At 34.6% G+C, this 53,959-nt stretch overlaps 5 protein-coding genes across 5 annotated transcripts; all 5 read right to left on the reverse strand.

Annotated features, from left to right (window-relative positions):
* Nucleotides 1-10,421: 10,421 nt before the first annotated feature.
* Nucleotides 10,422-13,423, reverse strand: LOC112747846 (protein FAR1-RELATED SEQUENCE 5-like). Its single transcript, XM_025796052.1, has 4 exons — nt 12,335-13,423; nt 11,084-12,238; nt 10,899-10,967; nt 10,422-10,613 (listed from the first exon to the last, which is right to left on the reverse strand). Exons 1-4 carry the CDS (start codon nt 13,421-13,423, stop codon nt 10,422-10,424), a joined length of 2,505 nt encoding a protein of 834 aa, XP_025651837.1.
* A 1,397-nt stretch (nt 13,424-14,820) lies between these two features.
* Nucleotides 14,821-16,421, reverse strand: LOC112748815 (protein JINGUBANG-like). The gene has a single exon (XM_025797056.3). The coding sequence runs from the start codon at nt 16,308-16,310 to the stop codon at nt 15,015-15,017; it is 1,296 nt and encodes a 431-aa protein (XP_025652841.1). The 5' UTR covers nt 16,311-16,421; the 3' UTR covers nt 14,821-15,014.
* Nucleotides 16,422-22,235: 5,814 nt separating this feature from the next.
* Nucleotides 22,236-24,095, reverse strand: LOC140179092 (uncharacterized). Its single transcript, XM_072217703.1, has 4 exons — nt 23,879-24,095; nt 23,704-23,815; nt 23,259-23,445; nt 22,236-23,018 (listed from the first exon to the last, which is right to left on the reverse strand). The coding sequence occupies exons 1-4, from the start codon at nt 24,093-24,095 to the stop codon at nt 22,236-22,238; spliced, it is 1,299 nt and encodes a 432-aa protein (XP_072073804.1).
* An 80-nt stretch (nt 24,096-24,175) lies between these two features.
* LOC140179093 (uncharacterized) lies at nt 24,176-25,586 on the reverse strand. The gene is made up of 3 exons (XM_072217704.1): nt 25,307-25,586; nt 24,937-25,201; nt 24,176-24,668 (listed from the first exon to the last, which is right to left on the reverse strand). Exons 1-3 carry the CDS (start codon nt 25,584-25,586, stop codon nt 24,176-24,178), a joined length of 1,038 nt encoding a protein of 345 aa, XP_072073805.1.
* A 3,021-nt stretch (nt 25,587-28,607) lies between these two features.
* On the reverse strand, nt 28,608-30,384 carry LOC112748821 (uncharacterized). The gene is made up of 5 exons (XM_025797062.2): nt 30,092-30,384; nt 29,929-29,981; nt 29,334-29,525; nt 29,150-29,245; nt 28,608-29,047 (listed from the first exon to the last, which is right to left on the reverse strand). Exons 1-5 carry the CDS (start codon nt 30,146-30,148, stop codon nt 28,879-28,881), a joined length of 567 nt encoding a protein of 188 aa, XP_025652847.1. The 5' UTR covers nt 30,149-30,384; the 3' UTR covers nt 28,608-28,878.
* Between the last annotated feature and the right edge of the window lie 23,575 nt (nt 30,385-53,959).

Here is a 53,959-nt window from a genome sequence, read left to right on the forward strand (position 1 = left end):
TTATCAATTTATTTTTTCTAAACTTATAAAGTTGTATGTTTAGTAATTTTATCTTTTTACACTTGTTATTACTTATAGCTATAATTTTTTACTTCAAAATAAAAAAATTGCATCTTTTCGCATAGAAGATACGTAGGAACTTTAATTTAGAGTAGAGAAATTAAAATAAAATTTAATTTGTTATTTAAAAATTAAAATTTTAAAAAATAATTTGCATATCTTTCATATTTTTATTAGCATCCAATCCTCTTAAGAAAAAATAAAATAAAATGTAAGGTTACACATTGAGATTATGACATCGATCTGGTCACATTCTATTTAGCATTTAGCACCGTATTATTGAATATGAATATATGATCGAGAGACTATTCATGATCCAGACTGTATTCAATAATGAGACTATGAGAGGTATATATGTACACGTCACCCAAGGTATAATAGCATACTGTAATATGGTTAAATAACCTAATCCAAGTTGAGGAGCTTGTTTTGTTTTGGCTATGTTTTAGTTACAGTGTAATCATTAAATAAGCACTAGGATGGTCGTGCTATTGTGTTATAGTCATATGATATGACCAATCATGAAAGGATCTGCTGCTGCGAATATACTAATCTTAGCAGCTCCAGAATCAGATTCCACGTTCCCGCAGGAACACCAAGCATAGCATAACTTGTCTTTTATCACCACTAGCTCCTCAGCAAAACGGAATTGCCTTTCTGGGTTCTTTCTTTCTTTCATTTCATCCGCTCAATATTTTCTCCCACTATTTTCTTTCTTGAGCACTTTAATTATCAATGAGACTGTGAAAGTATATATCCTCTTCTTATTATTGAAAAATCCCGAAACTCAGATTACTTACCAATTCTTGTTGGTAAAAAAAAATAAACCCATATCATTTGCCCCACTGTTTATGCATATTTTAATTAAAATAATTGATAAAAAATAAAAATAAAAAACTTATACCATAAAAAATATATAACATAGAATAAATATAATTTCTGATAAAAGAATTGTAGTTGATTATGACATTATTTACTCACCGCAGCACGTGTTCCACCATCGCTTTCTTGTTTTGTTTTTATTTTGTTTGGTAAATCCATCACTTTCTCGTTTTATATATATATATATATATATATATATATATATATGGTAAGTTCTAGGGTGGCATGGAGATAGGTGGCTAAGAATGACTTATATTTGACCGTCCAATAGTCATATGACACCTATAGAATGGTCAATATATTTAATGAGTGTATGAAACTTTAGTCAAACTTGAGAGTTATTGTAGTGTGCCTGTGTGGTTTACCCTAGAGTTTGAGAGATTTTTTTTTCTTTGGGTTAGGTGGATTTTTTTTATTTTAAATTTTGAATTTAATTTTGATACACGGTGTAAAGTGTTTTACACAGTTCTGTTATTACATTTATTTTTTTGGATGACTATTTACGCAGTCAATTTGATAGTTATTTTTGTTAATCTAATATTATGTGATTGGATGCACATGTAAAACAGTTTTATATTGACAATATATAAAATTTTACACCGTCGTACAATTACATCTATCCTTTGAATGATCATTGTCGCCGTCAATGAAAATAATAATTACTTTTAATAATGTGACGTTACGTAATTAGATATACGTGTAAAATTGCTTGACACTTACTGTACATATCAAAATTATTTTTAGATAGTTGATGTTTTTATCAAAATAATGTGAAAATGTGTGTTATTAGTAACACTTGTATGGAATCATTCAAATTTTACGAGTTAGAATTTTTTTTTTTATAATTTGTATAATTGTTTTAATAATTTTTTTAAAGCTTTATATTTTAATTTATTAATTTTTATTGCTAATTATTTTATCTTTAGTCTAAAAATTTTTATATATTTATGATTTTTTTTAATAAAATCTACCATAAAATGAAGATTTTGAAAAAAAAAATCATTTTGTATCGATTTAAGAAATTTAATGTTATTTAAATTAATATTAGTTAAAAGTATTTATTTATAATTTATTAATTTAGATAATTTAATTATTTTTTATTTTAAATTTTTTAATTTACTTGTTGAGTCAATTTTATTCATAATTAATATTTTATTATTAATCAACTTTTGTTAAAACGATTTTTATTTGTAGCCAAATAAACAACTTATGAGTCGTAGTCTTGATTTTTGTTTTTCTTTTTAATTTATTTTAGCTGAAATTTATTGTTTCAAAAAATATTATGTCAATAGATACAGCAAAATATTTTTATAAATATTTAAAAATAGACATATATACCATTATGATTTCGGTTGATAACTGAAGGCTTAGCGAATTCACTGTATCACCAGAGTCAATAGAGTTAGTCTTCTATCCATTTAGACCATGTGTCATTCACAGGTTGGATCTTTCACTTTAGCCACAGTCATGAGTTCTCTTCATTCACCAGAGACGTCACTTATATATATATATATATATATATATAGAGGTGATTTCTTCCAAACCCATGGCAATTTTGTGGGTTATCCTTGCACATGTGTCATTATCTCAGCCATTGATCAAGAAAATTTTCAACCTTTCATTAATTGATTCATTAAATGCTTTTACACTACATTGTATTTTATAGTATTTACATTATACCACACTAAGTATTTATACTGTAACATAAATGGGTACAATATACAAATAATTGATTTTACAAATCCCTCTCCAAATACCATACAAATTAAAACCTTCCCCAAATACCATTTCAATGTGTACAACTTCTTCTTCAACCTCACTGCTTCTTCTACCCTTGTATCCACTACTCCTTCTTCTCTACCCTTCCTATAGATGATGGGTGTGATTTTTCCGGCGATCCACTCGAAAAACCTTCCCCTAATACCCCTATAATATCCACAGATTCCTCTTCGACCTCACTGCTCCTCCAACCGTTCCTGTAGGTGAAGCGTTTGATTTTTCCAGCGTCCCACTCGCAAAACCTTCCCCCAAAAACCGCTTTAATGTCCACAGCCTCTTTTTCTTCCTCATTCTTCTGATTTCTTTGGTGACTCATCGTTAGTGAACCGACTTTTTCGAACCCCATCGAAGATCCTGCCTACTGGTTCTTCGTCTAGGGTTACGCGGGTGTCCTTTATTGTGACTCACAGGCAGAGTGAAGTATTTACGAAACCGTTGAAGAACGTAACTCATCCCCTAGGCGGAAAAGGTTCCCGCGACCCACGAGGAAAACCCTCTCGGAAAACCATTGTAAGGCCTACTGTTTCTTCCTGTAGCTAATTCGTTTGTTTCAGTTGTCAATTTTAACAACCAAATTTGCATGATTTGTTCTGTTATTCACTTTCTTTAATAACCGTTCATCGAGGTAGATTGTTTCAATTTTGAATGCAATAGTTGAGAATATTTTTTCATGGTTGTGTTCAATGTTAATCAGATTGATGGCTAGTGATGCATGCTCCTCAAACACGAGACGAGGCATAGTCGAAGCCGGCAGACAACAGGAACTGATAGCTGGATATGCAAGTTCAATTTCGCTGCAACCTAGGGATGTAAAAGATGGTGTGGCCCCAAAATGCTTCTGCGAAAAATATGCCATCTGTTACATGTCTAAGACAGACACTAACCCGAATAGGCTATTTTTTGGATGCCCATTGTTAAAGGTAAGCACGCAATTCTTCATGTATGATCACTAAGTTTATGCTAAATTTTGGTTGATTTTGAATTTTTGGAATGGAGGTTTAGAATATAGATTTTGGTTATTTTCCCTAGCTCAAGTTGTTGTGGATGTGATTTTGAATTGTTTGGAATGGCATGCCTATTGGTTATGAAAATGATTTGATTTTGTAAGCGATTTGCTGTTAAATTGGGTTGATATTGTATATAATTTGATATTGGTGCTGGTTAATTTTGAAGAATGATTGAGGCATGAATTGACATAGAACCTTATATGATATACAAAAATTGCTTTAAAATTTGAAAGGATTTTTAAGATTTAGCCTTTAGGGATTATTTACAGTCACATATGTGGATTAGATTGAGTTGGAGTGTTTTGTACAACCATACATTCATTGTGTTCTATTTGATTTAGGTGACAGAAGCACATTGCAAATTCTTTCTCTGGGTTGATGACCACATTGTAAGGGTCAGAGAGGGGGAGGCTACAAGGGGATCGAGTGATGGGAAGCAGAATCATGTTGAAGAACATTTGGGAATGGATAACCTGATAGTACATGTAGAGCAAAGAATAGTAAACCTAGAGAAGCTACTGAACAGAAAAAGTATACAAGGAGAGTTGAGGAAGAAGACTAGAGAAACAGCTGCAAGAGAGAAGGAGGCTTCATCAACAAAGTCTAACCATTAGATCAAAACTGGAACCTGAAGCACCTCTATTAGGTTGAGAAACTTAAGAATAATTTCCTTCTTTCAGAATTTTTTTGCTAGAATATAGACACACAATTGCTTGAAGCTTTTAAAGCAAAAATTGTCGATGTCGTTTATTTGATATGGGCAACATGGTTGGAATTTGATTATGTTTTACCTATAGATACGTATATGTTTTATGGTATTTATTTTTGTGACTTAGTTATCAAAGTTTCCTACTAATTTCAGTAGCATATGAAGGCTAATATGTTGTAGTAAGTCAGCCTGAATACCAGAAAATAGCAACCTTTTTATTAGTGAAACGAATGCTTAAGATTGCAGTCATGTTATAACTCAATCTTCGGCAATTCTGTAAGATTAGGAAGGAGAAGGGCATGACAATATACACCGATGATTTGGTGACTTCCATGACAAATCATGCAGCCACCACAATAAATAATTGACAAGATCTGTTTTTGTTCTTATATACTAGTGTGCAGCATAAATTTTAAGTTGTGAGAGAATGAAGAAGTTGAAAGTAAACTAGAATGTTATGTTAGGCTTTGGTAATTTGTTGAATTGCAACTTGTTAGTCAAGTTTAATTGCTTTTCTTTCAGAAAATTTCCTGCATAGGTTTCCAAATTCCTAATCCCTTGAACCTAAATAAATCTTAACACTTGTAGTTTATTTGATCATGATGAATGGCCACTGCTTTGTTCTAATACACATCAATTGTTCAGCAAAGGAGAGCAGCTATGATGCTTGAAATAAGCTAGCCTGTCTGTTAACATAATGGATTTTAAAGGCTTCATCTCATCAGGTATTGAAGTTGTAGATCAGCATCTTTATACCCTTGCACATGATGTATAATACTCCAATTGAAAGATCTGACTTTTTAAAAAACCATAACTTTCCATTATTGCTGAATCCATTGTTTGCTCAATTTGTTTGACTTTATTCACCCCTTCATGCACTTGATTGAATTCCTATTACTCTATAAGCCAAAGTAAATGAACGAGTGCTAATGGGTTGATCATTTCAGCAACGTGGCCGTGGAGGTAGAGTGCAACCTGGAGTTTGTTTATGGAGAGCTAATGGCTTATTGCAGGTCTTACCAAGTTACCATGTACTGGGTTGCTCTGTTTTTCTTCTTATAAAGTAATATTCAACGAGTATATGGCTTATTGCAGGTTTTACCGTGCACTGGGCTAGGTTCTGCCATCGTCCAACAAAGCAGTGGTGTATATAATTGTTCTCCTGAAACCCAGGGCCATCATGTAAGTTTGTCTTGTAACATTGCCCGTTTATATGTCTGTTTATATGTCGTCTTTTTTGGTCGAATCGTGTTACATAGGAAAACTTTGGTCGAATTATAGGTCGAATTGTCTCGATTCACGATTATCCCGGATGAGTTCTGGTTAGGTATTAAGGTGTAACATAGTATATGATCAAAGGTCATCGAAATTTTTTTCCCCAGCGTTTGTTACTTTAATTAACTGAATATTTAGTCTTTCTGTCATACTTGGGATTGGGCTCGGTCAACTAACCTGGAAAGACATTTATTTTTTGGTAGTTCAAGTCTATCTAAAAGTAAAGTGGGCTATCTATCAATTTGGGCCAGCTACAAAAACAAGTAGTGGATAATTCAAGTGAGGATTAATGCAGTAACTGGCTTGAAATCTGTTAAGCCCAACTCTCTCCGGAATTTTAAAAGAAAACCAAGTTTTTTCAGGTAACTATTTTTTCCATTCATGTGTGTGTTAACCGTTAATTTTATCAATCTTTTTTTGGAATAGCATTTCTTGATTGAATATTCACGTAAAATGTTAGTAGGTTAACTGATATTTCTCACATACTCCCTATACTAGGATGGTTAGAAACAGAATAACACCATTATAAATCTCCTGTACATGAGGAACACTACATGACACATCGAATTAGATAGATTGAGGTTGTTATGCAACCATTTCTCTTAATTTTGGCTCTTTCAAACCAATGTAAAACATACAATTATAAAAGACCAACTGAAAGAAAAAAACAATAGGAATTAACCAGTGTCATAACAGTTCTGGGGATTTCATTAACAAAAAAAAACATAATTAACATCAACCGGAATACTAAACATAGAGTTTCAACCAAGTTCCACAATACATGTAGTTGGAGTAACAGAACGACGAGAGGGCGATTGGCTCCGTATCAGTGGGTGTCCAATCGGCTAGGGTTCTTTCGGCCGAACGTTAGACCAAAAAGAACAACTGAGGTAGAGATGAGTAGGTTGTGGTCAGGGTTTAGATTTATTAGAGACCCTAATTCCACAAATCGTCACAATTAGCGGTAGTATCGTGGATGCCCTGTATCGTGTCACAGGATGGGTTGTTTCTCACTAAATCAAAGTGGCTCTATCATGGATACGATGGTAAGTTCTTCTCGGTTTATGGAATAATTTGTGAAGTAATTGTATTAGGTTGTGTCTTTGGACATGATTTTGTTGGAACATGGTTGTTAATGTATATAATTCATTTGATGAATGCCGTATTGAGTGTTTTATACCTGATGTGTCTGTCTGGGATTTCAGATTGTGTTCGGAAAGCAGTGTTCATTCCAAGTGTTTCTGGGTGGACTTTCGTGATCCAAGATGCACGTTGGTCGATGAAATTGACAGCCATGGGGTTGCCGTCGCCGTTCGGATGCTGGAAACTGCAGTCACAGGTGTCGCCGGAAGCAGTCGTATTGAAGGAAGCAACTCAATACCCGAACCCAAAGCAGCCGACAAATCTGACTATGAAGGTAAGACAATGGCGTGACACATTGTAACATGGAATTTGGTCCCAGGGCTGTGCTTCTGTGTCCTGTTTTTGTCAGGGTGAACCGGAAACCCCGTAATAAGTAGCTGTTTTTTTCCTATTCCAGGTTAACTTCGTAGCAGAGTCATTAGCGTGCCAGATAACTGGGTAACTGTGCATGTTGTGTATATTTTGGTGAATGCTGGTTAGTGTGTTTATTGAGGAGATGTTACCGTTATATGTAACCGAAGCAATGTTTTTCATTGCAGGAGTTGAGTCGATAGCACTTCTGCCGCCCCCGCCGTGCTGTTCAAACGCACTGTTGGGGTTACCAAGCATGCCACGAGACACGACGCAGAGAGCAAGTTAGAGTTGAGTTGCAGATCAGTTTCTTCAAGTGTGTCGCCTTCATTTGTCGTCCTACTCCTCCTTACACGGTACGTGTTGTTATGTTGATAGTTGCGTACGAGGTTATTGCCAATGTCAATTTTTATTTTCGTCTATCAAACATTTTGTCGAGGGAACGCAGGCCGATAGTTAATGATGTTGTTGTTTTCGTATTGCGGGGTGCCGATGACAGTTAGTGTAGTTGGTGTCGCCGACCACAGAAAGTAATGTGAATAAAATTTTCAGAGTTACTTGGTTAGGCTCTTTTAACACAATATTGTCGGAGGTACCAGCGGGTGATAGGAAAAAAGGTTAGACGGAGAAAAAATATAGATGCTCGTGTTTGTTTGAATGAAATTTGGTATGGAGTTGTTGGTTTCTTAGCGTTAAGGCATTGGTATTTTGTTGTTTTTTTTGTGCACTGGTAAATCCATGATGAATTCCTTGTGACCCTACTGAGTGAACCGATGATTGAATTTTTGAGGTTGATCCGTTTCCATCACGAGCACCGGGATATGGAAAATGATTTTTCGTATCACTTCCTGCTGGTCGTTATGAAAACATATCAAACTTGACTAGTCATTCTTTGCTTCAGTCAAAGTGGATCACAATTAATTCGTATACGGATTCAGCATTGTACTTGAAAACCACAAAATATCCATGCTTTAGTCCTAAGAACTCAGGAAGTGCATACCAACCTTCATTCAACCAAACACTATCATCTACCTTCCTTCGTCTGACTTTTATTCCATCACCCGTTGGTAGCTCCGACAAAATTGGAGTTGATACTCCTTCCCACTTAGCCGAACAAGGAACGTCTTCTGTAGTCGGCTTCACACACTAAATTAAAGTTCGATAACATGTCATCGGCTACAGACCTCGATAATACTGCATTGGGTTTTGTCTGGAGTAATTCATAATTTTCATACCTAGCGAAAATCCGTCTATGTTTCACGAACGGTTGTACTTACGACCGCTGTACCTTTTTCACATACTTCTGCACGGAAGAAAAAAAGAAAAATATTAACTAACGATATCTCATCTCAATGCACGACGAGGATGCGCAAAGGGAACAGATGACGTTGCTTCTCCCCCAAGAGTTCAGGAAGATGGTGAAAACGAGAAGTACCATTCCCAAATCAACTTAGGCACTTGTGCTGCGGTACCGATTCATTTTTCCACAGAAGATATCCATCTAGAGGTAAAAAAAATGCTTGTTGTTGAAATTTAGAGTACAAGTGTCCCGGATGGTGTTTGGGTGCATGCAGTAGAGCAATTAAAAGAATCTGACTAATGGATGGTGTCCGTCATTTACACGTATTTAAATTATCTGTATAAAAATGTTGTTACGAGGTAATGCGGTCTATAAAAACCAATGTAAGCGGTTTGCATCTCTTTGCCATCCATCGGGTTCCTATAACGTGTCGGTTTTGCCTCCAAATTTTCTTCAGATATGTTAATTTCGGTAATGTTCGATGCGGATGGTTGGTCCATGTGATGTATTTTTTTGAATTTATATACTTATATTTAACATAGGCTGTTGTTGTGTATGTAGGTGATGAGTGATGCAGACCCTAACCGATATAGTGTCGTTGGTGCTTTGTTACTTCAATGAGATACGGAGTGAAAGCTAGTTCTGCATGAATCCGATGTATGAAATTAGATTTTTTAATCAATTTGAAATCAGATTCAAATGTATGAAACATTGGAAACACCAAGGAAGTAGGTTGTGTCCACTGGGAAAGGAAATTGATGAAGAACCTAAAACCCAAAGGCTAAAGGGTAAGTAGCAGTTTCGTGGATCCTTTTTTTTAGGTTTACTGAATTAATTGATTTTTTTGATTCACAACTTTTGTGTATAGTTGTCGTGCTGAGTTTTCTTAATATCAGGTCATAATAGTCAACAATGTTACGGATGCTAGATGACTACATTTTGGAAATATCCAAGCTCTCAATCCCAGGAAGCAAAACCCTGCCTATCAAAGTAAAGTCATGCTGTAGTCAAATAGCTGATAACATAGAAAGATTCGCTATTGTACAACTTAAAGGAAATGTCCGCAGTGTTTCAAACATTTATTGTTCCTAGTGTTAAATTCTGTCAGTATGTAAGACTCTAACAACTTCAAAATGTTATTGAACCTAATAATCGAAACTATGATATGAGCGAATAAAAATTGTGTTTGTGTTTACGAATTTTCTGCTTCATATATCTATATATATTTCAAACTGCTTTCATACACAGTGTGCCATTTCCCCTTAAATAAAATTTTCAATGAATATAGGAAATCCATAATAACAAAGTAGATTCACAACCTCAACGTTACAAAAGAGATTTGAAACCATCTATGAACAATTCAACCTTGGAGACTACAACCCATTCAATCTAATAATTTGGTTGATAAATCAAATGCACTAAGAAAGGAAAAAAATCAATTAACACAGCTCTATTTTTTCAACTGTATTGCATAACCACAATGGTAGGAAGTCCTTACCCCAAATGCAACCACAATAAACTGCAACTAAAATACAGCAATGTAAGCAAAACACATGCATATTATTCAACATTATTGTCATCATAATGGACTAAGTAGGGGAAAAAATTAATTTACACAACTCTAATTGATCAACTGAATTGCATAATCACAATGGTAGCAACTCGTTACCCAAAAGTCAACCACAATTTACTCCAACGAGAATACAGCACTGTAAGCAAATCACATACATATTATTGAACATAATTATCACCCTAATGGACATATTCATAGTTAACGTAAATAACTACAACTTAAAACTCCTCAATACCAAGCAGTGACAAATACATTGCGGTCAGTAAATCAGGATAGATGATGCTTTTAGAACCAATTATACTTGCATTGCACTAAATTCAGAAGACTAATTCCTTCAAATGGTCAAAGTGTCCTATGCATCGACGCGAACAATGCCATGTACGATCCTTGTTTGTTGCCACAAGGCAGTGACGATGGTAACGGATCTCGGACATCGATCTGCACATGTCGCGTGTCACATTTATCATCAATGACATCATTAACGCATTCATAGTTCGTGAATGAATGTCTCTTGTCCTGCTGTGACTCCTTCACCTGCTGATAACATCATAATCCCCAATCAGAAACTATAATCATGCATAAAATCATAATGGTCATTCATCGCAAAGTGGTTAAGATGAGTTTTACGCATCACACCTGTGTTAACGAGTAGAGATTTTTATTGAAAATACCATTCGTGGACGCGATGTCAATGGATTCGCTGCTTTCATGGAGGCTCCGCTGTTTTATAAATTTTTTTTTAGACAAGAAGAACGAGATCTTCATTAATTTACCCAGTTCATGACACGGAAATTAGATGTTTATATTCAAAAAAATTACCTCAACAAAAGTGTTGTCTTTACCCTTCCGGTTCCTCATACCCGTCGCCGTAAACTTCCTTGTTCCACCCTTTTTAAAAGGTTGCGCAAACAGAGGAGCATTCACATAGTTTAATGGTTTTTAAAGGGACACACACCGAACAAGATTTTCACAGCAGGAGCCTATTTAGAATAAACAAATCGTACCTTGGTATTAGGTCCTGAGTGGTGTTCGGACTTAATTGAGAACGACCTCGAAGAATTAGCAAACCTTTCTGGACTAAAACCTGAGTCCTTGGCCGATGCATTGCCATATGATTGATCGCGAGGGTTACCATCCACACTATGCTGCATCAGATCTGGACAGTGCTTGTAGTAATGACCGTACTTGTGGCAATTAGAGCATGCTCTCTTCTTCCTCCAAGAAGACCTCTTGGAAGGGGCTCCTTTACTTTTGACAACAAAGGGATCGTTGATGCCTTCCACGTTAACATTAGGAGTTGACTTGCCTTGTTTGCGGGACTGCAGGCGGATAACTAAATTGACAAGTTCAGACTGGACTTCATCAAAGTCTGCAAGATCCTTGCAAGCAATATCACACAGCTTGTTGCAATTCGATGCCAATGCTCCAACTCGAAACTTTAAGACCCTTTCGATGTCATCATTCACAGGCATTTCTGTGCTAATAAATTCGTTCTTTGCATTCTTTGTCCACCTTTTGTATATCAACGAATCTGGAAACTCAAGTATGTTTTCGAACTTCATGGCACAGAAGATATGACTACAGAGAATACCACGTGATTCAAACAGCTTGCACGAGCACGAGAACAGATTCTTACCTCTATCAACTTCCATCCGTCGATCTTTGGCCGGGTCTCCGAGAGCAGTCACACTGAACTCTACCTTGTCCAAGGTTGTGCTTAGTACCGTTATATTCAAAGCCCCTGCCCTCTGAATCTCATTACGAATTTTCTTGAAAATGTTTTGCGTGAAATAACATGATGCATATCTTTCATATACCTCCAACGAGGTAATCATCACTGGCTCTGAGCACTGAGACTTAAAGTCAGCTATTAATTCGTTGTTTTTATACTCCTTTAAGGCCCTATCCAGGTTATGCATGAAGTCAATGAGGGTGTTCTTGCGATTAACATAAAATCTGATGAGAGAATTTGTACCTTCACACTGTGATGTTGTCCTTATGTAACCGAAAAACTTATCTCGGAGGAAACAATGGGACCACATCTCACGAGTTTCGTACGTCTTTTCCATCCAGGTACTGCCAACAAGCTTGTGCTTATCCAAAATGGCCGCCCATCTCCGATCAAAGTCTCTCTGGTCGTTGTTGTCGTATATAAGACCCTTAAAATCGCGCAGGAAATTAGGATTCTTTATATTTTCACATGCATTTCTCTACAGATGTCATCCGCATAACCGATGGGTCGCATCAGGCAGAACATTCTTGATTGCATCTCGCATGGCAAGGTCTCCGTCAGTTATTACTGCTTTTGGACTTTTCCCACCCATCGCTTCAACAAAGGTTTCCAACAACCACTTATACGTCTCTGTGGTTTCGTCGGATAGTAGGCCGGGGCCGAAGATAACAGTCTGCCCGTGATGATTGCATCCAGAGAAAATGACCAAAGGCTTGTTGTATTTATTCTTCTTGTAGGTTGAATCAAAGGCAACAATATCTCCAAAGCAAAGATATTTGATAATTGACTGCCCATCTGCCAAAAAAATATGCTCCAGCCTTTCGTCACTAGTGAACGTATACTTTCCAAAGAACATCGGATCGTTGTTTGACTTGCCAATCAAATAGTTTATTGCCGCATTGGCATCCCCGTTTTTAACTTTTGCCCGATGATAGCGATCGATGTGGTTGTACAAATCTTTCCGTGTGAAGCCAGCATGACGATATCCACCCTTCTGGAATGCAATATACCCCATAATATGGCAGCTCTTGACACCAAAATTATGAAGATTTTCCACTTGGACTCTATCAGTGACAGTTAGACGACGATTGGCCGGTACCAGATGCGCAAATTGGGGTGGCGTCAGATCGTGGTTGTGAGATTCCACAAAACATGATACCTTCCATCTACCGCAGCTGTAGTCAAGCTTTACCCTAAGCCGAGCTGGACACTTGGTTCGCGTTAGTGACCTTGACTCCCTTGATCTATCATCCATATCAAGATACCTCATATTTCTCCAGCCCTCTTTGTTGCAAACAAGTTGCCTGCTAATGATTCTACCTTGATTATCCTTAACCACGTCGTCCTTCCTCATTACAAATCCATGCCAACAAGAATAAGCGTTATAAAATTGGCAAGCCTCATCCTCCGTCCTAAACTCCAGGTTCCAAATATCCTCCACCATTAAATCCGCTATTCTTTTTACACCACAAACTTCTTCACTCTTGCTAGTGGAATCCAGCGAATCCACATCGTCGTCATCAGCATCATCTTCTGCATTCGGTTGATAATCGAAATCATCACCCAAATCATTATCAGAATCATTCTTTACATCATCCTCCTTTATGGACATAATTTAACCCCTACCATAATTTTACCCAAAAATGTCAATAAACAGAGCCAATGGCAGCAACTACGGGAAGCTAAACTAAGCTGCATGTAAAATTAAATGAACCAAAACCAATTAAACTAACCCAATTATTTTTGACCCCAGTATTAGGTTTTAATTTGAATTCCCCAAAGCTAGCCACAGCATAGAACTGGATAATGTAACTTAATTTTCAAATTCAAGGATAGCAACCTAACACCCTAAACAGAGAACCGTTTAAAAGGCATAGACTATCATCTAAATTAAACTAACAGAGAACCGTTTAAAAGGCATAGACTATCATCCAAATTAAACTAATCTGGATTAAGTGAAAAACTTAATCGGACATACCTTGATGACAACCAGAGGTTGAGCTTCAACGGATAAAAAATGCACTATCGGAGTCGGAGGGAGGTGACCTTTACCTAATCCGACGCACCTAATTCGAAGGCAGCCGAAAAATGAATGTTGGTAAACCAGCTTCCAGCAGCCACAGCTTCGGATCTAGCAGAAGTTCTGCTACAAATTTCTCTACTGGAGCCACATCAGTTTAGCGTTCGCCCTCTCCTCAGTTGATGTCAACGCCAATCCGACGAAAGCAGAGTACCAGTTCCGGAACCTGTTACTCGAAGGAGATCATTCTTGCTAAATGGACGCTGGGTATAGAACGAAGGCAAAAAAATCAAACAGGGTTGGGTAGTGGGTTCTAGGATAACAAATTTCAGGGTTGGGTAGTGGGTATAGAACGAAGGAGAAAAAACCAGTGGGCAGTGGGTTCTATGCGTTTTCCAGGAAGTGAAACATGAATTAAAGGCTTCTGAGACATGCATGTTGAATTTCAGAAAGTGATGGAGGGTATTTTATAAAATGAAAAACAAGTTAGAGATTATAAATTATAATTATAAATGTTCCCCAATACACTATATAATATATGTATACAATAATTAATGTAGTATTTGTTATAATATATATTCATTAAAGGCTTTTGCTATTATCAATGAATCAATTAATGAAAGGTTGAAAATTTTCTTGATCAATGACTGAGATGATGACACATGTGCAAGGGTAACTTATCCACAAAATTGCCATGGGTTTGGAAGAAATCACCATATATATATATATAGGTTTTTTTTTTTGGGTAGGAGTTCGAAAATAAAATTTACTAACGTCACCGAAAAATGGGCTTGTATTGTCCTTAAACCCAAGAGAATGCCCTCTTCATCCCTACTTCGTATGTGAAGTTTAACCCAAGGGAAACTCATTGATTGATCAAATAAAATGAAAAGCCCACAAAGATAACTTATTGAGATAGAATTCATGCAAGCACATCATACACGTACATAACTAATCCAATCCAATAAACCCTAAAAGCAGACACATCATGCATAATCCATATTCATCAACCTTCCAACCTAGCATTATCATATTAAAAGGGTTCAGACAAATAAAAATGGCGGAAAAGAGAAATTAGAGAAAATAAAAGTCATATAAATAATTCACATACTATACCCCTACAAACAAGAGCTTGAGAAATCATGCATGCATGATGTTCCCATAAATGTAACTAACTAATTTATTAGTATCTTCTGGAACCCATTTTCCTCAAAGAAGAGACTCTGGGGAACTCGGAACTAGTACGAGATTGCTGGTGGCCGTGTTGGGAGGGCGGCGCGTTCTCGCAAACTCTCCAAACCTTGACGGATTTGTCCAAGCTGCCGCTATACACAATCCACTTCTTGTCATTCAACATGGCCTCCGGGTCCTTCTCCACCGCCAGACACTTCACCGGTCCAGTGTGACCGGTCAACGTCGTCAGGCAAACATGCTCGTTGCTAACCGTCCTCTTCCACACGCAGATCCCCATATCCGCCGACCCACTCAATATCAAGTTCCCCGCCGTCGCCAAACACAGCACCGCCAGTTTATGCCCCCGAAGTATCCCCATGTGTTCGTACTTTGTCCCCCTCACCCAGAAGTTCACCAACCCGTCCGACGAACCGCCGTACAGAACATTCCCGTCCGCGTTTATCACCAGTGCCGTCACCGCACACTCTTGCTTCAGCAATGTCTGCTGGAAGAAGTGTTTCGTTCCTTTCGCTTGCATCTCGCGCCGCCAGATTTTGACAGTGCCATCCGCGGACCCCGAGAACACCAAGCCTTCCGGCGCCACAACCAAGGAGTTAACGGCGTCGTCATGCGCCACCACAGACTCCAAGCACTTGAAGTTGGAGGCTCGCCAAACCTTGAAGGTCTTGTCCCAAGAAGCTGAGTATATGAAGGCATAGTCCTCCGTGACACTAAGGCAGGAGATGGCGTCGTAGTGCTTGATCCAAAGCACATTGCGGTTCTTTCGAACCTCGATGTAGTTGCTGGGTCTCATGGAGCACTTGATGTAGTTTCTGAGCGTGGGAAGAGTGGCAATGCGTCTGTGTATTTGTTCGTTTCTCGAAGACACCTTCCAAACCCTAATCCTGCCGTCTTGGTGGCCAGTGATAATCTTTTCACCGGCGATGACGATGGATTTGACCAAGCCGCTGTTGGATTTGAAGCCTGCAAACTCCTTCTGGTTCTTCCAAACCCTAATGTTCTTGCTGTCGGAGCCGGTGTAGAGAAGGTCCCTGGTGGCAGCGAGGGAGTATATGTGGCCTTCTTCGCGGACGAGGGAGCCAACGAGAGCTTCATCGTTGGGGTTGGTGAAGCCATCTCCTCCAATGTTGGTGTTGTGGTTCATGTGAGAGGACCATGGAGACTTGGCAAGAGGAGAGAGTAAGGAATCATTGTCAACGGCCATTTGAGCAGTTTCTAATAAATGTGGGGCGTCAATGGTGATAAGGGGTTTCCTAGTGTTCCCGTCGGAGTTGTAACCGTCCATCTCTTCGTCTTCTTTGTATTATTATTCCAAACATGTAAACATTGTATCTCATTCTATGCTTCTTTCTGTAAATGATGCCAACTATCCGCCAAACAGTGCTTCTATCTTCATTTTCTCTTTGCCTTAATTAAGCTCATTTCTGTAAACCATAAGTCTATAACTAATTGGGTCATCATTGTTCTGTGGATGGATAAGTGGAATCCCATAATTAGATAAAAGACTAGACCAGTAAAAAGGACGTCTGACTTTTCTTGTCGCCCCCTAAAAGTTATTTTTGATTTGGTCAATTCACTAAATTTGGCCGCTTTTTTTTTTCTACAACAAGAAAGGTTGCAGCGTTTTAATACTATGTTTTTCCTAAAGACGGGCAACGCCTGTATAGAAATTTAGAAATGTGACGAAGGAGTTTGAGGGTTACTACTTTAGCAACAAGAAATACATGTGACCGTAGAATAAGGAAGGAAAAAAAAAAGGAAAAATCCAACAATATTGTGTATACCAAATTCATTGAAAAGTCATAACCATTTTTAATTCAGTTTTTTTAAAGGATCGAGACTCATACCATTATCTACAAATAAAGTTAATAATTGGTCATGGTTAGATAATTTAATATATTTAATTAAATTATTTTATAATTATTTTTAATTATTTAACTTTACATAAAAATAAATATTTTTATTTAGAAAAAGGGTAACAACTTTTTAATCAGGTAATAAAATAGAGAATAAAAGGTGAGAGGTATTTAAGGGAAAAAAATATTAACGAACTAGCCATGATGAGAAATTGATAGATGGAAACCTCATCGAAAATATATAGATCATAATCAATCCCTTTATAGCAACATTCAAATCAGGAAGTATACTGTATTTGGTGGAGAGATAGAGATTGAAAGAGTGACAGAGATTGAAAGATTGAGACTGAAAGATAGAGACTAAAAGACAAAGACAGAAATAAATTTCAGTATTCTGTTTGGTGTAAAGTGAGAGATAGAAATTAAAACAAAAATGAAACTCTAATTTAATTTATATAAAAGGTAAAATTAAAATTAATTAATTGAAATAAGGGTATTTTAGGTATAAAATATTATTAAAGTTTCAGTCTCTGTTTCTAAAAATTTCAGTCTCCTGTGTCATATTTTTTGGAAGTACTGAAATATTAAAATTTTAAGAACAGAAACAAAAATTTTAGTACCAGTTTCTGAGTCAACAAATATGATACTAAGTCTCAATCTCTCAATTTCTGTCTTAATACCTCAAAACAAACGCTATAGATGTGAGGGTCTCGTGGTTTTACTTGGAATATAGAAACAACTCTTTATAGCCCATTATTTCCTTTTTCTTTTCCGTTTAGCTATATCATCTCCGTGCAAAGAAAGAGTAATCAAACTAGGTGGATACTACAATGAAGATGGCAAAAATATCTTCTCATGAAGATGCTTTGGTTAAAAGTGTGGTTTATTTATTTAGCCACACTTTAAACAAAAACAACACTTTTATAAATATCAAAATCTAACCATACAATCCATCATCCAAAGGTCAAAAAGAAATATACTCATATGAAGACAATTATGCCATCTTCATTGTAGTATCCACCATCAAACTATCCCTGCAAAATTGAATAACCTACCAAAGATATATAACACGTGCAACTTCTTTTCTAGTACATAGTCTTTCGATTAGGTTCGTAGAGCATACTCAATCTTTGTGCGGCTTCGAACTGTTCGGTAGTTTGTTAAACATTTTTTTTTTGGTGACGGTTTTTTTTGTGTGACTTTTTTGGTGACGGTTTGTTAAACATTTAAAATAGTGTAATTTATACTTAATGCACAAATTTTTTTATTGAAACCACTCGGATAAAATGTTTGTTTGAGTACTATTAAATCGATAATTTTTTTTAATTTTTTAATATGTTTAAAAAAAATTTAAATAGAAAGTAAAAGCATCAAAGAAATTGAAAAAATATTTTTTTTGAAAAGTTATAATTTATATTTTTTTAAAAGATATTTTTTATTAACAAAGAAAGGTATTTTTCACATAATAAATGAATAAGAAAGTATTTTTATATCTTATTTTACTCAAACATAATTGATAGATAAAAAGATCTTTTTACATGAAATATTCAAACATAAAATCACTTTTACTTTTGTAAAAGATCTTTTTTGAAAGTGGCGTCCAAACAAACCCAAAGATGTCTAAAACATCTTTTTTTAAAAATATTTTTTAATAATTAAAATTTAACATATATAATCGATTAAATTCTGTTATTTTTGTCAAAATTAGGCCACATAAATTAATTTAATAAAAAAATGATGAATCAAATTTTGAATTAGTTTAAATTAATATTATTTTTTATAAAAAATAACTACAATACCCTTTGTTCTGGCAAGGACACTGCGCTTGATCTATACGTCGGTCTGGGTGTCCGGTGAGTACTCCTGAGCCGACGTTAGCCTGGGCCGACGTTATCCTTGTGAACTCGAACCCAAGCGTGGTACCTGCAAAAAGGATTCCGACGCTCAAGTCAATAGCAGAATAAAATATAACTGAGATCGAATATATGAGGTTGGGAATAAGCAGCTTAGGGCGGACTGAATAGCCTTATTGAGTGAAGGTATTTCCTTCGACGTGCCTTGTTCAATTCTCTTCTTCGGATTTATAGGCTCAGCGTGTAGCCTGATCGGTCAGTGTGATCCGAGATTTTAGTGAGTGGATTAACCAGATATGCTGGCATGCATATTGGTTCCGCGATTCGAGTATATGGGCGGTTTTGAAAAGCGGCCGTTGCGTCGAGGTATATCTCGGATGTGGCCGAGATTCTTGGGTGCAGTACAGAGTCTCCAAGCTTGACTTGGTGTATGCAGCAAGTTGAGCTTTTTTATTGAAAGTATACCTCGGTGCAGAGAGGTTGAATAGCTGAGCCCCCAAGCTCAACGAGCGTACAAGCTTGGGCTGAAAACTCAGATGGGGTTTTCCAAGAATGAATTTTGACATACCCACTTTATTATTAATTTGTTTTGAAAAAGTAATTTATGTTGCTTTGTTAACTGGGCCGCAATTAATGTGCACGTTCGGCGATATTGGAGTCCAACCGTTTCCTCTCGTACTTTAATTGTTTATCGAATTCCCACTAAAGTAGTGGGTTGTAATTGAATGTATATGTTTTTCAACACGAGCCTTCAGTTTTTGCAAAAAGGTTTTTGGTGAGTTAGGGACCATGTCTTCCAGAGGTTAGTCTTCTTGTCTTCTTTCTGTCTTGTGCATTTTCTTTCGGGCTCCATCTTTCGTTGTTTTTTTCTAGGAAAAATGGTTAAAGAAAAAGAAAAAGAAAAGTTGAAAGTTGTCGAGGAGGACAAGGAGAACCCTTACCATTGGGTTCACGATGACGTAAAGACTCGGGCTTCTTCCTATTGTAATCAGGAGTCGGTTCAAGTTTTGGTGCTTGCAAGATTTGTTAGACCTAGTTCTGATGTCGGTTTCGAGTTCCTCCCTTGCTCCGGTCAAGATAGGGTTTGTGAGAGGAGAGGAGACTGTGGTTACTTTTATATGTATATCCCTTATTTAACTGAGTTGCATGTAAAATTTCTGTTTTCATATTTTGAGTACAAGATTTTGATTCAGCTTAACTGTGCCCCTTCGCAGTTACACCCGAATTCATGGGTATTTTTGCGTGCATTTGAAGTTCTGATGAATTTTTTAAATGTTGCTCCTTCACTGAATGTTTTCTTTTCTCTCTTCCAGTCTAAAGGGGTTCGGAAAGGGCTTTGGGTTTTTCTAAGTAGTTTTCCTGATCGCTCTCTATTTTTACTTTACAAGTCTTCCTTTAAAAATTTCAAGTCCATGTTTGTAAAAATTCGTGCTTTGGAGGCCGTGTATCCCTTTTTCCTTGATGAAGAAATGATAGAGAAGTTCCCTTTGTACTGGTGTTCGGAGCAGTTACAAATTCTTGAGACTGACGGTATGAGCGAGGAAGAGGACTGTTTGTTAGAATTTCTGATTGAAAATTTTGCCGCTGGAGAGTGTTTGCTTATCCCTGATTTATTGAAATATGATGCATAAAATGATTTTGAAGGGCAGAAATTGTATATAGGTACTGTTGTTTTTGCAAGTCTTTGTGTTGTGCTGCTATATTTTTACTGACTTTCTTATTGTTTACAGGTAGCAAGATGCCCAATCTGAATTCTGCCAAATTTCAGGCTTATCTGAAGAAGAAAGGTGAGAGGGGTGGTAGTGTATCTGGGGTTATGAAGGAGGCTGCTGAGGATGCTGCATTCTCTACTGCTCAGGCTCCTCCATCTCCAAAGAAAAGGAAAACTGTTTTGGAGAATTCGCTAGAAGTGATTTCCGAGGGTGATCAGAATGTTGTTGTGAAATCTGTCTTTGATCGGCAGTGTCAGCTGCATGGTTTCCTGCCTAGTGCGAACCCTCACTCAATCTGGAGTGATTAGTTCTCCCTTGCCGAGCTTGCTGATCGTGTTTCCCAGTTTCCCGGGGATATGGCACTTACTCGTCGTGTAGGACTTGAGGGAATGGGCAAGTTTATCCAGGTGTATTTTTTTGTTTATGGCCTTTTTATTTTTATTCATTTATAAGTGTGCTGAAGATATTTTGCTTTATGTAGATTGTTGCTTCTCGGCTGCTGTGCGTTGGCCGTACTACCGAGCTGTTAAGTTCGGAGCAGCAGGTCCTGATTGAAAGGGCTGCATCCTCAGAGCGTTTGTTAAAAGAAAAGGAGAAAGCTGTAAGTGATGTCACCGCTAAGGTGAAAGAAAAAGAAGATGAAGTAGAGGACTTGAAGGAACAGATCAAATTATTGAAGAAAGAGAAGGAAGACGAAGTGGGATGTCTTCAGGAGCAAATCAGGCTACTCCAGGCTGATTTTAAGGAGAACGATAAAGTTAAGGGTGAAATGACTGCTCGTCTAAACGAGCTTGAGGAGGAGAAGATGGACATGTTTGTGGCCGGATTTGATCGCGCTGTCAGCCAGGTTTCATTGTTCGCCCCTGACTTTAACATTGGGAAGTTGAATGTGGCAAAGATTATTGTTAGTGGTCGGCTTGCTGACGATGAAGGTGTCGAAGACCAGGTTGAGAGTGTTCCTCCTCCTTGATGGAAATTTTATGTTGTACTATTGTATTTTCTGTTTATGTTGGAATGTTTTGAACTTTGTTTCCGACTTTGTTTGTCGGTGGTTGTATGTTTTGTGAATACTTGTTTAGCTTGTATGTTGCTGTTTTTGTGAACATTGAATATTTCGCAAGTTTCATCGACATATCCGACTTTAAGAGGTCGGTTTTGTTAAGTTGATATGCTTTGAAGCTTTGTATAAGATGGAAAATTTTGTTGAACTGCTTAGTGTATGAGATGGTCGGCCTCGTTAAAACCTGTCCGAGTAAACCCTCCTTAGGGAAAAACCTCGTGATCAGGAAAAAGACTACCTGGCCAACTCACAATTACATTGAAAAAGATTTAACTGTAATACACTTTCAGGGACGAAATGTTCCAAGTGTTGGGGAGGGGTGTTCCTTCTATCGTTTCCAGGCAGTACGCCCCCCTTTTGACAACTTTAGAAATTCGAAAGGGGCCTTCCCAATTCGCGGCTAACTTTCCCTTACCTGGTGGTTTCGTATCTCTTCCATTCGTCGCATGACTAGGTCTCCTTCTTGTAGTGTTCTCGGCCTTACTCTTTTGTTATATTGTTTCCTTATCATCGTTTGCATTGCTTGCTGCCATAGTTTAGCTAAGTTGCGTTCTTCATCGATTAGGTCGATCTCGGTTGCTCTATCTGTCGAGTTGTCTTGTTCGTTGAAGTATTCGGTTCTGCTGGATCCTTGGCTGATTTCGACTGGTATCATACATTATGCGCCGTACACTAGTCGGAATGGGCTTACATTCGTTGTTGTGTGTGGTGTTGTGTTATAGCTCCGTACTACTTCTGGTATGAACTCAGCTCATCGCCCTTAGCATCTGTTAATTTCTTTTTTAATGCCTGCAAGATAACTTTGTTAGCAGCTTCTGCGAGCCCGTTGGTTTGTGGGTGCTCGACAGAGGAAAAATGATGTTTAATATGTATATCTGTAAGATATGATGCAATTTTCCTATTTGTGAACTGCCTGCCATTATCAGACATGATTTCCCTAGGTAAACTAAATCTGCATATTATTGACTTCCATATGAAATTCTGTACCTTTTCGGCTGTGATTTTTGCGAAGGGCTGCGCCTCTACCCACTTTGTGAAGTAATCGATGGCTACAAGTAAAAATTTTACCTGCCCCGTCGAGATAGGGAATGGGCCGAGTATATCCATCCCCCACTTATGAAATGGCCAGCTGATGTTTGATGTATGCAGGAGTTCGGTTGGGTTGTGGATGAGTGGTGCGCACCTTTGGCATGCATCACAACATTGTACCTTGTTGTTGCAATCTTTTTTCATTGTTGGCCAGTAATAGCCGGCTCGTAGGGTTCTTGTGACTAGGCTCCTACTTCCAGTATGATTTTCGCAGATTCCGCCGTGTAATTCGTTCAAGGAAGTTTCTGCTTCTGCTGGCCCGAGACACTTCAGAAGGGGTATGGAAATCCCTCGTTTATATAGTTCGGCCTCCAGTAGAGTATACTGAGCTGCTTTGTATCTGAACGACCTCGGTGTCTCACCTTCTGGTATCTCTCCGTTTCTCATGTAGTTGATAAATATATTTCTCCAGTCTTCTTCCTCCTGTGATATGCTAAGGACAGATTTTGTATCTAAACTAGCCTCTGTTAGTGTAATATGGTGGAGATTTTCCGTTTGTTCGGTCAATCTATGCGTGGCTAGTTTCGATAAAATATCGGCTCTATAATTTTGATCTCTAGGTATGTGTAGTATTTCAAATTTTTGAAAAGACTTTATTAGGATTTTGACCGAGTTTAAATATCTTTCTAAGAGTGTATCTCGTACCTGAAATTGGCCACTTACCTGTTGCACCACGAGTAGTGAGTCACAGTGTACTGTTAGAAAAGAGATTCCTACTTCCTTAGCCAATCGTAATCCTGCCAGTAAAGCTTCATATTCAGCTTGATTGTTTGTTGCTTGGAAGAGGAATTTAATCGATCGCTCGGCCTGGACCCCTTCATCATCCTTTAGGAGGATCCCTGCTCCGCACCTGTTTTCATTTGACGCTCCATCTACATACAATTCCCCCTTTTTGTTCTGTTCGTCTTTGTACGCGAATTAGGCCACAAAGTCGGCTAGTGCCTGAGCTTTAGGTGATCCTCTTGACTGATATGATATGTCGAATTCAGAGAGCTCAATCGCCCATTTTGTCATTCATCCTGCTAAGTCGGGTTTTGAGAGTATTTGTCGCATGGGGTGTCCCGTGCGTACTATGATCGGGTGCGTCTGGAAATAATGTCTCAGGCGCCGAGCCGTAACCACCAAACCAAATGCTAGCTTCTTTATTGTTGGATATCTTAGCTCGGCGTCCTGTAGGACTCTGCTTACGAAGTAAACTGGGTGTTGCTCGTTCTCTGTTTCTGTTACGAGCACAGAACTTATAGTGTTAGCTGAAATTGAGAGGAACAGTAGTAGTGGTTTACCTTGCTCTGGTTTCTGTAATATAGGCGGCGATGCTAGTATTTGCTTGAACTCGGAAAATGCTTTTTCGCAGTCAGTCGTCCATGTGAACTTCTCTGATCTTTTTATGGTTTTGAAGAAATGATAAGATCTTGTTGCTGCAGCTGGTAAGAATCTTGATAAGGCGGCTAGGCGCCCTGTCAATCGTTGCACTTCTTTGATTGTTGTTGGCGATTGCATGTTTAATATGGCTTGGCACTTGTCTGGACTAGCTTTTATACCTCGGTTTGTTAACAGAAAACCGAGGAACTTTCCTTGTTTTACTCCAAACGCGCATTTTCGGGATTCAGCCTCATGTTATGTGTTCGTAGCTGTTGGAAAACTTCTTTTAGATCAGCCTCGTGTTGTTCTTCAGAGCTGGATTTGACGACCATGTCATCGACGTATATCTCAATGCTTTTTTTGATTTGGTATTTGAATACTTTGTCCATTAGTCTCTGATAAGTGGCACCTTCATTTTTTAGTCCGAAGGGCATTACTTTATAACAGAAGTTACCTTGATCGGTTATGAACGTTGTCTTATCCTCGTCGTTCGGGTGCACTTGGATCTGATTGTATTCCGAATATCCATCCATAAAGCTTAGCACTTTGTAACCTAAGGTATCATCTACAAGTCTGTCGATGTTCGGCAGTGGATATGAGTCCTTTGGGCAGGCCTTATTCAGATATGTGAAATCTTCACACATTCGCCAGCTTCCTGTGCTCTTTCTGACCATAACCACGTTGGCCAACCATGAGAAGAATCGGACTTCTCTGATGAAACATGCATCGAGAAGTTTTTGTGTTTCTATTGCTGCTGCACTTCTTCTTTCGGCTCCCAAATTTTGTTTTTTTTTTTATGTATAGATCGGGCATTCGGGTTAACTGCCAGCTTGTGGCAGATAAAGTTTGTGGGCATGTCGGCCGGTGTCCAAACAAATAGGTCAGCATTATCTTTCAAGATGTTCTTCAAATGTTGCTTTCTTCCTGCAGAAAAAGCTGATCCAATGTTAGTATATTAATTATCTGTATGTAATTCTACCTTTTCCAGATCATCCGTCGGAGACGGCGGCCATGGTCATCTCTTGGATCCATGTCAGTTAGTCGCAGGATATGTTCCGAGTTATACACCGAGTTAATTCCCGGGATGGGTTCTTTTGCGGTCTTCAGCAAACTCGCATTGTAACATTTTCTGGCCTCTTTGTGATCGGCGTGAACAATCGATATTGTGTTGTCCTGCAAAGGAAATTTGACGCACAGGTGGATGGTGGAGACGATGGCTCCGAAAGAATATAGGGATGGGCGACCTAAGATGATGTTGTAAGGGTTGGCGCAGTCAACCACTAGAAATTGAATGTCCAGGGTCTTGGAGTTTGGAGGTTCTCCTAATGTTGTTCTCAACTAGATGTAACCTGATATGGGGACTCTTTCGCCCGAAAAACTTGCCAGCTCTCCTCCTGATGGTTGTAATGAATTGTCGCTCAATTGCATCTTTTTGAATGTGGAGTAGAACAAGACATCAGCGCTACTTCCTGGGTCGAGCAGCACCTTTTTCACGGTCAATGGTCTCATGCTCACTGAAATCACGACTGGGTCGTCTAGGTTTGGAGTTCTTGATTTGAAATCAGAAGCACCGAAGTTGATGGCGGCCGAGGAGGTTGGTGCTGAGGAGTCTTGTTGAATTCCCTCCATCGTCATCATGGCTCTGTAACTTTGCTTCCTTGCTGTGTTCGTTATTCCTCCTCCTGCGAAATCCCCTGAGATGCAGTTTATGATTCCTTTGGTAGTTGGGGTTTCGACTGGGTCTCGCCACGATCCTTTGTCTCTGCGTTCTGACTTATACTTCGGTTACTTGTATCTGCGTCCTTCTGACTCCTGGAGCCGATAATAACCCATGTCTTGCCAGTCTCTCCAGCAAATCCTTAGCAGCTACACACTCGTCGGTGGTGTGACCGAATTTCTGGTGGAAGGCGCAATGCTTCCCTTTGTCTACATACTTCTGATCCTGGTACGTTCCGGCCTTGACTGGCAGTTTTGTCAGTCTGTTGTGCAGTATGTCCTTTATGATGTCCTCCCTCCTTGTGTTAAACCTAGTATATGAATCAAATATTGGGGTTAGTTTAAAAGATTTTCTATGGTCTTTGGCATTGGACCTGTTTGACTTGTCCTCGTCTTTTCGCGAAGGTGGCCTTTCGTTCCTTCGTGTTTCACGCAGTTCTTCTATTTCAATTTGTCCCGTGGCTTTGTCTCGGAATTCTTCTAGCGTCTTTGGTTTGGCCACAATTATGGCTTCTTGGAACTTCCCTGGTCGGAGCCCACTTTTGATGGCATGCAGTTGCACTTCTGGGTTTAAGTCGGGGATTTCCATGGCCGCCGTGGTGAAACGCGTCATGTATTCCTTGAGACTTTCATGCGGGCCTTGCTTGATTGTGCTGAGATAGTCCGAGTCTCTGACATATATTTTTTATGCTGCGAAATGATTGATGAACATCTTGGCGAATTCGTCAAAGCTAGTTATGGATCCTGCGGGCAAGTTAGAAAACCATAGCAAAGCAGCTCCATCCAGGAAAGTAGGAAAAGAGCGGCACAGAATGGGGTCGCAATCACTGTTGAGGAACATCATGGATTCGAACTTGGTGACGTGAACTTTTGGATCCCCGATGCCTTTGTACGGTGCCAGGGTTATCGAGAGTGTGAAATTCAGAGGCATTTTGTAGCTCATTATCTCTTCGAAAAATGGATTAGCTCGTCTCCTCCCATATTTGGGGGGAGTTTCTGCTGTTTTAGCATTGGATTCTGACTGATGCTCTTCGTTCTGCTCGGGATTTGTCTTTTTACTATGCTCCTTCTTATCTCCGTTGTTTTGTATTGCCGCCAATAGTTCGGTCATCCGTTGATTTTCTGCTAGTAGCGCGGCATTCGCGGCAATGAGAACGGTGTTAGCTCGGGGAGAATGATGAGTTTCGGAATGATCCGTCATCGTCCTTTTCCTGCGAAGAAAGAGAAATGTGTAGCAGATATGGGTAAGCTAAAAATAGATATATCCTCAGGGGGGAATTAACGCCCGGCCCCACGGTGGGCGCCAAATGTTCTGGCAAGGATACTGCGCTTGATCTATACGTCGGTCTGGGTGTCCAGTGAGTACTCCTGAGCCGACGTTAGCCTGGGCCGACGTTATCCTTGTGAACTCGAACCCGAGCGTGGTACCTGCAAAAAGGACTCCGACGCTCAAGTCAATAGCAGAATAAAATATAACTGAGATCGAATATATGAGGTTGGGAATAAGCAGCTTAGGGCGGACTGAATAGCCTTATTGAGTGGAGGTATTTCCTTCGACGTGCCTTGTTCAATTCTCTTCTTCGGATTTATAGGCTCAGCGTGTAGTCTGATCGGTCAGTGTGATCCGAGATTTTGGTGAGTGGATTAACTGGATATGCTGGCATGCATATTGGTTCCGCGATTCGAGTATGTGGACGATTTTGAAAAGCGACCGTTGCGTCGAGGTATATCTTAGATGTGGTCGAGATTCTTAGGTGCAGTACGCCCCTATTATAGAAAATTACTAAAATACTCTTAATATATATATTAATTTTGAAAATTTTAAATTCTAACTCTTTTCTTTTCTACTGTCATAGTGTTAAAATATTAATTTATATCAACTCAATTTAATTTATTGATTTTTTGACTAAACTAATTTTTTTGATCTAATTTAAAAAAAAAAACAATTTTAACACCTTTATCTAAGTGACTCCTTTTATTTCCTGTTTACTAATCTTCTTTTGTTTGCAGTATACTAGTATACTGTTAGAAAAATTTTCAAATATCCTATAATAACGAAATTCAACTAATTTTAAAATCGAAATTCTAAAAACATTTGAAATTCTTCAAGTTAATTAAAGTTTCCTTCCTTTCTCTCTAATTTCTATCGTTTGACATCACACTGTACAGCCAACCGAATTCATTGGTGGTTTCATGATAATGTATTGAATCACGATGCATTCGCAAGTTTCCACGCACTCTTTTGTCCCTACCACCACACTTTCGTTTGCACTGCATCCCCTTTTGAGAAAAAACAACGGGCTTTGGCCTTGAAGAAATAAATAATCGATCCCCTTAAGCGAAAACCACTAGCTATCCTATAGTAGTAAAATTAAAACAGCGGAGCTCAAATGCATTTATATCTATGGCATAGAACTACTTTCTATAAAATATTTGAGCTTGCTCTGTCATTTCAACTCTTCTTGAGCAGAAAACAGAGAAAATGGCTTTCATTATTTCCAGAGGTGAATCTACTTTCTCAGAGACTGAGAAATCAAGTCTTGAAGAACACTTAGAGGGCAAGGACTCTGCAATAGTGGACAAAATCTCATCCGAGCTCCAGTTGAAGTCATCTTTGTCATCCAAGGCCTCATCTCAAAGCCTGAGCAAACAAGCTGTTCTTCAGCGCATCCGTCAGCGAAAGCTGCTTAACAAAATCAAAAGCACTGTTGAAGGTTTTACCAGCAGCTCCGAAGGCAATACGGCCACGGAGCAGAGGTGGCTCCAGCAAGAAGACTCTTTCTCTGCACCTTGACCTTAAGCTACCAACGAACAAGTGTATACTATACATCCCGATATTAGACATAAGACTAGTGAATTATTGATTAATTGTGGGCTGCTAACGTTAAGGTTGCATTTGCGGTCGAGTACCAAAATTGTAGCACTAGATTTTCATTAGCAGAACTGAAGTTGTATTTTGTTATTTTGCATTCAAATGTCTTTGGGCTGTGTTCTAAACGGGAAATTCTTTCATAGTTATTCCTTCATCTCAATGTATCTCAAGGTTTGGGAAGCCTTTTCCTTAGAGCAAAAAACACTCTGGATAAATAACTATAAATATATCTTGGATATCCTATTTTAGTACAATTCTCCCAGTACAAAAATCAATAATATCAAAGATGAAACGCTTGCACCTATTGGCAATAGAAAAGAAGCAAAAAAATGCTCACTTCTGTAATATCACACCAGACTTAGAAAGGAGCCGAAATGCTCTGTTGGAATTGTTCAATGAAGAGGACGATCTCTGGACTGACATTTTTCTTTTTTTCAAGAACTCTAAGGCACCCTGTAAACATTGAGGAGGGCCTAGTTCGCTCAAAATAACAGGTTCCAAACTGCAAACCATTATCAGAATAGATAATATTAGAAATTAACAAGCAACATGATTAATACATTAATTGCTCTTAGAAATAAATAAAGGATGAAATCCCCCTCACCCTGAGTTCTTTGATTTCCTCTTCTTTGAAGTGGCAAGCTTTGTTTTAGCCTTCTCCTTCTCCTTCTCCTCATCAGAGTCAGGCAAGAAAACTTGTCTGCAAATGAATTATGCACTCTTACATACATATCTAAACCATTATGCACATTAACATTGCACAAGAGAGAAAGAGAGGTGACACATACTTCTCACGAGCTGCCAGCATTTTCACTATGTCATCTGGAAGAAACCCTGAAGCTGGATTTGAATTATGCTGAGGCTCAGAACCTGATACATCATCTTCTTCACCTTGAGCAGCATCCTTACTTTCTTTGGATTGTCGAGGTGTTAATTTCTCAGCCCATTTCCTCCTACGTTCTTTCCCTTCGCGAGCAACCCTATTGAGCAAAGTCATGTTAGACAACATTCACAACCGCTTAAGTTGACAAATTTTTTATGACTCCAATAATAAATCCTGGAAAGTAACTTGAACAAAGCTGAATAACACACAATCATATCTCATGAATTTGTAAGTTCTCATCATAAAAATAATGTTAGTCCGAATGCCTTCATAGTTTTATCACTTTATGCATACACTTAACATACCAGATATGTAGAATTTACAAAGAGATTTATTTTTGAATAAAATCGTCTGAAGCCTCGCATATTTCAACCGAACATAGTTTGTGGATTTAACCAAATAAATAAATAAATAATTTCTAGTTTCACTTGGGAGGGAAACAACTGAAACTGAAATTTAGGTAAGCATAGAAAATAACAAAGCAGTAAAGCGTTTCATACCTAGCTTTACTTTCTTTTTGAATTTTGCGAATCTCCTCGTCTTGTTGTATACCCTGTGAAGCGCAAGCTTCGATTAAGCACAAACTACTTATCCAATAACAAAAAAGGATTTTAATTTTGATGAATTGAACGGAGAGAAAAACAGGGTGAAATAAGGAAAGACCTGCAGAGCTGTGAATTCCTCAGGGGCGTCGGAATCACTATCTTCTCTGTCAAACATTATTGAATATTGATGCAATTTCGAGTTTGAATCTCTTCTCTCTCTCTCTCTCTCTCTCTCTCTCTCTCCTGTGGAATCGAATTAACAAGAGCTAGGGTTTAAGCTTGTTCCGCATGTTTTAATTTTTCCGTCATTGTTACCCTTGTGAGGAATTGGGCCTGAAATTTTTTATTGGGTCAATAGACTTATTGGCAGTTTCTATGGACACTATCTAAACAGGATATTCAAGACAAAAAAAAAATATATTCAACGCACACAAGGCCTTGACATGTAGTAGTAGTAGGGGTGTTCATGGCGCAGCTCGGCCCTAAACATTTTAGCCGGCTAATTTGGTATAATTTACTGGATATAGGGTCGGATAAGGGTTTTAAAAATAAATTCGACCATTATCTTAGGTCGGATCTGGATCAAGACTAACCCAACTTCACTCGACCCATGTGCATCATAAGGGAACTGAAAAAGATATATATGTTTTAAATGAATTTCAATATTATGTTATATTTATCATAAGTTTCTTGTTTTATTTTTAATCATACTTATTGAATTAGAAAATAATTCAAAGAAGCATCAAATTAGAATTTATGGACAAATTCAAGTTCAAATACGAATATCAACTTTTTGGTAACAAGTTTCTTCTTTATAAATAAGTGTATCATAAATAAGTTTCTTTATAAATAAATATTTTTATAAATTATTGTTAAAGTTTTAAAGACTTGATTTTCACCCAATTTAGACCCATATAGTTGTGGCTCAAAAATATTTAGATTTTATTGGGTTTATGACTCAGTTAGAGTCTAAAAAATAGATCTAGTGTATATTTAGAATCGAGTCTGGACCAGAACAAACTCGATTTCATATGGCTATGAACATTTTTAAATAGTATTAATGATCTTTGTTTTGCAATATGTGCATTTGGATTTGAGACTCCTCTAAAATTAGGAGTGGATGAAAAATTTTAATGTTGGATGTGTGAGTGTTGTGATGTTAATAGCTAAAGTTAAGAGCTATCCAATCTATTCTCGAATTTCTCTATTAAGGTGTAGTCAATTAGCCATTTTTTTATTTTTTATTTTTGAATAAAATATGAATTTAAATTATTATGAAAGGAATTCAAAATTTAAATAAAAAGAAATATCTAAAATAAAAAATATTTAAATTTATTTTTAAAATTCAAAATCATTTTAAAAATTTTAAAATTATTATAAAAATTCTTAATTAAAAAAACATCTAAATTGTACCCAAAAAAAATCCAAAACCTAACAAAAAAATAACTAAAATTATTTTAAGAGTAAAGTATTGTTTTTGTCCCCAACGTTTGGGGTAAGTCCTATTTATGTCCCTAACGTTTAAATCGTCCTATTTGTATCCTTAACGTTTATAAAGTGATTCAATGTTATCCTACTGTCAATTATACTAACAAATCAGATTATATTTTTCAATTATTCTCACTTGGATGTATTCATTTTCAATTAGGTCTCACTTGGATGTGTTCGATTTTAATATTATATCCACTATTTGTTTTTAGATTCAATTATGTCCCTAGAAAAGTGAATTATGTAAATGTTGTAGGAATTAGTTTCAACATTTGATGAGCTATTTTCGGAGTAAATCATCGATTCTAACCTAGACATTTGTATTCTAATTTCAAGAAGAGATTTTTAAAACTCAAACTAAAGCGTTCATGATGTGTAATTGACGGCAGGATAACATTGAATCACTTTTACAAACGTTAGGGATACAAATAAGACGATTTAAACGTTAGGAACACAAATAGGATTTACCCAAAATGTTGGGATAAAAACGATACTTTACTCTTATTTTAAAAATTTTAAAACCTAACAAAACGAAACATTCAAAAAATATTGAAAAAACAACAAGCAAAAACTAAGTAAAAAAATCTAAAACTATTTAAAAAGTCCAAAATCCAAAAAGAAAAAACATAAAAAACATAAGAAAATGAAATATCTATCGAAACTTAAGAGAAAGAAACATCCAAAACTAGTAAAAAGAATAATCCATGAGAATTGCTGTGTTTGGGAAGGTAGGACTGTAGCGGTGATCGACGAAGCTGCGTTCACGAGGAGAGGACAACAGCGGGGCGTTCGTGAGGGGAAGACAGTGGCGGTGCTTGACGGTGCTGCATTCGCGAGGGGTAGGGAACGTCGGTGGTCGGTGGGGATATATTCGTGAGGGGGAGGGCACTACGGTGATGGTCGGCGGCACTGCAAGTCCTGTTGTAAGGATTGTCGCATGCGATAGTGTTGGACGAAGATGGAACAGCGCTGCCCAAGACACGCAGTGGAGAGAGAGGACGCAGGAGCAGGGACAGTTCCAAGTATAATGTTGTGGGGGCAAATGCCCCTACTATAATTTAGAATTTTTTTGAGTAGTACATGATATTAATATTTATTTGTCTCTATTAAATTATTAGATTTGATCCGATAATAATTTTTACTCAACTTTCGGTACTTAACAATTAATTTAAAAACTTTATATTAGATGTTTGTCAGAATGATCAATTCTCAAGTTTAAACGAGATTAGTATTCTTTCTTAGAAATCGACTCAAAAGAGTATTATTTATCTTCTTTTAAAATTAGCTTTAGTTGTTCTATAGTAACTGCATTAATTGAAAAAACTTTTCTAACTATGAATATCAATAAATAAGACTCGGCTTCTAATTATATTGGGAAATGAATTTTTAAATAATTATTTAGTGATATATATATATATTAAAAATATAAAACTTAAAGAAATAGAATTTTAAATTATTTGTTATTATTTAAATTACTATTTTAGTGTTTTAATTTGTAAATTATATATTTTGAAGACTAATCGTATTTTACAATAACAAAATATAATCATAACAACAATCATGTTATATGTACATAAAAAAAATTATATCTGTATAAAATACATATTAAAATACAAGATACACATTGAAAATAAATTAAATAATGTATGTGTTTATATATAAATATATAATGCTTAATAACTACTTGATTTTTTATATATACATAATATTTTTATTATAAAATTATTGTCATGTTATATAAATTTTACTTTTATTGTCAACATTTTTTAGATTTGTTATTGCGCAGGAATGACTGGCAGGCACAACAAAGATAGATAACACATGGACAAGTAGCACACATGTTGGATGGGAGACCATGGAAACAACTCATAGATATGAGGGACGACGGAGGATGCAGTGGCAAGTGACCCAAATGCGGTGGAGGGAATTGAAGGATGCAGGTGAAGGGACAGAAACTATCAATGGAGGTCGTAATTTTGGGAAAGAGTGATCGGAGCGGAAGGTCAAAGTAAGGATAAATGTTATATAGCACGTGTTTCTAAACCTAATTCTAATTTTTTTAATTTTAAAATTAAATTTTTAAAAAATTATTTAAGTTGGCTGCATGTATAGTTAGTTTTGTAAATGTTTTTTTTATCAATTAATTAAAATTATTGTAAAAGAAAAATAACAATTGACCATAGTAAACAAAACCTGAGCCCAAATTACGAAAGTTTTACCATAATACATTAGTAAATAGCGAATTAGCGATCATCATCATATTGTGTTGCGTGGACATATAATGTTAAACAGGTGTTTAGAGTTAAGTTTGATTAGTTTTCTATAATTAAAGTCCAATCTTCACGTCAAGTATTGATAAATCAACAATCATCAACTATTATTTATCTATATATAGAAAGGCTTATGTTAGCATAGTAGAAATGTAGGCATTAGAGAAGAAGCTTCGATTGGATGGTCATGATTCAACCGTCATCCGAAATAAAATGTAGATACGATGACAAGGAGCCTAAATTGCAATTGACCAGTCACATGATGATAGGCTTAACCATCATTGGAGATGCTGATTCACAAGAATGAATGATATGAATTGACATTCATTTTATGCGAAAGGAAAAAAACGGCATGCATTTATTTGTCCAATCTAAACATTTTCAAAAAGATAGCGTTAGGGAGAGAGAGAAAAAAAAATAAAAACAAAATTTATTTTATTTAATTTTTATTAATTACTGTAAATTTAATTTAAAAAAAATTTGATAAATACAAATAAAAAAGCATAAATATATATACATATCTAATATACTAATATATAAAATATATAAAAAAATTTAGTATATATTCAATATTCTATTTAAGATAAATTATTTAAATAAAATAATTAAAACTCAAGAGGATTAGATTGCAATTTTTTAAACTGAAGATGCAATTACAACTTTCTTATATTTATACAAATCGCTATTAATAGTAGCGGATTCAAAATTAACATAAATTATTACGATCAGCTGTGGTTTACATGAAGAGATGCTGAAACAGAAACTGCTATATGTAGCAGCAGTTTCTAAAAAAATATTAGAATAAAATATAGACGGCTATAAGCAATAGCAGTTTATGTATCATACTCATTACTCTCATCAGTTTTAAAATCAGAACTTATCTCATCATCATCATTGATACTTATCACATCGTTTTCTGGCCATTGTCAAAATCACTGCCTACAAAGTAATCGGAATCACCAATCTCCTTATCATAATCATTATGTACAATATACAACAACTCAGCACTAGGAATATTAGTTGCAGCACTAACTTCTTCATATGTTTTTGGTCTTACTTTACTTACCGACATGCACCAGAAAAAAAAAGGAATAAAGAGGATAATCACCTCCTTGAATAAGCCAATCAGAGATCGAGCTGCTACTACTGAAACGGCCTTCTCACATGATTTCTTATACAAAGCAAGCTCTCGTAATAAGTGTGTGTTTGGTTTAGCAAAAATTAAACAAAAATAATAAAATAAAAAAAATGAAGATAGAAAATGAAGAAGGATAGTTAAGAAATAAAATGAAAATGACCTTGTATGTAGAAAAGACGAGGAAGGTGAAGAAAGATAATTGATATAAGAAATGAAGATGACCGTGTATGTATAAAAGTAAGAAGGTGAAGAAAGATTGTTGAGAGAATAAATTTTACAATTAATTCTCAACGATAAGGATTGAAAGCAAAAGCTACAAAATGTTGCTTCAAATAAACATACGTTTGAGGGTAAAAATCATGTTAAAAAAATTATCCAAACAAATTTGGTCCAACGTTCAAGACTTTTGAACATACGTTCATGCTTCTGAATGCTAAACCAAATATACACTAAAGCTTGGATAAACAACTTAATTAATTTTTTTAAAAAAATAGCTTAAACAATAAATGTCTATATTAAAAGTAGCTTATAAATAAGTCATTTTGTGTTTGAATTTTTAGTTCTAAAAGTGCTCATTTTAGAAAATGTGATAAAAAGTAATAGTATTATGAGAAAAGTCATTTTTTTAATTTCTCTATAAGCTCTTAAATAACTTCTTAAAAAGCTACAATTTTATTTTAAAAATTATACCAAACATTACTACTACTATTTTTCATAAGTCAAAAACTCAAAAAATTACTTTTAAAGCTACTCAAATGGACCTTAAGTCTTTATTCATTAACTACATTTCAAAATCTATAATAAAAGAGAAACTTAACCATGCACATGACATTGGTAAGAGAAGTTCAAGAATAGAAAGAGCATTCTTCAATTCTAAAATCAAAATATGCAATAATACGTAAATTACTGTTGTCTCCAGCTGTTTACATTAATCCTCATTTTTACATAAACTACTACTATTTATAATTGTTTATGTTTTATTTTATTATTTCTTTAAAAATCGCTGTTGTATATAGTGATTTTTGCTTCCGTCTCTCTTCACATAAACTGTGACTAATAATAATAACTTGTATTGACTAAATAAAAATTAAATAAAATAAATTATGATTATTTTTTATTTTTTATTTTTTTGCTATCAAACATTTTTATTTTTAAAAAGCAAAAGCCAATAGACAAAAAGCCAACGCATGTGAAGAGCTGCACATGATGGCTAAAATTCTGGATGGGTTTAGTTAATATTTATTTTTACGGTTTCGCTACGTTACCAACAGCATATCTGCCAACTTCTGCCAACTCTTATTTATAATTGTGTTTTATGGAAGTGTCTTCATGGATGTGTCTAATAAAAATGTCTTTCTTATAGCCGTGTTTAATAGAAGTGTCTTTATAGATATATTTTCTGGATGTGTCTTTTTATATATGTATTTAAAATATATTAATTATTAGACACATCCATGAACACACTTCCATAAAACACAATTATAAATAAGATTTGGCAGAAGTTGGCAGATAATATGTTGGTAACCTATACTTTTCCTTATTTTTAGGATGGGCCATACGATAAACTCATCACTAATAATAAATTTTAAATATTTTTATTTAATAAATATAAAATAAATATATTAAAAATTTAATTTTTTTATATTTTTAATAAAAAAAATTTGTTTTATAATCTTAACCCATTTCTTTAAACCCGTTCTGAATATAGGGGAAACATTAATGAACATTAATAGTGCTTTGATTTCCCAATTGAAATAAAAGATTGAGAAACTTAATTCTCTCATTCCCTAATTAGACTAGCCTAAGCATCAGTACTATATGGTATTAATGCATTAATTAATAAAGAATTTTGTTTAAGAGTGTGGTAGGAATACTTATCATCAGTAGAAAGATAAGTTCTTTTTATAAATACATTAAAAATATTGAAAAGTATATCAATATTAAATTTAATTTTGATGCATTTAATTTTTTGATCAAATTCGTATATTTATATGACTTTTAAATAGTAAATTGAAAATTAGTTGATTTTACTAATATGACAAATAATTGTGTAAAATTTGTTACATTGTCATTGTATAAAATTTAAATTTATATATAATAAAAAAGTTTAAATGCACACCACTTCATCCAATTGAAATAAAATACAAGATACTAAAGTACTAAGATTAGCTTCAACTGCAGAATTCTTCGTCTGTTGCTATGTCGGTTTAGATCAAATTATATTGTGCTGAAATTGAATTGACTTTGGCAATTTGCATGCAGCCTCCATAGCCGAATCCCGAATACTGTGTGCCTTTTTATTGCGTGGCCACTTGATCATGCATATTCCTAATCCTACCCATATATATCATTATTTGAATTTGAATTGGAATTGCGTTTCCAATTTTAATTTGTTGTGACACCAAACAAACACAAACAAACATGGTAATAGTGGTGAGGTGCTGCATATCCCTCTCGTGCTCTGGTCAATGCTATTTTATAGGAACTCATGGTGTCATGGTTGACCGTCACCACTGTATCACTATATAATTATATTTTCAGTCTCCATTTGGTTTCCCTTAAATATTTTCTATCACTTTAGTCATTTACAGTCTTATACATCTATTAAAATACACAAATTTAAGATTAGATTATAAAATTATACAATTATTTATCACAATATTTTGTTCTTAATTACTATTATATATATATTGTTTATTGTATTCAATATTACGAATAAAAATACTTATAAATATATTTGTGTAAAATATTTTTCCAACATATATATTGTGAACCCAACGTACTAATAGAGTAGTACTACCTAGTAGTATATATTCATTTAACCTTCATTTTAGTATGTGCATCAGATTTTGGGCCACACCTTTTGTTAATTATACCATTGTGAAAGATATGCCTTAATTATTTAATGGGTAAAGTATATTTTTTATTCTTAAAGATTGACAAAAATTTTAAAAATATTCCTAAATTTTATTTTGTTTTAATTTTGTCCTAAAAGTTTTCGATTTGCATCAAATATACTCTTGAAGGCTAATTTTTCAAAAAATTTAAGATCGATTCAACAACAATTTCATAAAAACAACCCCTCAACACAAGCAAATCAAGCATAATTTTCATGCATTATTGTTATATTGGTCTTAAATTTTTTGAAAATTTAGCCTCCGAAGATATATTTGATGCAAATCGAAAATTTTTGGGACAAAATTAAAACAAAATAAAACTTAAGGGTCTTTTTAAAAATTTTACCAAATTTCGGGGACAAAAAATATACGTTACCCTTATTTAATTTAATTACCAGTTTACCACAACATTTATGATTGTGTTCACACAGAATGTTGTAACTAACTAACTACTAATAATGAGTACTTTCCATTTTCTCTTCTTCTGGGGTGCATGTTGGTCACTGCAGTCCATGTTATAATTGTTAATTATTGTACTGTTAAGGGAACATCATAACAAAAAATCAATTTTAGTTTTCTATTTAACCACGGATAAAATCAAATTTATCCGCTTTAAACAGGCGCGTTGCCAATTAGCTATATATATATAGTATTTTGACCATATTTATCCACTGTAATTAATTTGTAATTACACGCTTCAATTGACAGAGACAAGTTTTATTTTTAAACATATCAACAAAGACAAATATCAATGCATGATGAGACTGAAGAATATTCTCCTCCTCTAATATTGAATATAATCCGACACATCCACACGTATTATAGTCAACTATTTTGGCTGTGGGTAAACAAACCCAATAATAGTTAATAATTAATAATTAATTTAATCAATCAAACAGCTCCTCTTAGTCTTTGTTCTGCCACACTTCGCCACCTTATAACGAAAATCCACCGACCACCGCCACGGCAACACTGCAGAAGATCAGAGTCCATATCCTCACATGCATGGCTGCTCCCAATTGAATCTTCAATTTGTTTTTCATTTAGTCACATGTTGTTCGTGTGCCACCAGGTTATGTAGCACTTCATATATTGGTTTAGAAACGAAAAGAGTGACTTTTTATTTTTTGTTTATATTTTATTTGCTATGGGTTGACTGAAAAGAATACACTAATTAAATGATTTGTCATACTTTTATATTCCTTTAAAAGATAATAATCAAAGTAATTTCATTTATATAAAATGGAAAAAAAAATTGTAGTGACATCTAATCACGTTGTCATATAAACTAAAAAAAAAATTTGTTAGATTCATTCTAAAAAAGACAAAAAAAAAAAAATCTTTATCTACATATAATAGCACCTGATTAAATCTATTGTCTATTATTAAAATCATTTTTTTAATTAATAGCATAACTGATGCGTCATGTTTTTAAAGAGATTTTTTAATTTATTTAAATATATTAACTAATTTAATTCATATAAATATCAAATTATCTAATATTTTGTTTGACCATAATAACTATAACTATTAATCAATTATATTAATTATTTGATTTAAATAAAAAAATAAATTGATTGTGTTTTAATTTTTATTATTTTTTTTATTTTATATATTTTAATTAATAATTTTTAAGAGTGTCATAATGATCATTTATTTGATTTGATTGAGATAAATATTAAATTATTTAATATTTTGTTTGACCACATTAATTATAACTAATTAATTATATTAATTATTTGATTTGCCTAAAATAAATGAATTGATTTTGTTTTAATTTGTATTCATTTTTTGCCTTATATATTTTATTAATAGTTTTTTAAAGTGTTATAAATTTCACATGATATATTTATAAGATATTTTTTATTTATTTAACTTATTTTTTTGAGACAAACAATTATAATTAATTTAAATATATGTTATTTGATTCAATTTATTGTCACGTTATTAATGTTTGAGTCATTGTTTACCAAACATTTTTCTTTTTTTCATCGATTTTAAATATTTTTATTTTAAATTTTAGATTTTTATTCCTTTTTTTATATTTTTTTATTTTAATGTCAAATATAATATTTCTATTAGTATTTTCTTGTAATTTATTGTCTAATGGTTATATGTCTACCATCAATTATATGATTATGAATATTTTTTTAACTTATTAAAAAAATACAATTTCATTTCTTTCTTTTTTATTTTATCTATTTCTACATTTCTTAACTTATTTATTGTAAAAAGTCATATATGCTAAAAGAGAATCTTATTTTGTTATAGATTGCTATTCCATTCCGTGATATTTCTTTTCCTATGATGCATTATTTACTCTTGAGTTTTATTATAGATTATAAAATATTATTAAACTCTATCTCTTATCTTTCTTTTATTTTGTTCCTATTTATTTAAATTTTTATATTTTTATTATAAATTTTATTGCTTTTATCTCATATAAGTTAATTTATCATAACTCTTCATATGTTAAGTATTATCGATGTTTAAATTATATTTCTTACGTGTTTAATTTTATTTTTGATTTGGGAGATTAAGTAATGAAATAACATCGATAAAGGTTGTACATTTTTTTCTTCGTCTTTTTAACTTACCTCCCTTTTGTAGGAATTCTAAGTAATTATAATATTATATATATACAATAGTTTATGCATAAAGAGTAAATATAAATTGTATCCTATCTTTTTTTTTAGCAATTTTTTTTTTATCTATCTTAAAATAGAAAAAATATTATAAATTACTTTCAACCAATAATTTTGTCATCATTGAGACAATATATTGTACATTCAATTATAGATTTATCTTATCTTTAACAGTTTTGTTAATTGTTTAAACAAACTAAAAGACATGAAATCGTTTCTAAGTACAAATATACGTACTTTAACTCAAAAATAGATAAAATATATTGGTAAGTTTCAACAAGTAACAACATTAGTCATATTAACAATGTTCTAAAAACCGACATCATAACTAATTCGATTAAAGTGAAAAACCTCCTTGCAAAAAATCGACAAAAAAACTGATAAACCAATTGAATCAACCAGTTTTTTAAAAACATTTTTCGGTTTTTGAATTTAAAAAAAAAAAGAAAAGAAATCCAACCGCACCTTCTTTCTCCCTCACAACTCACGAACCAAACCTACCCCTTTGATAAACCTAGGGGTGAAAAGCGGAAAAACCCGCCCCGCCCCGTACGTCAAAAGCCCGCCCCGCCTGGCCTAATGAGGCGGTCACGAAATCTCATCCCGCTCCGCCTAACAGCGGGTTGGCGGGCCAAATCTGCCAAATCTCCATTTTTTCATTTTTTTTACTATTAAGTATTAAATAATAAAAATTACCAAAAAAATATTAAATAATCTATATAATTTCACAACCATTTTAATAAATTTATAATTTCTAAAAATATAAAAAAATTATAATATTTAAATTCACAAACATTAAAGTATTTATAATTATAAATATGTAATAAACATAATCATAAACCAAGTTTTTTGAAACAAAATAATAAAACCAACATTGTCCAAAGTAAAATAAATATTGTCCAAAATATATAATTAAACATCTACATACAAGTTTAGAACATAATCGATCAAACGTAAAATATAATCCAAAACACTAAATTAGAACATCTTCAAAAAAACCCTAAGTCCGGTGGAGAAGCACGCCCCGCCCCAAAGCCCAAGGTTTAAGCAGTGTGGGATAGGCGGACTTTTGATGTGTGACGGTCTCAATTTTTTATCCCAACCCGCCTTTTTTAGCGTGTTACGCGGGCCAGCTCGGTGGGTTTAGACCCGTTTGTCACCCCTAGCTAAATCTATCAGAGCTGCAGCCGCTGCCACTTCTATCACCGCAAGCAGTGATAATCAGCAGTTGCTATTGTCGCCTCTCAAAGGTATACTCAACCCTTGTCTTCTCCTCGACGTCGCTAGAAGTTGTGTTCTGAGCTGTTGGCGTCATAGTTTCTGTCGTCGTCATCAAGCCAGTCTCTGTCGTCGTCATCATTGGCCCTGAAATTGTCGTCTTTGTCCTCTTGACAAGCCTCTGTCTTCGAGCCCCTTTTTTCTCTGCTCGAGGTCACATCCTTCTTCCCTCATCATCACTTCTCTTTCTCCCTCACTGCCGGTAAGCATTGTTGTTTCAATTTGTGTTGTTGTTGGTTTTCTGAGAAAAAGGGTAGCCATTATTTTATAAGTGTTTTTTTCTGAAATAATGGTTAATAGTTGATTTGAATGATTCTGTTAATTTTTTTTTGCTGGGTTAACTTTGTTGGTAGAGTTATGAGTTGGGGTTTATAGTTGATGTGATTGTTGTTTTTAATTTTGTTAATTTTGTATTCTGAGCTCGAGTTTGTTGCTAATATGATTTTGAATTTAGTTTGGATGTTGAGTTTGGATTTTTTTGTTTATTTTTTTTGTTTTTGGATTCTCTTGGCTTTGGATGTTGAGTTGTCTGTTTTTGGATTGAGCTTTTGCTGTTGAATACTTGATTAGAAGTCTTTGTTAAAATTTGTTGTTATTTTGAATTATGTTGCTGATGGTTTGATTTTCTCAATAAGTTTGTGTTTTTCATTATTGCTGACTATTTGATTATTATAAATTATTGTTAAAATTTTTCTTATTCTAAATTTTTTTTGTTGATGTGATGAATTTTTTTGCTAATTACTTGATTAATAATGACTTTATTAGAACTTAGAAGTTATTTAAAAAAAATTATTTTATAAATTTTTAATAATAAAATATAAACAAGTTAGTATGTAAAATTACAAAATTTTAAATTTTATTAGTTTAGAAATCATTAAATTTGAATATTTGAAATTTTATGTTAAATTTTTAATAATTTTATTTTATATATAGTTAAAGTTGTTGAACTCCGGTTGAATTTTTGAACCGTTAAACCAGTCATTCTGCTAGTTCATTAACTCATTTGGTTCTCGCAACCTTGCATATTACTTTAATTCTAAGAATGAATATAGTACTAATTTAATGACAATTTTTATCTCATGGTATATTGTATTTTTTCAAATCGGTTTTAACATAAAATAATAGAATTTAAAAGTTTTACTCATAAATTATGAGAAAATATCTACAAATTTAATTGCAAATATTTTTAAAAAATTAAAAAATAGAATTTTAATATAAATATTCAATTTAATTACAAATTATATACTACTATTAATGACTAATTATTATACTTTGAAAATAAATAAAAGTATTACTTATTGATTTTATTATTTTCAATAAAAATAGTTAAATTTTAAATTTAATTAATTTTATAAAATTTTTATAACAAACATTACTATATATATTTTTAATTAAAAATTAAAAAATTTATATATTATTCCTTGTATGGCCAGACACATATACTAGTACTATTCAATGAATAAGTATCTATTCTATCTATTTTGTTATATATAAAAATTGAATTTCTGCACTTAATGATAGAAATTGATGTGTCATGCTTCTAATAGTGTTTTTTGATTTGTTATAGTAAACTATCCTTTCTGCCCATAAAAATTGAAAACACTGACATATCTACCCATAGAAGACGGAAATCACCATTTGTATCCATAAAAAATGACTTTTGCAAGCAAAATGATCCAAACCCTAAAAAATGAAATAAAATTCTTAAACTACCATTCTCTCCACCACTACTACCATCGTCTCTCCCCCCTCTCTCGCTCTCTCAATGTTCTCAGCTACTCCAATCCCAAACTCTAGCTACCACCATTCTCCTCCTCAACTACCACCATCACTGCTGCCATTACCATCACCACCACCACCATCACCACCCGTCCTCCTCCCTCCACCTCTTCGACTCCGATCTCAACCACAAGCTCTGCTTCCCCCTCACCTTCTACCTCTTCCAAAACTCCAACCCCGTCTTCTCTCCTACCAGCATTGAAAGAAACTGGAAGAGTTTGAAGGAAACCATTAACCAGCAAAGACTGAGTCACTGCAAATTTCAAACAATTGGTGTAAGAAGAAGATCCATCACCCTTCTTATCCACCTCATTACCATTCACATTCATATTCTCATTACCACCCACTGAGTTCTATGAGAAAATATTCAAGAAAGCCTTCAATGGAACCTTCATTGACAACCCTCTCTTCTTCTTCACATCACAGATCTGAAATTCACCATCTTGCTTCACTTGTGCAATTAAACAAACATCTTTCGTCTCCTTATTCTTGTGCCATGACAGGAAGTAGTGCTCAAGATCCTTTGCAGCTTTCCGAATACTCACTTCTAAAGGGGATAGTGACTCCTTCACAACCTGAATGAAATTGAAGAATAACTCAACTGGATCGTTCTCAGACACCATTTTTTGATCAACCCTTGAAAAAATTGCAGCCTTTGAGTGTGTATGCAGAGAAAACACAATCCAGTTCTCTAAAACCCGATCCGAATCATTGAATGGTAGAAGCAAAGATGCGTAATGCAGAAGCCTTTTCACGCACTTTATAGATTCCATTAGGGTATTGCATTTCGAGGCCAGATAGTTAAGCTTGACGATGATGGAAGACGGCGAGGATGATGAAGTTAACGGTAGTGACCGTTTACCCATCCCAACGGATCACTCACACTGCTCGTTGAGCTTGCGTTAGATGATTATGCTGGTGATGGTGGTGCTGGTGCTGTTGAGTCGTGCCGACGCCGATGGGGAAGTGTGCGGCGAAGGGGTTAGGGTGACGGTTGAGGAGGAGGGTGAGTCGGTGGTACTGAACGGCGATGTGATCTATGTTGGGATTGGGTCGCTGAGAACATTGAGAGAGAGAGAGAGAGGGGGGAGGGAGAAGACCACGGTAGTAGTGGTAGAGAGAAGGGTAGTTTAGGAATTTTATTTAATTTTTTAGGGTTTGGATAATTTTGCTTGCAAAAGTCATTTTTTATGGGTACAAATGGTAATTTTCGTCTTTTATGGGTAGATATGTCAGCGTGTTAAACTTTCATGGGTAGAAATGGTAATTTACTCTTTCTTTTAACTTATTAAATACAATTCATTATGATAAATTAATTATGTTAACTAATTGATTTGATTAGATATTTAAATATCACATAATTATTAAAATTTATATCAATCAATAAATTATAATTTATTATATCAATTATTTTGATTCATTAATTTATAAGGTGCATAATAAAATAGATGATTTATTATTTATTTAGTTATTTTAATTGAATGCAATAAATACAGATTAATTTAGTTAAAAAATTATTATCTCTTGTATAAAATAATGAATTTATAATGATATTAATTATGAAATAATGTTGTTATTAATTATTATTATATTGTTATTGTATTATATTAGTATTAGATATTATTTATATCACACACAAATCATATGATTTACGTGCGTAGAGATAGCAAAGGATGGGGTGGAGCGGAGCAGGGAGGGTGCGTAGAGATAGCAAAGGATGGGGGTGGAGCGGAGCAAGGAGGGGGCGGGAGATACCTTTTCGTTCTCCGTTTTCGCCCTTAGATTTGCTATTTGTTCTCGTCCCAATCTCCACCATGGAGAATATTGTCCCATCTCCATTCCTCGCAGATTCTCATTTTTCGCAGAATCCCATTCTCCATCTTTGTATATTGATCATTTATATGAAAGTTCTAATGAAAATTTTAAAAAAAATAAAAAATATTATTACAACATACAAGGACACTGTCACACTGCGGTCAAAAGAGAAAAAGATGCCGCGATCAGAGACAATGAGGCGGCGAGGGGTGACGACACAATGAGTACTAAGCAGGAGAGATGAGGGGTATGGTTATGACGCTATGGGAGATTGGAATTTGCGAGTTCTGGCCTTCTGGAGTGACTGGGGAATGGGACCACGCAGTGTTAGTGTTATGGAAAGAAGGTTATATATATGGTATGTGAAATGACTAAAAAATTTATATTAGAAATAAATTATTAAGGGTATTTAAGTAAATTTAATAATTTGGAGATTAGTGGGGACGGGGTGAAGATTGTAAGACCCATAACTTTTGAAAAGGTTTATTATAAACTAATTTCAAATTCAATTATTTATTTATAGCTTTAGTTTCAGAAATTACTTTATTAAAGAATATTTAAAGCAAGTTTTGATTAATTGAATTTGAAATAGATTAAGATTCTTATCCAATTTTAAAATTATTGATTTATTTTCTATATTTAAATTATAACATTAGTAGTTATGAAATAATAAGAATTTTGTATGATTTAATTTAAATAGTTGATATTTTTATAGTTCAATACTTTAAGTTTTAAAAATAAAGAAAATTAATCTTATTATCTTATAATTTCAATTAAAGTATTTGATTTTTAATTAATTAGTATTTTGGTGCAACAAATAATATTTTTAAGTAATTTTTAAGGATTTAATTAGAGTTCAAATTAATATCCTATACCTCAATTTTATTCAAACTATCCTACTCTAATTAAACCCAAAAATTCCCAAATCAAACCCTATTTTTCATCTAAACCTAATCCTAATTTGATCTAACCCTAACCCTAGCTACCCCATCCCCTCTCACCCATGGCTCACACACACGCACACCAACAACACACACATAGTAGCAATTGAAACTGAAAAGAAAGAAAGAAAGGGAAGAAAGAAAAGGGGAGCTGTGGGAACGGGAAGGAAGGAGAGAGGATGAGGGAAAAAGAGCCTCGCCGTCGGAGCTATGCGTCATTACCGCTGTCGTGTCACCACTAGGAGGGAAGAGAGGGAGAGCGTTCATGGAGAGAGCTGTGAGGAGAAGGAGTCGCGCCACCCAGTCGCCGTCCATAGGGAGTCGTCACTAGTCTGCATGCCGCTAACGTCGCCGGCGTTGTCGCGAAAAGGAGAGAGAGCCGCGTCGGAGGAAAAGAACCGTTGTGGAGCTGTCCCTGCCGCTGTGTCCAGCTGTTGTTGTGAGCCTCGTCGTCGTGGATGGGGGTGCGTCGCCAAGCTCCTGCGCCGGAGAACCCCGCTGCCGTCGCCGATGACCACTGCCGGTAAGGGTTTTGAGTTGGTTTTTCTTTCCGTTGAGTTTCTGGGAACTTCATTGTCGCTGCATGTTGTTCAGGTCGCCACTGCTGCATAAGGTGGCTGCCGGGGCTTCCGCCGAACCGGCTCAGGACCCGCCGCTGCTTTGTTTTATCATTACAGTGAGTATTTATATTTTGAAAACCTCCGTGTTAGTGTCCTGTTGCGTGTATTAAAGTCTTTGTGATATTAATGTGTTAGGAATTAGTAACCGAGCTTACATGTAGCTATTGAGGCTACTTCTGATATTGAGAAAGCAAGCGGAGCTGAGGTTTTGGTTGCAGTCGATTCGGATTCGGGTCGAGACGAAAAGAATTCTGTGAGGCGTTTGGGCTATATAGTTTTGACTTATCGAGGTAAGGGCATTTTCTTAAACTTATTTTACTTTCAAGAGTTGTTATAAGTCGATAAGAGTATGAAAAATGTATTTTTATAGTTACGTGAGTTTTATGAATTGAAGTGAACTATTTGGATGGCTGTGATTATTTATTTGATTTATTTGTTGAATTATTGAGGAAGCTGGTTATTCTGATTTATTATTTTAGTTTGTTAAGTTGGTCATTGTTGAATTAATTTTTCTTGAATTACTGGAAGAGGTTTCATGTTGGAATTTAGTTTAATTTTAGAAATTTTTGTGTTGAGTTAAGAAATTAACTAACATAATTGATGATGACAAACATTAGATTATTGGGTTAATTATCCAATTAGTCTTGATTATTTTAGTTTAAGTATTGCAAGCCAAAATCAATACACTAAGGCAGCCCAATTTGATTGAAAACAAAAACAAGATAGATGGGCTATATAAACAAATGAAGCCCAAGAGGGGATTCAAAGCAATGAAATTAGCTGAGCCAAAGAAATCAAACGGGTTGATTTATGGATATCCGATCCAAACCCGTTAGCAAGCAAATCTCTCCAATTTGCCTTTACCAAAAGTAACGTTCACTTTTTTGTCTCGATCAGAACTCTGAGAAAGAGAGAGAGTGCTTAGTTCCTAAGCTATTCACAGAAGAAGAAAGAAAGAGAAGGTTAGGCAAGAAAGATTAAGGTCAAATCAGCAAAATCAAACCTAATCAAGCTAAGATAAAGATTAAAGGTAACACATTTCCTATTGCATGCATATTGCTTTATTCTCTTCTTCTCAACTCTCTGCTAGTTCGAAATGGGATACATGGGAAAGATGATTTATGCTCTTTACTGATGTGTATCTACGGTCATAAGTGAGTCTTGGGGACCAAGTTGTGTTTCAATGGCCAAGATCTGGGTTTACCATTGATGATATATGTGTCGGCAGTCATGTGGCTTTCGGTCAACAAGTGAAGGTCAGAATCAAAGTTCCTATTTTGAGGATTAATGGAAAAAAGTGAGATAGTGAGTTGGTGAAGCACAAAGCTCTAGGGTTGACCTAGGAGACAGTAACTCAGCAACATGCAAGGAGATACAAAAGAAGAGTTTTGATCATTCATAAGCCAAGGAGAGATAACCAAGTGTATTGAGGTTTTGTTCTGTGAAGAGCTCTCTGAAGAAGTTCATCAACTTGGATAGTACTTCCTAGTCAAAGGGGCATTTCGCCATAATGAAGACTGAATCAGAGGCTAGCAAATCTGGTTTATCACATAGCAAAGAGGTTGTTGAAGCATTAATCTCCTTCATATTTTACAGATTGTAATTTTCTTTTTTTATGTTTATCTTTTTGTAATTTCTTGAGTGAAAAGGCATAATAAGAGAGTTCAAGTAAAAGCCAATGAGTGAAAGAGGCTGAGTGATACACTTGAGAGAAAATTCTAGAATTATTTCAGATTTTTTTAGGTTAAGTCTGTGTCTTGTATCTTGTACATGTGAGGTACTTCTTTCTTAGTTGAGTGAGCACTAAGAGTGAATAGTTAGGTATTAGTATTACCAAGCCAAGTTAGGTTAGAACTTGAGAGTGAAAGGATTGTGTCAATCTTGTGGAATTGGTGTATGTAATAATTTAATTATAGTGAAAATTCCACCACTGTTTGTGGTGGAGACTGGATGTAGATTGCATTGTACAAGGCAATTGAACCAGGATACATGATGGTGTCAGCTTCTCTCCTTCCTACTCTGTCCTGTTTTCTGATGTTCATGAGACAAAAATAAATTCTCTCATAATTTTTTTTCCTGCTGAGTTCAAACAGAATCAGATTATAAAGTTGTTTTAAAAGGGTTAAATCATTAACATAAAAGAATGTCATAGATTCAACTCCCTTCTTTAAGCCTTCTACAACCTTCAGTTTGAATTTAGAAAATATTCAAAATCGGAATTTTGTTTGACTTTGGAAAGGATTGATATTTGAAGTTAGTTGGAAATGGGCTGGAAAATGTGGTTTTGATGGGACCCGTAAGGGTGGCATAATCCGAATTTTAGAGGAGATGCCGCCCAAATTTTTATAAAAATGGGAGATTTCATTTGAAATGGTTATTTAAAAAGATTTAAATTTTTAAGGATTTCATAATTTGATTTTTGCAGTTATTAAGAAAAGGGTTATGTTTTGAAGTTTGAATTATTCAAAAATGAATGAATTATGTTTTGAATCTGAATTATTGAAGAAAGTAATAAGAGGTATGACGAGAACGAGTGTGAGAATGAAGATTGAGTTTGAACATGATTTTTGAATAATTGAGTGATAATGAGAATGAATGAGAAAGTGAAATTGAGTTTGATTGAGATACCTGGGTATTAGTAAGGATGGTAGTTCGTCCCTCTTGCTCCAGGTCAAGACTTGAGATTTGATAATAATGGTGATTGTTTTAGATTGAATGAATGTGTATTTGAGGTACCTGGACAGTAGCAAGGATGGTGGTTCGTCCCGCTTGCTCCAGGTCAGAGATTGTAACGCTTGGGTAGTAGCGGCAGTAGTGGTTATTTCACTCGCTCCAGGTTGAGCTTTTAAACACTCGCCTGGGTAGTAGCCGCAGTAGTGGATATTCCACTGGCTCTGGGTTGAGCGGGTAGTAGCAAGGGGGTTGTAGCTCAAACCCACTTGCTCCGCGATAGGTGTTTGAGTCCATGGTTAGCTACCAGGACGTGTCGGGTTGGCTATATAACCGAAAGATGATATCATCAGCCATAGGATAGACATTCATCATATGCATTTGTATGCTTTATTTGGTTTTGAATTCGTTTTGGTTTGCCTAACTGCTTAATTGTCTTTAACTGCTATCTGAGCTACTTGCTGTAACTATTATCTATACCTGTATTTTCCTTGTCTGTTTTGTCTGTGTTTGTTCTGGCATGGTACTTTGAGATTAAGTTTTGGTCTTGAATTGATGATACTGTTGGTTGATGGCGTGATTGGCTTTTGATTGAGATTTAGTAAAGTATGAAAAATCAAGCTAGTTCAGCATAGACTTAATGAACCTATGTTTGGAACAGATTGGTCATTCATACCATTAGGAAACTTTTAATTTTCTTTTATAGGATAAAATAAATTTTGGGATTTCTAGTTACTTAATCACTCAGTTTGAAAAACAATTTTTTTCTATTAAATATCTTCTTATAATAAACTCTGAAAATTAGTGGTGAGACCATGTGTTTAGGTTCTCATCCCCCTACAGATTTTCCTTTTAAGATATGGACGACGAAGTTCGGAAGAGCTTATTTATTTTGTTTCTGTTTAAAAGATGCATTGCGTTGTACTAGTTACTTTTTCCCTCGCCTTACCTTTAGAAGTTTTTATAAGAGGGTTAGGAGTTTGATTATGTAATGCTTGTAAATTAATAATATGTATATATATGTATATATTCTTTGTAAGTATGGATGTATGTTTTAAAAAAGTTCGGTTTAAGTTTTAAACAGAGTCATATTTTAGTATTAAATATTTTAAGAGTTGTCGTAATATCTGAGCTATCAGAGTAGCGCAGCCGGAAGTGTGATATTTTGATAGTTAGGGTGTTACAGAGATCTCCGCTCGGGTCCTCACGTCTGCCTCATAAAAGTTTTGGCCCCCCATTTCTATTCCTGCAGAAAAAATTTTCTATCTTTGCGTTTTCATTTGGGGCAGTCCCTACGAGGATTCCCGCGTTTCGGAGAGTTTTGCCATTCCTAGATTTACGTTGAGAAAAAAATCATAAAATTTATATAATGAGCCAAAATCAAATTATGTAAATCTAAGGACTAAATTAAAATAAGATAATTTGTTACTTTTTAAATTGAATACAATAAATACATATTAATTTAGTTAAAAGTTTATTATTTTTCAGTCTTCTATATATAAATATGAGCTAACAAAATTGTAAAAATCATTCTTTTATCACTTTTGCTATTTTAACTCTTGTTTCTTTGTTTTTTATCTTTACGTGTAACTTTGTTTTACTTTAACTTTATTTATCTAATAACAAAATATATTTATGTTAATTTTGTCATATAATAATCTATTTTTCTCCTATGTATTTTAATTTGTATAGTTACTATTAGCATCATTGTTTTCGTTTTCTTGAATTATTCTTTAATTTTTTTATGACTTGACAATTGAAAGAAAAAAGCAAGGAAAAAGAGAGAAAACACGATGGTCAGAAGCAAAAGTTAGGAGGCTAAAGGAGTAACGTCATTCCTCAACATTATTATTATTAATAAGAACTTTATTATTTTTTTTTTAACATTTTTTAATATGAGCTTCATTTCTTATGTTTTATTATTATTAATACTTTTATTATTTTCTTTCCCAATTATAAATCTTTTTATAATATTATTTGATAAAATATTTTTGGTCTAATAGATTTAGTTTTCCTATTCTTTTGCCAAAAATAATATATATTAAAAAAAATATAAATTAAATTTTAATTAAAATTCAAATTCAAATAAGATATGCAAAGGACAACTATTATTATATTGAAATTTAAAATTTATTTTGATAAATTTAAATTCTTTATATTATTGTTATTAAAATTTTTAAATACTATTATAAAATTTTAGATTTTTTTATCTTATTGTTCTTAAATTATACATTATACTGTGTATTTGAAGAATTTTATTTTTTTAAAAATTCGTGTGACATTATATACTTTTTTGGGTACAAAGTGTCTATAAAGTTGAAATGAATAACAAAATTATTTATACAATATACAAACTCTTAAAAATTTCTAACACAATTGATAAATTTTGGTTTCAAAACAAATTTTTACTCTACTTTTTATATTTTATTTAATTCTTTTTTTTATAATTTTTTTCTTGATTTTATTAATTGTCTATAATCATAATAATTCATCACAGTTAATTGTCTACAATCATATTAATTGTCTATAATTTATAACCATTTATGAGCTAGAATCTAACCAAAACATATAAGTTGTGGATGAGATTCAAAGCTACTATAATTATAGATATATATTAGCATGTGAGGTTGCTTGAAAGTTATTTGATTATGAAATTCAAGTTAAAGAGGCTACTGTCATTCATCTACCATTTCATCTGCTTAGTGAACAATCTATTATTTATCAGGACCTAAAACATGTAGAGGACGTTGTTAACAATGCAGAGGGCCAAAATATTATGTTTTTTGCTTAGATGAATGCTAACAAGGAATATGCATAGAGAGTCACCCTAACATATTCTGAGTTTCTTATAAAGTTTGTCTGGCAAAAAGATAGAAAAATATGAACACTAAAAAAAAGGAAATTTTTTATTAGTGAATTGACACATGTTTCTATAGGAAGTGGAGAAGACTATTACCTTTATCTTCTACTGAATATTCAAAAGAGTTGCACTAACTTGAAGACATAAGGGCAGTGAATCGTGTAACTTATGATACTCTTAAAGATGTCTACTTTGCTCTTGGGTTATTGCAAGATGATACAGAGTTTATAGATGTCTTAAATGAAGCAGAAACTTTGACATTTGTATCATATGTGAGGAGGCTATTTGTAATTTTATTAGTATCAAATAGTCTTTTGATACCTGACTTTGTCTAGGAGAATTATTGGCCACAACTTTTAGATGATATTCTACATAGACATCGAAGGCATTTAAACATAAATGGTATAATCTTACTATTTTATTTGTGTATTATAGAACTTCAAATAATATTTTATAGTTAGATATAATTTGTTGACCTAAATTTTTTTAAATCGTGATAGATTTAATATTGTCTGATGAGATATCAAGAATATTACATTGTCAGACAGAAAAGATATCATGCATTCTTATGGAAGAAGCTTGCAAGAATAACCTCCAATGCTAATTTCTTCTGGTAGTAACTACTCATTGCAAGATGAGCGACTAATAATAGAGAAATTTAAGTATGGCAGATATCAATTAGAGACCTTAACATCTTCGATGTTATGCATGATGACTATAGAACTGAAGGAAGCTTATGACATAGTTATAAGGGTTGTGAATGAATTCGAGGGAGGACTTTTTTTTCGTTATGGTCACGGTAGTTGCATTAAAATATTCCTTTTCAATTTGATGTCAGCAAAAGTTAGGTGAGAGGGTAAAGTAGTGCTTAATTTGACTTCTAGTGGAATAGTCTCACTTCTCCTACCAAACGGTAAGACTGCACACTCTAGATTCAAGATACCTTTTAATTGTAGATGAATATTCTACGTGCAATATCCGACAAGACTCACCCCTTGCTAAATTGTTGATAAGGACATATTTAATAATTTGGGATGAAGCACTGGATAGATGTTTGAGGGATATTATGAGGGAGGAGCGTCCATTCAAGGGGAAGGCAGTTGTACTCGGAAGAGATTTTAGACAAATATTGTCTATAATTACAAGAGGATCTCGACAAGATATGGTATATGCAACCGTAAATTCTTTGTACCTTTGAGAGTCTGTTGAAGTTCTACGATTGTAAAGGAACATGAGGCTAACTATAAGATGCGAAAATAAAAACAAATAGAAAATCAAGAAATTTAGTTATTAGTTGTTAAAAGTCGGTGATGGACTAATAGGAGATAACCTAGATGGAGAGTCAGAAATTAAGATTCCTATGAATATGATAGTTTCAGATTCCAAACAGACATTTGATGAGTTAATTGACTTTGTCTTTCCAGGTTTGGTGCATAGCCATCTGTCAAGCAATTACTTTAATGATCAAACAATATTAGCACCGACCTTAGATATTGACAAAATAAACAGTTAACTACTATTAATTATTCCTGGTGATAAAAAAGTTATATCTTAGTTCAGACAATGGTGTTGAGAAAAATAATAT

The sequence above is a fragment of the Arachis hypogaea genome, chromosome 15 (genome assembly GCF_003086295.3).
Source record: "Arachis hypogaea cultivar Tifrunner chromosome 15, arahy.Tifrunner.gnm2.J5K5, whole genome shotgun sequence".
In the NCBI taxonomy this organism is placed as follows: domain Eukaryota; kingdom Viridiplantae; phylum Streptophyta; class Magnoliopsida; order Fabales; family Fabaceae; genus Arachis; species Arachis hypogaea.

Coding starts and splice junctions, on each gene's coding strand:
- LOC112747846 (XM_025796052.1), bottom strand. CDS start 13,423: ATGTCCATAAAGGAGGATGATGTAAAGAATGATTCTGATAATGATTTG. Junction 10,968..11,083: donor ACTCAGGACCTAATACCAAG/GTACGATTTGTT, acceptor CCTTTTAAAAAG/GGTGGAACAAGGAAGTTTAC. Junction 10,614..10,898: donor AAGACAACACTTTTGTTGAG/GTAATTTTTTTG, acceptor TGTTATCAGCAG/GTGAAGGAGTCACAGCAGGA.
- LOC112748815 (XM_025797056.3), bottom strand. CDS start 16,310: ATGGACGGTTACAACTCCGACGGGAACACTAGGAAACCCCTTATCACC.
- LOC140179092 (XM_072217703.1), bottom strand. CDS start 24,095: ATGCAATCGCCAACAACAATCAAAGAAGTGCAACGATTGACAGGGCGC. Junction 23,816..23,878: donor ATTACAGAAACCAGAGCAAG/GTAAACCACTAC, acceptor TGCTCGTAACAG/AAACAGAGAACGAGCAACAC. Junction 23,446..23,703: donor GGTTTGGTGGTTACGGCTCG/GCGCCTGAGACA, acceptor AAATGAAAACAG/GTGCGGAGCAGGGATCCTCC.
- LOC140179093 (XM_072217704.1), bottom strand. CDS start 25,586: ATGGAGGGAATTCAACAAGACTCCTCAGCACCAACCTCCTCGGCCGCC. Junction 25,202..25,306: donor CGAAAGAGTCCCCATATCAG/GTTACATCTAGT, acceptor ACATCATCTTAG/GTCGCCCATCCCTATATTCT. Junction 24,669..24,936: donor CGACGGATGATCTGGAAAAG/GTAGAATTACAT, acceptor ATGTTTCATCAG/AGAAGTCCGATTCTTCTCAT.
- LOC112748821 (XM_025797062.2), bottom strand. CDS start 30,148: ATGTTTGACAGAGAAGATAGTGATTCCGACGCCCCTGAGGAATTCACA. Junction 29,526..29,928: donor CAAAAAGAAAGTAAAGCTAG/GTATGAAACGCT, acceptor TTTGCTCAATAG/GGTTGCTCGCGAAGGGAAAG. Junction 29,246..29,333: donor ATGCTGGCAGCTCGTGAGAA/GTATGTGTCACC, acceptor ATTCATTTGCAG/ACAAGTTTTCTTGCCTGACT.